The sequence below is a fragment of the Ahaetulla prasina genome, chromosome 4, assembly GCF_028640845.1.
Source record: "Ahaetulla prasina isolate Xishuangbanna chromosome 4, ASM2864084v1, whole genome shotgun sequence".
NCBI classification, from domain to species: Eukaryota; Metazoa; Chordata; class Lepidosauria; order Squamata; family Colubridae; genus Ahaetulla; species Ahaetulla prasina.
In genome coordinates this window covers 125773289-125845377 of record NC_080542.1, presented here as the reverse complement: position 1 = coordinate 125845377, position 72089 = coordinate 125773289, and the positions used below count along the sequence as shown (strand labels likewise).

The following is a 72089-nucleotide window of genomic DNA, read 5'->3' as shown; positions in this document are numbered from 1 at the left end:
GATAAAACCTAATTTGGTGCCTTTCAGATGCGTTGGACTACAGTTCCCATAATCTTCCAACTATGGGACTCAGAATTTTCAGACTAATGTACATGAAGAGACCAAGACTGAGAAAGTTCCAATTCTCTTACTTTTCCTTATGTTTTGTTGCATGAAGCAAATTAAACAGTCAACCTTTTGATAATACTGATTGAATGAATGATTGATAGAAAATGAGAATTGTGAGTCAACCAAAGGTACCATCTCTACTGAGTTTCTGTTGGATGTTCTGGCCATCCCATGAGCTTTTGGGCTGGGAAAGTATTAGAAGGACTATATGTCATCATTAAGAGAGAAAGTTAAAAAAGGCAGGAATATTCAATGCTGCATCCACTGAACCACCCAATTTTCACACTGCCTGCAGGCCATCCTTTTAGCAATTCCCATCCAACTATATGCTTTGGCCATCACTGCCTAGTATTATCCTCCTTTGACGCTCCTCACATGATCTCAAGCTGAGGAGACACTGAAAAACCCATCCCATCTAACACCTGGCTATCACTCTGCAAGTGAATCATTGTCCTTTTAAGGAGAGTAAATACAGAATAAAAGCAATAGTGAAGGATACAACCTTTCCCTTCTGCAACAAACCTCATCGGTGGCCTAACACAAGGAGTGGGAGCAAAGAGGTGGCCAAAATACATAATTGAGTTGAAACAAATTCATGGCACCTCAGCTATACAGTATACAAGTGGCCCCAAGAAGAAGGGCAGCAGATACCTCTCATGGGTTCCCAGAAGTGCATAGCAATTGACTCCTGACATGATGGATGATTAGTGCCTGGAATCCAGGGATTTTGCATGCAAAGCATCTAATCATCTCCACCAGCTTTTGACGCAACAGCATTCAAAGCACTCTTAGCAAGTAGCCTTCTGGCAACAGTCACTGTGACGCACAAATCAATGACCCATAAGCACATTTTTAAGCAAACCAAACCATGTTTTAGAAACAAGAAAGTTGTATAGATAATGTCGTCTTGTCCTCAAATGCCTGCTCAACTATAATACACTCCTGTGGAGTGCAGGAGAAATGGTAGGAAATCATCAACTGAAATGCACACTTGTACAATAACAAGGTGATCATCGCACTCAAGAGAAGAAGCTTAAAACACCTGATTTTTGTAGTAACCTTCAAAACCATTTGCACCAAGGCCCATAAACTGGCCCATAAATTCATCCCAACCTCCAGCACTATGCTGTGATAGTACTTTCTTTTTCTAAGACTCTGGATTGCATTCGTTGAGCATAAGGTTTCAAATACATGGAATCAAAGCCATTTTACTGAGTCCAGAGGAAAACCGACTCTCATAAGTCCCTGACCCAATTTATTCCCCACCTTCACAATAACTACCAAGTAAACCACGCAGCACACAAACCATCATGCAGACTATCTTTCATGCTGTGAATTTCTGCATCAGAACCAGTAATCCTGTGGAAGTATTCAGTGTTGAAGTTGGGTTGCCTCTGCAAAGCTATAGCCAGCTATCACCTAGCAGGCAGAGCATATAGGTGCCATCCTGCCATCCTAGAGCTATAGCCAAAGCCAACTGGGAAGCACTGCATGTGATGCCCAGAAATGTATTTACTTTATACATCTCTAATAGGATTTTCTTCCTATGGATGAGTGGGCATTTATATTTTATGTGTATATGCATGTTTATACACATATGTGCATACATTTACAGTATATATATAAAATGAAGCTAGGTGGATGGATGCAATTACATCGTGATAGGTGCATCATTGGAAGACCTGAAGGACCAGGCTGGGTACAACACTCACACACCCAGATAAAATGTATGTCATTGCTAAGAATCAAAGGAAACTTGAGAGGAAATAATAAATATAAAGTGCACGATCAATACAGAGCCTGCACATATATGTAGGCACAACCACCAGCCTTAAAATCATTCTCTTCTTGCTGTTCCCCTGCTTTTCCTGGTTAACACCTGTTGCAGATGTTATGCCTGATAGTCTTCTTTCCTAGCATAATGGTTATAATATTTGTCTTAAATGCAGAATACTGTATCTCTAGTTTGAAAGCCAGCAGACGGGTATTTTTAATTACTATTTTTCTTCAGTATCTACTGTTTCTGCTAGGCAGTTGCTGTTTGCCAATGGATAGTGCATTCATGGACTTGATACCAAAAAAAAAAAACCACCCAAAAAACCCCCCAGTATGTTTACTTGTATTGTGGCATGATTCAGCAGATATTTTCCCAGAATTAAGACATAGAAATATATAAATATCCAAATAATTTCAGTCAGGAGGAAAATGGTCGAATGTCATCTCCGTGGCAGTTAGTGGTGACTTCAAGGCATTTTCCTCCCTTGGACAAAGGCAACATAAAATGATGTGACATCTGCTGCTACGTTTAGTTTCAAATCTGCTCCAAAGTTTGCCACACAGCTAGCAAAATGTCAGCATGTATTCCTTTTCTCCCACGGCTTTACCACAAACACATTTCACCAACAGACAGTAGCCATGAAAACCAAACCAGGAATACCAAAGTAGTTTATCACAGCCTACTTCTGGGATGTTCTTTTGAGTTCCCAGTTAAGTCTACAGCAGTGTTTTTCAACTCGAGAACTTTAAGGTGCATGAACTTCAACTCCCAGAACTCCCCAGAATTCTAGAAGTTGAAGTCCACACAGTTTAAAGTTCCTGAGATTGAAAACGCCTAGTGGGCGTTCCAGCTTTCATGGTGGGGGATAGGGGTTTTGTCCAATACTGAAGCACTTTCCTTTTTTTAAATTTAATTGACTTTAAAAAAAAAATTCATAGATTTAAAAACATTTTCATTAGCTTTTCATAAAATTCCCCATGACAATTTAAATTTCTGAAAATATATTATTTGTATCGCCTGCGCAAAAGTTTAGTTCACATTACGTAAGTGAAACTAAATGGCGCTTTAGTGCGACCGCAAACAAAAGAGCCTCATCCCAGAATAACTCGCGTATCTCCCCCCAAACCGGTGGGCGGTTAGAAAATTTTACTATTTTCTAGTAAGTAGAAAATTTTACTACTAACAGAGATACAAAAGTGGGTGGTAGGTATAAAAAGGTTGACTACCCCTGATCTAGAGTATGGTCCTGAAATTTCTCAGCAGTCTTCTGCTTCTAATTATGGCTTGGGGGTTACTAACCTGATTTGATTTCTGCAGGATGCAACTGCAGTTGAGCTCCCGCATTGGGACCTTGAGAGTCAAAAGCTACCATCTGTTACATGTCTTCCTGACAGTAAAACCACAAGAATATTAAATAGAATCATGAACTTTGTGTTCCTGAGAGGTTGAGAAATCGGTTGTCCACACCCTCTTCACTAACAATTGCTTTCAGCTCCTTGGAAGGTATAAATGTTATATCCTACTTACTTCCTTAATTTTTTCCTGCATATTCTTCTACTTAGTTGCTTTAAGCCTTGAAAAGCTCACAAGTGACTGAGAAATAAAACGTTAGTATGCTTTTGACAACAGTATCTAGGTATTGTTTTTTGCTTGATTATCCTTCAGACTTCATGTAATTTCTTCCATAATTGCAGACAAAGAACTGCAGCCATAAACAACAATAGGTAAAACATTTAAAGGAAGCTAAAAGGCAGCACAATTTGTGTTCTTAATTATGTGTTCATTCCAACAGTTAATTTCCTGTTAATTCTGAAGAGGAATATTCAAAATGTAGTATTTCATCCACTTAGAAAGCCTTTGCTCAGTCTAGGAGCATCTGACTGCTATCTAAAGGTTGCCAGGTTCATTATTTCAAACTAATCTTTTTTTAAATACATCCCTGTGAAGCATTCTTGAGTGCTTCCATCTTAATCACGTCAAAGCAAATAAGACCAACAGATGATTTAAAGTTCTAGGCATCTGAACTTGGTTGGTTCTACTACCTTTACTACCGCAATGGGATTGCTAATGGAAATAAATTCTGTTTAACTGTTAAGTAAATTTTGCCCCATTTTATGACCACCTTGCCAAAGGTGTTAAGTGAATCACTGCAGTTGTTAAGTAAGTAACATGGGTGTTAAATGAATCTGGCTTCCCCATTGACTTTGCCTGTCAGAAGGTTGCAAAAGGTGATCACATGTCCCCAGGATAAGTCAGATAAGTTGCTCAGTACAAGAACAGTGAATTCAACCATATTGCCTGGCTTAGCTGTGTTGTGTGAAACTTAAAATCTAGTCCACTGTAGACCAGGGGTCATTTCCTAGCTAATCAATACTCCGGAGAAAGAAGAGAAAAGCATGCAGTATTGAAAACAGAAGAAACTATTAGAAAACACACCCCTCAGAGTACCACCTGTCAAGCACAAGAAATCTGGAAACAAGATGATTCAAATGAATACAGGTCTATTGTCCCTTGTCACTTCCCGCCTGGACTACTGCAATGCTCTCTACATGGGGCTCCCTTGAAGAGCACCAGGAGGCTCCAACTGGTCCAGAAGGCGGCTGCGCGGTAATAGAGGGAGCAACACGATGCTTCCATGTAACACCTCTCCTGCGCAAGCTGCACTGGTTGCCGGTGGTCTTCCGGGTGCAATTCAAGGTGCTGGTTATCACCTTTAAAGCACTCCATGGCATAGGACCGGGTTATTTATGGGACTGCCTACTGCCACCAATAGCCTCCCACCGACCTGTGCGCTCCCATAGGGAGGGCCTCCTCAGGGTGCCGTCAGTCAAACAATGCCAACTGGCGACCCCCAGGGGGAGGGCCTTCTCTGTAGGGGCTCCTGCTCTTTGGAATGAGCTACCTCCAGGGTTGCATCAACTCCCTGACTTCCGGACCTTTAAATGCGAGCTTAAGACCTTTTTGTTCCACCATGCGGGGCTGGCCTAACATAATTTTAAATGTGGGGATTTTATGAGGGTTTTATGATAGTTTTAATTTATTGTGGCCAATTTTTAGAATCAGTTTTTTAAAATGTTTTAATTTTTGCTAAAAGTTGTTTTATTTTGGCTGTAAACCGCCCTGAGTCCTTCGGGAAAAGGGTGGTATAGAAATCAATCAAATAAATAAATAAATAAATAAATAAATAAATAAATAAATAAATAAATAAATAAATAAATAAATAAATAAATAAATAAATATTGCATGCTAACTAACACTATTTACAAGAATCTGAACCACTAATAGTTCAAACAAATTGGTGGTTGATAAGATTCAATGGAATTCAAGCTGGACTGGACTTCGATATTGTCAGTTTGATGCTTGCTTGCTATCAGCTGCCATAGTAATGGGGAGGGAGGAAGATTGGCATTTGGGTGGGGAAGTGAGCTGGAGTGAAGATGGCCTCTATGTGAACCAAAAGGGATGGATGCTCTCATGATCTACTGTGCAGCTGAATGGACTTATTTATACCCAGTCAAGGTCAACCATCTCAGCATACCAGAAATGCTGATTCAGAAAATACCTGAAGATGTGCCCCACATGACATCATATGGAATGGGGATTGGACATTCAGTCTGGGTCCCTGGGGGCAGGGATTTGGGGAAACTTTCAATATGTATCTTTCGTACCTTTTGGCTCAGATCTTGCTTTTATTTCGTTGCTATCATTTCAGTAAAAGTATCTCTTATCTGCAAAGATGGAGTCGGGGGTTTTCTTTCTTGGGTTTTAAACAGAGGCACGCCTGACAGATATCTTGTGGGCATGAGAACTGATAAAGTGCTTGACTCCTCTCTCGGGCTCATCCTGGTCATCTCCTAAACCAGCAGACCCCAAACTTTTTGGCACCAGGGACTGGTTTTGTGGAAAAGAATTTTTCCATGGAGTGGGCGAGATAGGGAGGAGAAGAGTACAGCCTAGATCCCTCACAATTGCAGCTTACAGTAGGATTTTTGCTCCTATGAGAATCTAATGCTTGACAATCTGAGGTAGAGCTAAACATTGGGGAAAGGCTGCAAATACAGATGAAACTTCACTCGCTCACCTGCTCCTCACCTCCAGCTGTGTGGCCCAGAGTTGGGGATCCCTGTCCTATATCACCCAAATATTGTCTCTACATAGGCCATAGCAGTGGTGGGATTCAAATAATTTAACAACCGGTTCTCTCCCCTAATGATTTCTTCCAACAACCAGTTCACCAAACTGCTCAGAAAGTTAACAACCAGTTCTCTTGAAGTGGTGCGAACTGGCTGAATCCCACCACTGGGCCATAGGCTCTGTTGCCTGCTTGCCAATGGTGAGGGATCCATTAATAAACTGCAGAGGTTCATGAGACACCAGGCAAAATTGGAAGAAGCAGATTGGCTTTCTCAAAATGGCTGTCCTTGGTCTGGTTAGAATGATTGTGTATTGCCAGATTCAATAGTAAAGAACTACAAGTTCTTTACTATGGTTTAGCAACCATAACTGGAACCAGCACTTGGTCACTAGGTTGAAAATGATATGACCAAGATTTTACATATAGTTTTACTTCAGCTTTCCTTTTACCCCATTACCTGCTCTTAGGAATGTTCACCATGGCACTGGAATGATTTAGCAAGAAAGAGATTAGTATTTATATTTACATTCAGTGTAAAGGACGGGATTACAACAGAGTAATCAGGCAAACAATACTGAAAACACATAGAAAGAAATGCAGCAGCACTGGCTGTTTGCCTAGCATGCTTGCAGCTTTGAGCCCTGAGCTGCTTTGAAAGAAAACAATAGTGGATGGTCCTAAAGTAATTAAAGTCTTATCAGTCACAAGCAGAGCCAGCTAGTTAACATCACAGACCTGAGCTTGCCCTTAGCTCCTTTTGGGGGAGGTCTATGGGGAGAAAAGCAGCTCAGGAAGAGATTACTTCTTTAAGCAATCTGCTGTGCCAAGATTTTTATTTTATTTTATTTTATTTATTTTGTCACACAGTATATATAAGCATAAGCATGAAATAATTATACAATATATAAGCATATATATAAGTATTAGTATGTAATAACTATATTAATTGGATATAATGAAAGGAAACAATAGGACAGGAATGGTAGGCACGTTTGTGCTCTTATGCCCTTACAGACCTCTTAGGAATGGGGTGAGGTCAATAGTAGACAGTTTTTGGTTGCAAAGCAGGCACAGGATAACACATATTACTGCAACTGACCAATGTGAACACATGACTGAGAGATGGCATTGGTGGTCAAGTTATTTTTTCAGCATCGTAATTTTAAATGGTACTGCTTAAGAGAATTGCTAAGTGAGGTCTACCTGTATGACTGAGTTAGCAATAGCACTTGGACTTATATACTGCTTCACAGCGCTTTACAGCCCTCTCTAAGCAATTTACAGAGTCAGCATATTGCCTCCAACAATCTGGGTTCTCATTTTACCGACCTTGGAAAGATGGAAGGCTTAGTCAACGTTGAGCCGGTGAGATTCGAACTGCTGAGCTGCCAAACTTCTGGCAGCTGGCAGTCAACAGAAGTAGCCTGCAGTACTGCATTCTAACCACTGTGCCATCACAGCTCAATGGTTAGTGGGGCAGAGTTAGTGGTTGATTGCGTTAATTATAATATTTGAATGGTCCTTTGAGTCTTTTACTTTGCCTATATTTTAACTATTAACTGAGAATATTAAAGAGACTACTGTAAGTCTTTGTGATCTGGCTGATAACTGTACTATTGTATGCCACCCAGAATCACTTCTCATGAAATGGGCAGCTTTATAAATTTGCTAAATACATAATAAACTGAAGGGAAACCTCTGCTGGTTATCTGAATTGTTGAACACATTTTAAATTTTCTCACAATGGCTCCATTGCTTTGGATGTCAGTTTTAGCTTTTTACTTACTGACCAGAGGTGGGTTTCAGCAGATTCTGACCAGCTCCGGAGAACCAGTAGCGGAAATTATGAGTAGTTCAGAGAACCACTAGTAAAAATTCTGACTGGCCCCGCCCCCATCTATTCTCTGCCTCCCAAGTCCCAGCTGATCGGGAAGAAATGGGGATTTTGCAGTAACCTTCCCTTGCCACGCCCACCAAGCCACGCTCACCAAGCCACAGAGCTGGTAGTAAAAAAAAATTGAAACCCACCACTGTTACTGACCTATTTTCTGCGGCTGTATTGCCCTTCAAAGTTGGAGAAGACCTGAAATGGAAGCTTTCTTTGATGTTTCCAAAATAGAGCCAAACCCAATGCTGGAGTGAATTTCAGATGGTTTAAAGGGCCAAATGCTAAGGCATCACCAAGTGTGTGTCCTCTGGATTTTAAGCACAGTCAGTGGGTTTTTATACTGAATTGATAGCCAATTTATTTCTCCTGATGGATGACTTGATTTCCCTCCTTTATCAAATCTAAGATTTCTGTACTTAGATTATCTGATATTTCTTTAGTAACAGTCTGCAAAAAGGGGGTCATCACCAGAGATTTGGGTCAGTTCTTCAAATATCAGGTTACTTATCTTTCTGGGATTTTTTTTTCTAACCTGCACCAAAAAAAATTTAATTGTGTCATTCGTCAAGGTCAGATTGTTTATTAGAATTCATAACTCTTGTCATTCTTGTCATTTCGGACATTAGTACAATTAAGCGTGTCCAGAAATATTTTACAAGAAGAGTTCTCCACTCCTCTGAATACAACAAAATATCTTATGCCACCAGACTTGAAATCCTGGGCTTAGAAAATTTAGAACTCTGCCACCTTCGGCATGACCTGTGTTTAACTCATAGAATCATCTATTGCAATGTCCTTCCTATAAAAGACTACTTCAGCTTCAGTTGCAATAATACAAGAGCAAACAATAGATTTAAACTTAATGTGAACCGCTCCAATCTTGATTGTAGAAAATATGACTTCAGTAACAGAATTGTTAATGCCTGGAATGCACTACCTGACTCTGTGGTCTCTTCCCCAAAGCCCCAAAACTTTAACCAAAGACTATCTACTGCTGATCTTACCCCATTCCTAAGAGGTCTGTAAGTGGCATGCATAAGAGCACCAGCGTGCCTACCGTTCCTGTCCTAATGTTCCCTTTGATTGTATCCAATTCATATGGTTATTTCATGCTTATACTTATATATACTGTTGTGTTTGACAAAGAAAGAAAGAAAGAAAGAAAGAAAGAAAGAAAGAAAGAAAGTAAGTTAGTTCCTTTGGTTGGAAATAAATGCCACACAAGACTTCCAATGCTTGTCAATTAGGTTCTCTGCAATAGCAGTGCAATTTCCCCCTTCAATATGTTTTCATTTAGAATTTCTGGTGGACCTCCAGAGAGATGCTCTTGCCCAGGTTATTCTCATTCAATTTATTGGCATGTACATTTGTTTCTAGAAGTGCTACAGCAATTGCATATAATGAAGTTGGTAATTACATTTCTCTCATGTGAATGGTAACATGGCCCATGGCATAATTGAGTTTAACTTTAGAATTAAAGGAGGAAAAGAAAGTGAAGAGTTGCTGACATCTACAGAATCTTAAATTCTCAAAGTGACATTGACTAGAAGAGATGAATGGAAATTTTAAAGCAAAGATAAAGTGGCAAGCAATTGACACATGGATCCCATGCCTGAAAACTGCCACTACCCCAAAAGAGTGCCCAGCCCCCATTTGATCAATTCCTGAATACTGAGATTACATTATCATTTTTCTGTTAACCAAATTGATTTGAACACTCTGAACAGTTTTATGCTTTCCGAGGGTAAATTCACCATTTTGGAATCTCAAGGGACGTTCACTTTAGATTATATATGACTATCTAATGCAGGGGTCTCCAACCTTGGTCCCTTTAAGAGTTGTGAACTTCAACTCCCAGAGTCTCTCAGTCAGCAAAGCTGGCTGAGGAACTCTGGGAGTTGAAGTCCACAAGTCTTAAAGGGACCAAGGTTGGAGACCCCTGATCTAATGGCTACATTTCTTTGCAAAGTTTTTAGAATAGCTTTTCATCCAGGGAGTGACTATCTACCATTACTTTCTTTTGAAATTCTGAAGAAATTGGGCAGGATCAACAGCAACATTTTAATAAATTCCATTTTATCATGGGTATCTATCAGCCTTACTGTAGCCTGTCGGCCGCCGACCCCTCCAGACCTGAATCAGATGAGGAGGAGGCATGGGAGTCAAGATCAGCATCAAGACTGGATGTAATGATTTTAATTGTTTACTGTTATATTGTGGATGTAGTTTAAATGATTATTTGTTTTAATTGACACGTTTATAGATAGTAAAAGTTATGAAGTTAAGCTGGAAATATTATATTTGAGAGATTTTATTCGAAATGATATTTGATTGGGAGTAGTATTGGAAGATTGGATATTAAATGTTATGACAATTGAAGAAATATATACCGTATATACTCGAGTATAAGCCGATCCGAATATAAGCCGAGGCACCTAATTTTACCACAAAAACTGGGGAAAACTATTGACTCGAGTATAAGCCGAGGGTGGGAAATGAGGCAGCTACTGGTCAATGTAAAAAATAAAGATAGAGCCAAGTAAAATAACATGAATATTTATTTGAACGAAAAACAATAAAAGTGCAAAAGGGGGAAGGAGGATTCCCAGCTTTAGAAAATTTAGAACTCATACCTTTGGTATGACCTGAGCATAGCTCATAAAATTATCTGCTACAATGTACTTCCTATCAATGACTACTTCAGCTTCAACCACAACAATACACGAGAACACAATAGATTCAAACTTAAAAGTGAACCTCTCCAATCTAGATTGCAGAAAATGTGACTTCAGTAACAGAGTTGTTAATGCCTGGAATGTGCTACCTGACTCTGGTCTCTTCCCAAAATCCCCAAAGCCTTAACCAAAGACTATCTAGTATTGACCTCACCCCATTCCTAAGAGGTCTGTAAGGCGTGCATAAGAGCACCAGCGTGCCTACCGTCCCTGTCCTAATGTTCCCTTTAGTTGTATTCCTTTTATGTATTCAATTCATGCTTATATTTATATAATTATTTAATATGTATTTGACAAAATAAAATGAATGAATGAATGAATAGAATAGAATAGAATAGAATTTTTATTGGCTAAGTGTGATTGGACACACAAGGAATGAATGAATGAATGAATGAATGAGTGAGTGAGTTACTTCAACAACATTGTCTCACAGAAATTGACAATACAACTGCAAGCATGAAAATGAGTCCTCCTTTAGCTTCCAAGGGACCAGGGTGCCTCTGAAGGTCAGTGCTCTAAGCACTAAGAACCCAGCACAAATCTAAGCCTGTATGCACACCAATAGTGAAAATACCCTGCACAGTGTCTCTTGGCAGAGAAGGTTAATTTTCATAGACGTTGGGGTGGCTCTTTTTTTTTTTGGCAGGGCAATAAGGATCTCTAATATCATTAAACCCAAGTGTGAGGAAAAGACAGCAGCTAAAATGTTAAGGCCAGTTGTGTGACCTTCTCCAATACAGTTGGCCTGGCTGTTTGCCAAAACTTAAAACACCCTCCATCCCCCTCCTGCTAAAGCTTCTTTCTTAAAACAATTGTGGTCTTTGCCTTTCATGTCGCTCAACCTTTCACCTGCCAGGTTCCTAGCCCTTCACCCTTGACCCACTGCTGTGTTTGCTTAGCATTGTGCCAATCGACTTTAGAAGTCTGTGTGTGTGTGTGTGTGTGTGAGAGAGAGAGAGAGAGAGGAGGGAGGAGTGCAAAGGGGAAGGAGGATTCCCAGCTCTAAACAAAGGAAATCCCGGAATGCCAGCGTGAAAGGCGGTGCTCGCGTTCCTCCTCCCTTGCTCAAAAGCCCCAATAACCTTCACCAGCAAGGCAGACCCCCACGGGAAGGAAGGGGACGGGCTGACTCACCGAGCATCTGGCTGAAGAGCAGCTGCTCCAGGTCGCCCAGCACGGTGAAGCACGGAGGGAGAAGAAAGAATGAAAGAAGGAGGAACGGCCCTCCTTTCTCTCTCTCTCTTCCAGCGCCACGGAACAGAAGGGGACTAGGCGCGCACACACGCCCAGCTTCTGAAGCACGGAGGAGAAGAAAGAATGAAAGAAGGAGGAACGGCCCTCCTTTCTCTCTCTCTCTTCCAACGGGAAAACGCTCTTTCGCTTGCGGGGAGAGGAGGGAGGAGGAGGAGGTTGGCTTGCTTATTCAACCCTTCCGGCTAGCCATCCAGCCCTTCCCAGGAGAAGGCGAGGAGTTTTGGGCGGCGACCTTTTTGCTAGAAAGCGGCAGCTGCTGCCCCAACACCACCAGTTGGGGCGGGAGCCGGGTGAGCTGCAGTAACTCCCGCCAGGCTATGGATTGGCGCGGGGAAGCCCTGGCGGTGCAGTCCTTCTCGGCTGAGGGAGGAGGGTTTTCCCCTCTTCTCTCTCCGTTGCGCCTGAACATCTGCCTAGCAACAATGACGACACGGGAGAACCTTTTTTCTACTGGTTGAGCTTGGCCAATCGCCGGCTTGCTCTGAGTTGCTGCATTGTTTGTTCACCCGGGGCGTCTCCAATTTACCAGAAAGCGGAACGCGAGTTTGAGGGTCGCGGGCGGGATGGCGCTGCGCTCTGCGCCGCCGCGAGAGCCACCCCAAAGGCCAGAAGAAAAGGTCATTCCATCGGAGTAATGGAGCGAAGGCTCCTTCCTCTCCCGCCTTACCCATGCTGTGCGAGCCCGGCTGGGCTGCAACCCCGCCGCCGCCGCTCCTTCCTCAGCCTCCCGGGGCTCACGCTCTAGCAGCCGCCAAGCTCAGGCCGGACTCGGCAGCTCCCCATCAGCACTCGCACGGCGCGATTCGGGCAGGAGGAGTCGGGCTCACTCCGTGGCGGTGGTGGCCGTCCGCCCACCAGACACGGGAATGGGGGCCGGCCTGGGGGCGACAAATCCCGCGAGACCTCGGCGGGCCCGCTCCCCGTCCCTCCCATGGGAGTCCGTTCGGTACCCCCTCCTGTGCGGGGTTCCCGAAGACGTAGACTCGAGTATAAGCCGAGGGGACGTTTTTCAGCACAAAAAACATGCTGAAAAACTCGGCTTATACTCGAGTATATACGGTAAGTGATAAAAATTTGAATTTGAGAAGCTGGATTGTAATTTAAGAAATGAACTTATGAAATTTGAAGGAATATACAAGTGGGTGAAAAAAAATTGAATTTTAGAAGATGGACTAATTTTTAAAATGGACTGTAAGAAGAACGGACATTAAATGTTATGGCAATTGAAGAAATATATAAGTGATGAAAATTTGAGTTCAAGAAGATGGACTGTAATTTGAGAAATGGATTTATGAAATTTGAAGGAATATACAAGTGGGGAAAAAAATTGAATTTGAGAAGATGGATTAATTTTAAAAATGGACTGTAAGAAGAAGTAATATGTGAAGTTGGTATCGCTTCTTTTCTTTTTTTCTTTTTATTATTCTTTCCTATCTCTTTATTTTTATTGTGAGGGGATCTAAAGTTTCAAATTTTTAAAGGTGGGAGGTTATGTATATTTTGTATACTTTAGCTTGTGATTGTTGGTCATAATACCGGTATTTGCTCTGGGAAGTCTGGGGGAAGGGGAGGAGGGGAGGAGGGGGGGGGGAAATGATACATGGATTGATTATTAATGTACAGTAATTTTTGAAGATATGAAATTAAAATTTAAAATGATATTGGGATGCTCGACTGCCATTTCAGAAAGAAAAGGAGAGAGTAGAAGGAGGGAAGAAAGTAGGTAGGAAAGAGTAGAGAAGGAGGAGGGAATAAGAAGGTTAGATAGGGTGGAAGAAGGAGGAGGAGAAGGAGGAGAGGAAGTAGTAAAGTGAAGGAGATGAAGGATGGGAAAGTAGTAGAGGGTAGAGAGGGAGGTTGTGAAGAAAGGAAGTGGCAATCGGGCAGGCCTGAATTAGTAATAAATAAAAATTAATGATTAATGATGGATAATAGTTTGTACATAAATATGATGTTGGGAAATGGAAATAAAAATTATTAAAAAAAAAAAAGATCAGCATCAAGACAACCTGAGAGCTCCAAGGGGGAAGAGGGAATGGAGCTGTCAGAGAAAGAGACAGAGGCGGAGTCTAGGCTGTCCATCAGCCCTCAGATGGAGAGTCAACAGCTCCCAGGTCTGGAGGTGGCTGATGAGGAAGAGGAGGAACAACTGGGTCCAGTGCTGATGCTCGGATGCGTAGAAGGCAGAGGAGAGGAGAGCAGTGGGCCAATCCTTGGGACAGAAGAGCCACTGCTGCTAGCAAAGCCCCACCCTAGCTCTGGGGATAAAAGGCAGGGGGTGGAGATAAATAGATGTGGCATCTTCCAAACAGATGGACTTGTTAGCCTGCTCTGTGTGTGTGTGTGTGTGTGTGTGTGTGTGTGTGTGAGAGAGAGAGAGAGAGAGAGAGAGAGAGAGACAGAGAGACAGAGACTTTTTGCTGGGGTTGCTGGTGCTCCTAATAAAGGAATATTTGAGTTAACTTCAGGGTTGGTCATGTTTGGGGAGCTGGGTCAGGACACAATCATATAAACTAATTGTACTTTATTATAAAGTTATATTAACAAAATATTGCAAGTACAATGCTTTCATTATCTCTTATATAGCCCCAGAAATTAGGCAGTGTTCCTTCTGAACCTCTTGCCCTGTCACTATCCAACGGGGGGCCTTGTTCTCTCTTATTTGATTGTTTGGTAGGCAGCATCTTGTTGTTTCATGTCACAAAGCATTGCATGATCTTGGACTAGTATGGACAGGTAGGCTGTCTTTGTCTGCAACTTAGTTCTTGGTTCAGCCTCACAAACTGTCCATCTGAAGCAGTCCCAACTTGCTGCAAATGACATTCTTTTGAGTTTTGAAGTCAGAAAAGTCCAGAAGTGCAGATTGCTGTTGGGATAGAACTTCCTTCTTGTCAAATGTTATATTTTCTGGATGAAATCAGCACCCAAAGAAAATCACTACCTACTTTGGTACTCCTCATTTCTTCCTTTCTCTTCAATCAATTAGAGGATAGATTGCTTCGGCCAGAACCCTGAATGGATCATTTGCGAAAATTTTGGGAACCAGAGCAACAAAAGACAGCGGTTGACTAATTTCACCCCATCCTAAAGTGAATGGATCTATGAATTGCTAGCAAGGAAGAAACCAGAAGCTGTAATATCAGATGGAACATGGAAGATATCCAGAAAGTGAATGTTTCATTATTCATTTCTGTCTGAGGTGCTGCACAAGGATAGAATGAGACATGGAATCACTTGCCATTTCTCCTAAGTACTATGATTTATCACCTACCTGTCAGGGAATAATTTGCAAGGCTGTTTAGATATCTTATGGGATGGATTCATGAACACCACCCACCCACCTAAAAGGGGTTGTATTCTTAGTTCTGATTTATTATGAAATTGCATTGTCAAGGCAAGTCTGTGATAGCGGCTTTTTAAATTCATTTTATATGCTTATATTTTAAAAGGCCTATAATTGTCAGAATGGAGAGGAGCTATTTCAAATTCCTTCTTGCATAAAGCTTTGCTTGACTGAGTCTACATAAATTATCCGTCTGTCTATCTGTCTGTCTGTCTGTCTGTCTGTCTGTCTGTCTGTCTGTCTGTCTGTCTATCTATCTATCTATCTATCTATCTATCTATCTATCTATCTATCTATCTATCTATCTATCTATCTATCATCAGTATCTTCAGGAAGGTACCTTACATGCCAACATCTGGAAGAAGAGTATCAGGCTAGGTATGATTCACGTATTGTGCTAAATTGTAGCTTATTAACCATGATTTTAGAAATGAAATCACAAGTATCTGTTAACTCTACATACAATGGCATATAATCGGATATGCCAACCACAATCGGAAGGTCCATCAGTGCATTAAGCCAGAATAAAAAAAAGCCATATTTATGGTGAATCAGCCCAAAAAGATCAGTGTAGTATTCATGGTAAATGTATATAAGGATAGTAATATTTGCATAGAACAATTAAAATGCACACACAGATTGCATGCTGCTGGAAAATGCTCTTTTTTGGTTCTTGTTGATATTTTGGGATGAATTACTATAGTAATCTTCTAATTAAAGTTTCCTCTAGAAAACATGAGGGTGTCTAATCATGTACACTTTCTCTTAAATTATATAAGATACATTCTCTTCTGAATTGAAAACATACTTACTGAAGTTTTTTTGGTCAGCATCTACCTCTAAAACAGCTTATGTAGTTTTCATTACAGGAGAAAGAGAAGCTATACCTGAAATAACTTGGAACTCTGCAGATTGGCATGTTTCAGATTTTGGTGTTCAGGTGTTGCTGGCTGCAATTATCATTCAAAAGCTTCTAGTTTGAGAAGTCTACCTTTGCCTTCCTGAAACTTCCAGCCAACAAGGAAAAAGTTGATAAATTTATAATCCAGGTTTGAAAACCGGGGCTAGAATTCGGGGCCATTCAAGAATAAATTTAGGGTAGACAAAAGGAACCGATGGATCATGTAACTCGTTGATATGATTCAAAAGGAGAAAATAGACAAATTCATAGTAACTAAATAAAATTCATAATCAATTGACACAGACAATATCTGATAAAAATCAACATTCAAATTACTAAGGATTCAGGAGGATTATATATTATTAAAACTGACCAGCAGAACCACACCATGATTTTGGGTTATGCAAGGATTTGCAGATAGATAAAGATAAGGGAGTTCACTAGTCATTGCTGACTATAGGGGTTGGTACTCCTCTCTGTGGTTTCAAGACCATTTAGCCAATGCTGTCCAAAGACATTTCTGCACTCATGTGGCCAGCATGACCTCACAGAGCGCTCTTACTTCCCACTGAGGTGGTACCTATTTATAGATAGATAAGGGGGTAAATAATTAACATAGCTAAGCTTCTCCAAGGTTTGCCCTGGCAACTGCCAATTTTATTTAACAAACATAAATTTAAACAGAGACTTTAACATGAAAGAAGTTGGTTGTGATGGAGGATCAACTTTCATTTTGGCCCAAAAAGTCAAGATAATGGTCTTAGTTTAATTGAAGTTCTGCTGTTTTTCTTATACTTAGCACATGTGCAGTTTCTGGAAAAGAAGTTTTGAGCCCTCACACCTTTCCTCTTACCCTCAACCCATTTACTGCACGCATGATCTAACCAGCTATGGGAAATAACATGTTGTTCCCTATAGATAGCAATAGTCTTTATGACATACTCCTGTTTAATCATTCTCTGATCTGGGATACTATACTCTGTTCCTTCCTTTCCTTCTGAACTCCCCAGTTTTTCCCCTTCTCCAGCAATTGGGATTTTATTATGGAAAAACAATCTCACTATGTTTGAGGGTCCTGTAAAACTTCCTTGTACTTCTTTAGTGATACTGACCTCTTATGTGTGAATGGTACCTTCTGGGTTGTAATACAGTAGTGGTAAAATTGTGGAAACCTTTTGGGAAAAGTGTATTTTCTAAAACTAGCTAATTTTGAGTAGTACCATAAAATTATATATCAATGGAAAGATAATTTAATCAAGAATTTAATGCAGTAACTTTTATGAAGGATTTGCTAATAGAATAGCAGTTACAGTATAAAGAAGAAAAGTGAAACACATAGAAAAAATGAGATATACAAAAAATACCACAATGTCAATTAATACTTAGTTGGGTAACCTTTAGCATGAATTACAGCCTTACAATGTCTTCCCATGGAGTGAACCAAGTCTTTTAGTTCTGCAGCTGTTATAATGTGAAACCAAGGTTGAATGATTGCTTCTATTAACTGGGTTTTATTGCTGGGTCGCTTCTGACTAACAGGTTTCTTTAGTCAGCTCCTCAGATTTTCAATTGGGTTAACGTCTGGGCTATTCCCAGGCCATTCCAGCAGTGGAATATGATTATCTTGAAACTCAAAAAAAAAAAAAAGTGGTGTTATTAGCCATCAAACCTCAAAAATACACTTTTCTCAAAAGATTTCCACATTTTTGGCCACCAATGTAGCAATAGCAGCCACATCTGAAAGGTAAGAGTGATGTATGGAATTTGGCAAGTTGGCAGTATACAGGGTTGATATGCACATGCATTGGTCTGGAGTGGAAATAACAAACTTGTCAACCAGAAGTTGACTATAATGGAGAATCATATTGATCCACCTCTATTATCATAGAATTTAGGGAAGAAGCCCAAGGCTGTTTTCAGCAGAATGGGTAGGAGAGGACTGACTTGTCACTTTACAATCTAAAACAGGCTCCACTTGCAGCCTCTGGATGAAGAAAAGTTGAGAAACGACCATTCTGTTACCCTATCCATTGTCTCAATGGGACAGGTTGATGCAGGCAGCTATCTGGATCAGAGCCAAGGTGTGCTTACAACCAAGTAGCACTTTGCCAATTGAACATCATGATGTAGTGTACTCGTGCAGAGAAGTCAGTTTGAAGAAGATTCTGCAGCTGTCTCATATGCTAGAGTGGCTGTGGTCAATATTGCTTTATTTTCCTCTTTTTATTGTACTTGGCAGCAGGAGACTTTAAAAGAGAGGAAAGCAAACAGATGGTAAGCCCCAAAGATAGAAGGCTCTGAGTCACTGCTCAGCTAATGCTTCCGTTTATAACTTTCTCAATTTCCCTCTTTTTTTTCCAAGCTGTTTCAAAACAGCTGTAATGATTTCTATCCTTTTATCCTAAAAGGTGCAAATTAAGCCTGTGCACATGTGATAATATTGGTTTAATTTAGAGCCAGTCCCAAACCTGCACTTTTATCCCCCTCTCAAAATATATCCACACCAAACAACAGATTTACTTATTTAACTCCCAGCTGCACCAGCTATTCACCAAGCTTTTTTTTTTTGTTATTCCTATATCAATTCCAAAAGCTCAAGCAGTTTGTTTTAAGTAGAGTAAGAAAATCCCTTTAAACAAGAAAATGGGTATGACATTTACGCCTTTCATGAAGTTAAAAGTAATGTCATATAATAGCTTAGTTTTACTGTCTTAAAGGAGGATAATGGGTTTATGGTTCTTTCTCCCTCTGATGCCAAAATAACTCAAGTGGGATTGGGGTCCTGACCAAGAAATGGAGGATAAGCATTGCTTTTTACTGCTCTGCAAAGTGATTCATAACCCAAGTGTTGTACTTTGGTCCACAGAACTCTGCAGCAATTGGTACTCAAAGTACAATCATTTCCAGTATTTAGAGTCACTTGTTGACTTAGATCAGTGATTACAATATGAGTAGGGTTGGACATTGGCTGGTTTTACACAATGCATGAACCATAAAGAGGCCAACCCAGGGGTGCTATTCAGCAGGTTCTGACAGGTTCTGGAGAACCAGTAGCAGAAATTTTGAGTAGTTCGGAGAACTGGCAAATACCATCTCTGGCTGGCCCCAGAGTGGGGTGGGAATGGAGATTTTGCAATATCCTTCTCCCAGGAATGGGGAGGGAAAGGGGATTTTGCAGTATCCTTCCCTTGGAGGGAGGTGGGGATGGAGATTTTGCAGTATCCTTCCCCTGCCGCACCCACCAAGCCACACCATGCCCACCAAGCCACGCCCACAGAAACGGTAGTAAAAAAATTAGAATTCCACCACTGGCACCAACCACATTGTAATTTAATGCATTACATCCCATTTGTGCTTCAATTTATTTAATGAATCCCCAAATTGGGTTGAGTAAACCATTTTTGAAGGAAGAGTGGTTAGTATGTTGTACAATTGTGCTCTACATTACAGTTGTCTTGTTGTGGAGATACCGTCTGTAAAAATAAAAATGGAATATAGGGTGATGATGATGATGACAATAAACCTGGCAGGGTCAATTCTGTAGAGTCTAGCCTGGGAGGAGCAGATCCATGTATGTAGACTGCAAAAGGCTACAGATCTATCCTTGGGCAAGTATTCTACCAATATTAGGCACCCGTTGAAAAAGACATTGGATAGAAAGATTATAAATTCAAGGAACACATCTGTTTTTAAAGAAGGGGGAAAATCTCTGTCTGTTTTCATAAAGTACTAGCTGGATATCCGTACTTTGCTATGAAACTATGTGATGGGGCTTGATAAATTGACATTTAAAACTTGAAAATTAATGAGTAGTTACGATCAGCCTCTTCTCTCCCCTTCTCTCCCTCAGGCTTGCCTCACAGAAGCCTCCCCTATCCTATCCCCTTCTCTCTCCCAGGCTTGCTTCACAGAAGCCTCCCTTATCCTATCCCCCTTCTCTCCCTCAGGCTTGCCCCACAGAAGCCTTCCCTATCCTATCCCCTGCTTGCTGCTGTGAAAGTAAAACTGAAATGGAAACTCCTCTCCTCTGCTTGTGTTTTGCATTTGGAACAGATTTCTTTTCTGGTGGGGAGGAGGAATAGAACTCCTTAGCATCAGAGCGTGTTAATAATAATATAGGAAATACTAATGTTCCGATGGTCATTTCGAAAAATCCTTTCTTAGTGAGAACCTAGAAGCCAAGAGGAATATACGTTGCAAATTTCATGTTTGTAGGCTTTACGGTCCTGGATATTTCTTGATTATGGCATGAGTGGTTTTCGCTTATATATATATATATATATATATATATATATATATATAGATATAGATATAGATATAGATATAGATATAGATATAGATATAGATATAGATATAGATATAGATAGGTATAGATATAGATATAGATATAGATATAGATATAGATATAGATATATAGATATATAGATATATAGATATATAGATATATAGATATATAGATATATATATAGATAAGGTAATAAAAGAGCTAACCACAAACAAGAGGATTTTCAAGAGGCTGTTACAATAAAATATTATTAGCTTTGTGTTTATCATGAAGAGTGCATGACTCACCAATGCTAGTAATTAGGCACTAACATGATAGCAGGGACAGCTGGAAGAAATCATTTTTGTCTTCATGACTTTTGTTGAAAGATGGCATAACAAATGCAACTAGATTGTATGAGCTTTCAAACAAATAATGAAAGCTGGGGATAAACTTTAGAGAAACATGACAATCACATTTTACACTTTTATTTGGGTTCTGAATGACACTACAGATAAAGTACTTTAATCAAATACAGGAAGAACAGGTTGCTGTGGTCTTCCCCCAGATACAACAGACAGAATTAATTTGAAAAAGAAAATCCTGTTAGAATTGTTCATACGAAAACACCATTTGTAGATCTTGGACTTGAACACAAAAATTCTATCTAGACTAAATATAATTGGAGGCAATCCAAGCTATAAGTCACTGCCCCTATTCTGTCTCCCTAACAGGAACATTTGTAGTGACTTACAATCTAGCCACTGAACTGCTCCATTATCTCAAAGTGGTCCCACCAACGGACTGCTCATTTCAGTGGAATTTATACAATTACCACCTGAAGAGAGAGATTGCATTAACAACAGTGTTTGATAGGTATTCAAATGTCCTGATCCTTAAAGATGATCTGACTTCCCTCTTCCAATACAACATAGAGCTGATTGGGGGAAAGTTCTTATGCGTGGAGGTTTTGCATTGTCCACTGGCATCTGCATAGAGACCCATGACTGGGGAAAGCTGGTCTAGATCACATAGAAGAGCTCTTAAACTCTTCAGCACATAAGCTTTAATGTCTAGAATTAAACACTATTTGTACGAATCAGCCAGAATGGAATCATGGTCTAAAGCAAGTAAGCAATAGAGAAACTAGAAAGGATGAAGTTCTTACGATATCTAGATTCAATACTGCTACCAAACACGTATAAGAACAATTCATAATATATTGTACAAGCTTATACAGCAATATATGTCAATTGGCAACACTGTACAGTATGAAATCTAAAGTGCGCAATCCTCAGCTTGAGGTGGAAAAAAACCCAGCAAGATCATTCAAAAGGCAGCACAACTACAGACACAGTTTTATCTCTTTTTTTCCTCCTATTTTGCAAGTTTACAATGAGTCACTAGTACGCAAAGGTATATATGTTCAATCAAATCATATTACATTGCATTTGTATCTTCAAGTATTTTGAGAGAGTGTAAAACAATATTGCTTTACAAACCCAGGTGGCCATGTTGCTTTTTAGTTAAAGCTAAAACCCAATGTTTAAACAGGGTTGTAACTGGAAATTGTTCCAGGATGTGAAACTGAGGAATGACAGATTTCATTTCCTCCAAACTAGCACTCCCTGACGCAATAGCCTCATGATGTTCACTAATGCAGCATCCATCATCTCAAACCACTGGCCATAATGGCTAAGACTGATGGCGTTTGCAGTCCCAAACATTTGGAGGGCAACACACTAAGGAAATCTGCCTGAAATATGGCTGATCTTGCATCCATAAAAACTAGATGGACCTTCATTTTGTTTCCTTAAAAGAGGTATATGAACTGTGGACAGAATACTGATTATCATAATCACACATTTATATTAAAATAGCACTCTGTTATATTTTGAAATTCCATAATACTATATAAGATAAGCTGGTAGTAGTATTCCCATACAATTGTTAGGGGCTAAGCCTTAAACCCAGTAGCATGGTTGAATCCATTTACACATTACATTAGAAATAATTCAGGGCAGACATTTTCTGCTTTGTATTTAGTATCTTAGTTCTTATGCTAGGCCAATTCTAAGAGCAACATAAATAGTTGTTAGGAACTGTCTAAGAGCTTAGGGTGGGAAACCAATTTCAAATAAATGGATTCAATGTCTTGGACACATCGTTCATAAGATCACATAGATCTACTGGGACATTAGCAGCCAGTCTCTGAAAGGAAATGTGGTCAGAGCAGCAGTTACAAATATCACATGACAAGTCAAAGTTATTTCCAACTCTTGTGCTGCCTTCAAAGATCAACAGCACTGGATGTCTTCTCAAACTCATGTCTCCTCAAGAAGTCCGACCGCCAATCCTTAGAACCTGCTGTGGATCTTTGCTGTTACTTGAACTTCCTTACCAGTGGACTGGCCTTTTTAGAACCTAAAGCATTCATATTTTCTTCAGTAGCTGTGAGAAATATGAGTACTGTAGTATAATTAATTATTCTGAAGTGCACCCTTTTTTTTTGGAGAAGGCTCCAAACACAACCTTAATTTTACTCCCAGATAGCAGTCTGGAAAGATTGTGCTTTTATTTAGCTAGGTCATATGGGAAAAATCACTAGGAATAGCAGCATTTTGTGATATCACTATTTTCGGTTTGTTTTCTTATACGCAGACATCTCTTGAGGTTCTGCAGTACTAGACTCTGGAGATATACAAGATAAAAGGACATGTAAAACAAACATTTCTTTTTAAGAATTTATGTGGGTTTATGTCTCAAAAGAAGCATTGTTAAACATTTGATGCATTTCATCTAAGGAAAAATAAAATATTTCATTCTTATATTTATTATTTGTCCCTGCAGTTTTTAGAACCCATATAAAATAAAAAAATCTATATTTTACAAAATAGGATCTTTTTAATATATATATATATTTATATTTATATATTTCTTTTGTAAAATTAGATGTGTTTAAGTACATCTGAACGTTGCATGTAAATTAGAAATTCTGTTCTAACAGAATTAAAAAAAAAATAAAAGTTACTCAGTTTTAATATGCATTTTTGCATTTTATTTTTATGCTGCCCCGCAATCTGTGGCCATTTGGGAAAGATTGTTCTATTGGCTATTTTTAACAAAAGGAATTATTTTTACTAATCACACTGATCTTTAGAGATGAGATTGTGAATATATATATGTATGCTTGATATAAATGCAGCCTTTTGTATACTATCTTCCTGGAAAATAAGTTTTTGCAAACTCAGAGGGGAGAAGACAACTTTTTAAAAGGAGCAATGTTCTTGATTTTAAATTGTACTCTACTTTGACGCCACAATATAGAAAGAGAATCACTTTGGAACAAACTACAAATACATTCACCACAGTTTGTGACAACTTAATTGTCTACCTAGAGGTACTTCAGAAGTATATGGCAGATTATAGGATTATAAATCTTGCCCAAGGCGTTCTATTTCTTCAATCAGAAAATCAATGTCTTGGTGAGCTGCTGCTGGATTGGAGATAACCATGCGGAAAAAATTGACCTTGTCTCCCAGGGGCTGATAGCTGACCATCGTGGTTCCATACTCCATCATCCGAGCTTTAATTACTGGTGCCACCTTCGAAGATAAAACATGGAAAGCAAATCAATACTGCAACGTCACGTCCTTCTGATTCTTCTAGTGATGCAGTCTGGGAAGGTCTTTGGGATGAATATACAACTCTATTCAACAGAATGAGGAGCTCTTCAAATTCATTCAGCCTGCTTTTTAAGATGAATAAATTAATAGATGTTACCATATCATGGCAACCCAATTCTGGAAACTCACCAAGTCCAAAAGACCTCCTCCTGCAATAGTCTAAAATTTAGTACAAAGGTTGGCAATCTTGTATAATCCTGGACACCACAATTCCATCCCATGTTAATGGTCTGAAGACTGCCAACATTTCTGTGAGATTTCAGAAAATTTGGGTAAAATTTCACATCATATGAAAAAACTTTCATGAAGTTTCAGAATTTTCATGTGAGATGACAAAGTATTTTAACATACTTTTCAAGGTTCACCAAGATCTCTGATCATCAAGTTCCTAATCTCTACTCTATATTGTTCACCAAAACATGTGACTTTGCTTCAGTAACATCTACACAAAGATAGGAAATCTTGTGTCCTCTAGAGAGTTTTACCTCCCATTAACCTCATTTTAATTATTCAATAGTCAAGACTGAGGAATTTTAGACCAAACATCTGTGGAAGAAGTACCAGAATGCTGATCCTTTCAAGATGAATTTAACACAAATCTTCATTGTGAGGTTGTAAATCTCTGCCTTCATTCTCCATTGCCACTAATGGGCTGGGGAGTAATGAAAATATAATTTGTTTCATTTCATGACTATCCTATCTTCCATAAACTGTGCAAGCTGATCAATTAACTGGTAAGGGTTCCCTCTCTATTTAGAAGAGATTTGATAATTCTGAGACATCACCCAGATACAGATGGATGTCCTTAAAATTGCATAGCAGAAATAGTCTTTATTCTGTTCTGTTTTTTTTCCTGTACTTTCTTTTACCTTTGAAAGACGGTTCATTCTTTCTTCATTATCTTCTGTATTCCTCAAACTGGGAGGCACATACCAGAAGCAAACATTTGTGTGTTGAGGCTAGTGGAAGAACAATAATGGCAGTAAGCAGTGTGTTTTCACTTTTCCCCAGGGTTGCCTTTCCTATCATTGTGATCAGTTGAAGTGTTTTTCTTGTTTATTGACTCTGGTGCAGCACAGTAAGAATCACTAGCATTGTAATCAATGCATCTACTAATATTTCTTGCATCTTAGAGGGCTGTGAAAATATTTACAGACCCCTCACATCCTGTATATAAACTGTTTCAACTCCTAACCTCAAAATGACATTATAGAGCATGGCACACCAGAACAACTAGACACAAGAACAGTTTTTTCTCAAATGCTATCACTCTGCTAAACAAATAATTCCCACAACACTGTCAAACTATTTACTAAGCCTGAACTACTATTGATCTTCTCTTCGTTCCCATCACTCATCTTCTTCCACTATTGACTGTATGACTATAATTTTATTGCTTGTATCCTTATGATTTATATTGTTTCCTGATTGCTTATTTGTAGCCTATGACTATCATTAAGTATTGTAAGTGTTGTACCTTGATGAAGGTATCTTTTCTTTTATGTACACTGAGAGCATATGCACCAAGACAAATTCCTTGTGTGTCCAATCACACTTGACCAATACAAAATTCTATTCTATTCTATTCTATTCTATTCTATTCTATTCTATTCTATTCTATTCTATTCTATTCTATTCTATTCAGCTGGGGAAATTATGTTTCACTCCAAATATCTGTTTTCTTAAGAAGGTGACATCCACCCTGAAAACGGTCTGGGTCACACTGGTTAATTTTATCATACATTAGAATTATCTGATCTGTTTTTGCCTAAGTGTTTGTAGTTCATTGCCCATTACATCAGATGCAGATATACTATTTCATAAAATTCTCTATTGTGATCCTATAGAAGACATAATATAGCTATCATTCTTGAAACAGAGGGACAGAGTACAAAAGCATTTATTTATACATATTGTATTGATGGGCATGGAAGAAAGACTGAAATAATTAACTTCTTGATGGCATTGACTTTTTGAAATGTAGCCTCTTTCTTTGAATGCCCACTGTTTTCCCTAACCAGTGAATTAGCCCACTGAGCACTGGGAAGTAATCATACATAGTGACTGTTATCTGACAGAGCACCTATCTTCAATCACTTGGCATGTTCTTTTCATGTATAAGTATCGACATATGTAACCATGAACCTTAACAGTGATTCCTTGTAGCCTGAAGATTAATTGAGAAACATTCTCATAGTTGCCAAGAACTTCTATGGTATCATGTCTCAGAACACAATAATTTGTGCAGGATACAGTTGCTTGTGAATAAGTTTTGAGATCCATCAATAACTAAACAGTAGTTAGAGTGCTAGGCAAGAAATTAGAGAAATTTTAGTTCATACCCCCACTGAGCCAAAGCTTTGAGATTGTCACATTGTTGTCTTGCCTATATCTTGGCGTTATAAGAGTAAAACTGAAGAATGGAATATGATGTAATTTCTGAAAGTGTATTAATATGTCAATTAATAATAAATAAATATTAGCCGTCGGGGCACAGTGGTTAGAGTGCAGTACTGCAGGTTACTTCTGCTGCCTGCCGGCTGCCTGCAATTTGGCAATGCAAATCTCACCAGGCTCAAGGTTGACTCAGCCTTCCATCCTTGTGAGGTGGATAAAATGGGGACCCAAATTGTTGATGGCAATATGCTGACTCTGTAAACTGCTTAGAGAGGGCTGTAAAGCACTGTAAAGTGGTATATAAGTTGAAGGGCTAGTGCTATTAACATACTGATGGAAAATCTCTAATGGAAATTGTTGAATGATAACTTGGAAGAGAATCTATTGGTGCATTCTCAAAAACCATTGTACCTATACACAGTACAATGGACAACTAAAATTGTACCTGCTATTCAAAAATATGATTGAAAACATACCTTTCCATCAAACACCATTTCATAGCCTTCTCTGTTCTTAATTTTGTTATATAGATACTCTGCAAGATCCAAGCATTTGTCGATATGTGCTTCAAATCCTATAGTGCCCTGCAGAACAAAGGAAATAAAAAAAAAATAGCATGAGTGAGTATACAAATCCACACTAATTTTTTTTTGAAAAATGGAGCAAGCTGTTAAAAGTGGAGGGTGAGTAAGTTTGTACTTTCAAACCACACAGAAAATATGACAAGATAAATTAAATCTACGTCATTATAAGGGTACATTAGTAGAATCTTGTAAGTCTGAAAGTACAAATTCCTCACTCTCTACTTTTAACTGCTTGCTACATTGGGGGAGGGGGTTAGTTTCTTTAAGAGACTGCAGACCTCTGCCCTGCTTGTGGGATTATTCTCTAGGCATCATCCCTTCTCTTCTTCGTCAAGATCATCCATGCATTCCATTACAGGAGGTCACAAATGACAACTATGCAATGTCCTTGCTTAACAACCACAGTGACAGTAACCTCACTTAACAACTAGAAGTGCTAAATTTTCTGCATCTAGTGGTGGGGTCATTTGATATTGTGCTTTATCATTATGTCACTTAGTATTGGAGATTCAGGTCCCAATTACCTGCATTAAATGAGAACTGTGTAGTTCTCATTTAATGCAGGTAATTGCGAACTGTGTGCAAAACTTACTTCGGAATAAGTGGACCAAAGACTATATTCTATTTGTAGAGAAAAGTAATGAGAAAATCATTGTGTCATTGGAAAAGCAACGAGAATAATGCTTCATTAAAGAATTGATTTTTGTGATGCCCTAAAATTATTACATTATGGGAAAAAAGTAATTACACATATTAATCTGATACATGTTTTATTCTTTTGAGCTTGGTACTTGGTATATGGAACCGACAGCTCAAAAACATAAATGAATATTCCTTCTCTTTCCTATTAAAAAGCTTATCTTTCAACCTTTGAAAATACACTTCTGGCCCGGTTACTCAGTAAATTGAAGATACGAAGTTGTTACATATACAGTACCTAAATTAATTGTGTGGATTACAATTATACAAAATGCAAGAATTAAGCATTGCGTAAAATTGTATATTGTACAATTTATATGAGAAGTTGTCGTATACATAATTTTTGTAGTGCTTTCCTCCCTCCCCCATTTATTGATTTCTTTTGGTTCTTTTTCTGTTTTTTAATTAAGTTTATTAAAAACAACATAAATAATAAATAAAGATGAAGACAAAGCTTTTCTAAAGAGAGGTTTTGGGGCATGATGCCATGGATGTTTTGGGACTTTATTAATTCTGGGGCTATGTTTTCATATTTTATTATAGTTTCTTAATTTTGTGAGTTACTGAAAATCTTTTGATTGCAGCGGGAATCACATTTGATTAATAGATAAAATAATATAAATAAATAAAGGAGAGGAAATTATATATTTCATTTCACTGAGTGCTGGAAGGCGTGAACTCAGTGATTAGTTACTTCTAGAACAATGAACACTGATAGACTTGTCTTAGCTGAATTCAGCTACTGACCACCTCAGGTTGAACAGTGAAAGGCTGGAGGTACTTTCATCAGCACACTGATAACACCATGCAGATAGTAGATAGTCTATTATGGTGGATTTAATTTGTGTTGGGAATGATTTATGGATACTAGAATAGACAGTGATGGAACAAAGCTCTCTATAACAAACACTACTTATTTATTACTGTTTACAATAATGAATCATTTTTAGATAAATCATGCCAGAAAAATTGGAATAATTATGCAGGAAGTATTTATTTGGCAACCCCTTTTCAAATGGTCAAAGTGGTGGTCCTTTGAGGTTTCTTACAAATATGCCCCAGAAAAGAACAGGTTTTTAATTTGTCTCTCCACATCAATAATGTGCCTATTCTTAATTGCAGCGTAAAGTGGAAGCAGGTGTTCTCATCACAGTTTGCCACATCTAGTTTTAAGAATTCCTAAAACAAAATCCTTTCTATTTCCCAAAAGCTTTTAGCTTGATTACATTAAAGCGCCATAATTACTGTATGCTGCCAACTAGCAAGATCTGGATGACAAGCCATAATTAGATGACATCAAGTGTTCTAAGCTTGAAAGTGACACCCACTTTCTGGGTGACTTCCTGGAAAAATATAAACGTATTTGTATCATTGTTTGTTGGTTACTCCCAGCTTTCATCTCTTATCTGCTTCTTACAGAAACGGAGGTCTTATGTAAGAGATTGCTCAAGTTTACCTCCAAGCTGCAGTGCAGAAGGACTAAGAAGGGTTGCCTAGCAACCAACATGCGATTTCGACTTGTCCAAAGCACAATGGAGAGGAAAGCAAAATGTTCCCTTGACCATTTTTTAAAAAAAAATCATGTGTTAGTAGGATAAGCGGAGGAACAGGGCAATGTCAGAACATAGGAATTGTTGAAACTTTTGCCAATTTCTTTCTCATTGCATCTGTTTTAGAAGGTACACTAGAGTTGTTGTGTTTTCTGCTTTAACATCACAAGAAACCATGACTTCCATTTTCTGCAGGTAGAATTTGGGACTGCAAAAACAGGATTGGCTGCATGAGGACCCTGGGTTCAAAGTGTTCCCCACTACAGAAACATTCCCTTGTAATACCATGATGGGAATTTGGGGATGGAGCATGAGTCAAAGAAATTGGGAAACGGAATCAAGGAAGTAGACCCAATCTAGCTGAAGGTAAATCTGTGGACCTCCTATACATACACAGCAGTATATACTATATTCTCAGCATGTTCCAAAGAAGTAGCATTATCAATGTCATTTCAAGGTCTTGGCTATAGACCATTTCAAGGAAATTAACACACCTGGTCTTATCTCTGAAGTTCACATTTTTCCTTACTGCATTTTGAGATCCCTGATTTGGACTACTGTTATCCCCACAAACTTCATCTAAATGCTTACCTTTGCTCGCCACATCAGCCACAGTTTGAAGACATCAACATGGCGTCCACATTGCAATGCCTTGTCTCCAGTGTCATAAGAGAGATCATAATGCTTATCTTGTTGGAAGAGGTAAGAAGCATGCATCTGATTGCAGCTTTGCATCAGCCCCTTAAAAAGAAATAATAACACTCTGCGTAGTTCTGATTTATTGCATCTTAAAAGAACTACTTGTTATGTTGGAAAAAATTCCGAAAAGAGAAGCCAAAATGATTGAAGAAACCCTCCAAGGTAAATTCTCGCGTGTTTGGAAGTTTACAAATAAGGCAAGTACAGGGACCATGTCAAAAATATATTCACTTATGCAAAATCTGTAAAGAGGAATAATTTCTTAATACCAATACCTGTGGGATCATTCAATGAAACCAAGCATGTATAGTTTCTAGTCTAGGGAATCTAAGAATTCTTATTGCATTCATAATTTATTTATGGGCTTCCTACTGGAATTTATTGTGGAAATAGAATTTTGGGTCTTTATTACTTCCACCCAAGTGGTATTCTTGTGTTATATATTACATTCCAGCGTTGTCTATTCTAAATGGAGTGTGTATCAAAGTTACCATAAAGCAACTTCCTGCTGCTTTTTGGCCGAAAAGGATTTAAATAGAAGATTGAACAACCATTTGTCTGAAATGGAACAAGGACTCATGCCTTGGGAAGGGGGTTCGACTAGAAGACCTCAAAAATCCCTTCCAGATTTCTAATTCAATATACCTGGACAGTTGTTATGAAGCTTATTTTAATTCTGGGTTGAAAAGTGATTGAACTTTTTTCTTTTTAAATTTCAGGTGTTATCCTAATTACGCCATGGGTGTATCTGCTGTGCCACAACTATGTAGAACCCACATATGAAAAGGCAGAAATCTGAAGGCAACAAGACATCATTCAAAGTTTCAGAGGCTCACCTCTTCGCGTACAAGCAAGGCAGAACACTGAAGGGGAACCCCCATCATTTTGTGTGGATTCCATGTCACAGAATTTGCTCTGGAACAGAAACCAAACTTTAAAAGGAAGTGAAATGACAAGGACTGCGATCTTAGAAGCTCAAATGGAAAAGCAATTATAAGATGCAGTAGGATTTTTGTAGGGCCAAAAGCAGCAAGACTGAAAATAAGCATTTTAAAAAAACATACACACATGAAAAACAAAAAGTAGATAACATAATTGTTTGATGTCACCATCAGACCTCTATTCAGCTTAATCTTTTTTTGGTATTTAACAAAAAGATTAGGGATCTCAATATAGCTCTAAAAATAACCTTTCTCGTTATCTGAAACAAGAATTTTAATATGTATAGCATTTTCATTTTCCATACTATTTGTCTTCTGATTCATCTTTACATACATTTTGGAAGATAATTATTAACATTAGTTCAACAGGTAAGAAACTGAGGTTGATGAAAACATGTACAATATTTCAATTTTAGGTTTCAAAGATAAGTGGAGGATATATCGCAGTTCCATAGCTTTATCATCTGTTTTCTTTTTGTTTTGTTTTGAGGAGGAAAGCATATCTGATGGCATTTTATATCTATGTTTCACATTAGTTCTGGAAGGTGGATAATAGGATGTGCGATAATGAACATATAAATTATCTTAGCTTTAGTGAGAAGCTTAAAATGGAGTCCCGCAATCAGTAGAAGCCGAAATGCTGTGTGTAACATCGTAATGCTGATTTATGTGTTGCTTTCCATCATACACCATAGGTTTCCTGCTATGTAAATAAATTCAGAGGGTCTAAACCTTGCATTTATTCCAGGGGTGGGTTCTACATTTTTTTACTACCGGTTCTGTGGGCATGGCTTATTTTGTGGGCATGGCTTGATGGTCATGTGACAGTGGGTGTGGCTTGATGGTCATATGACTGGGTAGGCGTGGCCAATTCAATGTCTCTCATGTCAAGGGGTACCTCGCCTGGCCCCTCCCCTCCCAGCCATTCCTTGTCACACCCAGCCTCAACGTATCTATAGTACTGCAAAAATGTTGTTCACCTTTTTTCAACTTTATTATCTACATACTATAGATCAGGGGTCTCCAAACTTGGCCCTTTAAGACTTATGGACTTCAACTCCCAGAATTCCTCAGCCAGCTTTGCTGTCTTAAAGTCTTAAAGTGGCCAAGATTAGAGACTTCTGCTATAGATGCACTTTCATGGACCACTGAAAGGAAGAAATAGCTCACATGCTTTGCCCAAGAGTGGGATAGGCAACAGGCTTTTAAGGGGCTGCTAGAAAGAAGTGGGGGGGGGGAAATATTTTCCAAAGCACCAGAAGGCAAAACAAGGAGCAATGGATGGAAACTCAACAAAGAGAAGCAACCTAAAACTAAGGACAAACTTCCTGACAGTATGAACCTATATAGGTTTCAGTCATAATTTCACATATAAAATAGCCATTCATGTAATACAACCTGCATATTGTTCAAAACAATCATTAGTATTATGGCTGATGTTTGACAGCAAGCCTAAAATCCCCATTCCCTCCCCACTCTAGGGGAAGGTTACTTCAAAATCCCCATTTCCTCCCCACCCCACTAATCTGTTCTGGGAAGGACTCAAACTCCCCCCTCTTCATTTCCCAAATAAAATATCCCAGATAATTAAGGAATAATCAAGCTGCTAGCAAGGAACCTGCCTGGAATTCCACATTCCTGCCAGCTGCATAAAGGAAACTTTGTAAGCAGGAAACAGCTACTGGTGCTTACAGATAATATAAAGTGGAAGCCGGAAGTTCGGCTCCATTTACAAGCAGGCAGAAAACTCATTCAAGACAGGATACTTCACAATGGAAATCACCCATTTAGAAACACAAAGCCCATGTTGCACAAACCCCAAAACTTCAAAAACATTGAACCATATAAGAATTCCTCCTCTTATCCAATTTGTTGTTCAGCTGACCCCGAGAGGAGCTTCTAGCCGCTCTGTCAATTTAAAACGACAGCGTTTCCCCCTCCTTCTTCTTTGGCAAGCGATCTCCTGGCTGAGAAGCTAGCCGATCAGTTGGGAGGCTTCTTGGCTTCTCAATTTAAAGGGACGGTGTCTTGTTTTTTCCCCTTCTTCTTCGACAAGTGAGTCTTGATTTTTTCCTTCTAGCTGATCAGCTGGGAGTCGGGAGGCAGCAATAGATTGGGGGTGGGGCCAGGCAGAATTTTTACTACCGGTTCTCCAAACTACTCAAAATATTTACTACCGGTTCTTGTGAACTGGGAAGAACCGGTAGCAACCCACTACTGATTTATTCCCTTTTCCTTTGAAAAAAATAGTTTAGAACTTTCTACTTCTGAGCTCTCCAATGTCTAAACCTGAAAGAAATATTTGGAGTTGTTAAATTATGGTTAATTAGCATTACCGAGGATCTGAAAGTTTGTCTTCATTTGGCTTAAACATAGTTTAACTAAAACAAATGCGTCCAGTCTCCTTATTAACATGCAGAAGAGGGAGACAAGCAGGAAACCAGGATCAGCTAAAAGTTGTTCATATGCTCCTATAAAGTATTAGGAAAAATTATAACAGAACATAGAATAATGAATTCAACACATTAGAGTAAACCATAAAGTACTGGTAGTTTAACCAAGTGTGATTTAGCAGATTGAGTAAATGTAATCATTAGAGATCAAGCCATGATTTATGGCTTAAATTATAAATTCAGACAGTTGTAGTTTAGCTTGTAAACCTTAGTGAAGCAACATATTAAAAAGCATAATTGATGAAATGTCTTGGAAATGTTGAAAATATGAATTCAGTGACTCTTTATGAACCACTAATTATAAAGGTTTATGTATTGGGACATATGTATTAAGTATTTTTTCAAAATACTTTTTGTTTTTATTACACTGCCAATGTCATATGCAAAAGACCAGGACCACATACTATGATTTAATTGAACAACTTTATTGCTCATACCTATGCATAAGAATATTCTCAACTAACGGTTAGCACCTACTAGAAGTTAGATAAGGATCAACAGAATTCATGGTAGATTGGATTTAGCACGTTTGTGGCTATATAGGGCTTCTAGGATTATCCCTCTTTTGACTCTGCCCCTAGGCTCTGCCACTCCTTCTCTTACATCCTGTCTAAGAGATTGCTACTTTCCAACAGGTTCTGACAGGTTCTGGACAACTAGTAGCAGAAATTTTGAGTAGCTCGGAGAACCGGCAAATATCACCTCTGGCTGGCCCCAGAATGGGATGGGAAGGGAGATTTTGCAGTATCCTTCCCCTGCCATGCCCACCAAGCCACACCCACAGAACTGGTAGTAAAAAAATTTGGATTTCACCACTGGGTAGGAGGTTAAGAACTGTCCTGATGGAGTTCACAACTGTGCAGTCAAACTCTCCCCTACCATGTCATGTATGCTGCATGCTTGATAAAATAGGAAGAGGCTTTAATCTCAACTGGTTACCATTTTTTTTTTGTAATTTTTGCAAATGCCCTGTTATGTAAGCATTTTACATCAGACTTCCCTGATTCCAACTCTCCCGATTTAAAGGGTTTTATTTTATTTTATTTTATTTTATTTATTTATTTTGTCACAATGGTATATATAAGCATAAGCATAAAATAACTATATGACATACAAGCATATATATAAGTATAAGCATTAAATAATTATATGAGTTGGATACGATCAAGGGGAACATTAGGAGAGGAACGGTAGGCACGTTGGTGCTCTTATGCATGCCACTTACAGACCTCTTAGGAATGGGGTGAGGTCAATAGTAGATAGTCTTTGGTTAAAGCTTTGGGGATTTTGGGAAGAGACCACAGAGTCAGGTAATGCATTAACAACTCTTGTTACCAAAGTCATATTTTCTGCAATCAAGATTGGAGCAGTTCACGTTAAGCTTAAATCTATTGTGTGCTTGTGTATTCTTGCGATTGAAGCTGAAGTAGTCTTTAACAGGAAGGACATTGTAACAGATGATTCTATGAGTTAAGCTCAGGTCATGCCGAAGGTGGCGGAGTTCTAAATTTTCTAAGCCCAGGATTTCAAGTCTGGTGGCATAAGGTATTTTGTTGTATTCAGAGGAGTGGAGAACTCTTCTTGTAAAATATTTCTGGACACGCTCAATTGTATTAATGTCCGAAATGAGGTGTGGGTTCCAGACAGGCGAGCTGTATTCAAGAATTGGTTTTATAAATGTTTTGTATGCTCTGGTTAGTAGTGTAATATTTCTGAAGAAAAAGCTATGTAAGATTAAGTTTACAACTCTTAAAGCCTTTTTGGCGATGTAGTTGCAGTGGGCTTTGGCACTTAAATCATTTGATATGAAAACTCCAAGGTCTTTAACGGGCTGAGGGTCATCTACAAGGTAATGTCCATCAAGCTTGTATTTAGTGTTCTAATTCTTTTTTCCAATGTGTAAGACAGAGCATTTGCTGGTTGAGATTTGGAGTTGCCATATTTTTGACCATTCTGACACAAAGTCAAGGTCTTTTTGAAGGGTAGCCATATTGTTGGTAGTTTTAAATAGCTTAACATCATCGGCGAAGAGAACACAATTACTTATAATATGATCACAGAGGTCGTTAAGGTATAATATGAAGAGTGTTGGTCCTAGAATGCTGCCTTGGGGGACACTGCTATTGACAGGAGCAGGATTTGATAGTTCTTAGTTAGCATGACCAAAGACCATAACAAATGGAAATTATGGGAATTAATGCTTAAAAAGTTGGAGAATGCCTACCAGGAAAACATTTTCCTAGGCAATTATTTCAAGCATGAATTAAATTGGCTTTGTTTTTCACCAGGTGGGAGTTTCTTGGTATCATTGTGTGAAGCATATCATAAGATCATTATAAACCATACCTTTCAATGCCATTTAATTTCCATTTATGTTTTCTTGACATCAGCAGCCCACCACCCCAAGCTCCCTGGAAAAAGATTACAATCATCAGTTCCATTAAATAATAATTCAGAGTTCTGAAAATGCAACATTTTTATATTTAAATATGTGAATCACTTATTTTCAGCTTTTTACTTCTTTGGGGAAAGCAGTTTAAACTTTGGAAAGGTAGATTTTGATCAGTTTTCCAATAACACTGCTGTAATTTGCAGCATGTGTTGGAAGTATCTTGAGTTCCTTTTAAAACAGCATTAATAAATCTTTCAGCATAAAGATCTTCCGTGAATATGTATATGTATATGTATATTATGTGTATGTGAATGTGTATGTGTATATCAGTAGTGGGTTTCAAATCCCATTGCTATCAATGCGATCATAGGTGCTTGCATACTCACGTGTGTGCGCATGACACTTCTGCACATGTGCAGAGACATCCGGGTGGGTGGGCGGAGCCTCCTGCTGCCACCATTCCCACTTTGCCTGATCCGGGGTGAACCAGTAGCAATCCACCACTGGTGTATATGTATATGTATATTTATATGTATATGTATATGTATATGTATATGTATATGTATATGTATATGTATTGCAAATGTATATGATATGTATATACATACATACACACTTGCACATACATACCTATACATATGTGTGTGTGTGTGTTTGTGTGTAATTAAGTACCATTGTGGATACAGATGGAGTTGTATTTTTTAAAAAGATAACTTCGTGGAGGGTTGATTTATCTATCGCCGTTAAGCATGAAGTCTACATAAAATGCCAGAATACTAAGATAGTATATCTTTGCCCATCGAATGGTTCACCATCTTTAGGGCTGCCCTGTTATCTTTGAGAAACAGAAAACCTTTCAATCTCCCAAAGATTCTATTAAGAAGTTTATTTTCATGTGAAGCAACACAGCCCAGGCACAGTTAAATCCTCTGCATCTTCATTATAATCCCCACCAGCAGACCCAGGACTGGATTTACAATCCGATGCTTGAAGATTTCATACTCACATCCACATGCATCCATATCTTATACTTCTTGCAAATATCAGCAATAGCTATAAGCGGATCAAAAGCTCCATATACGGTAGTTCCTGCAGTGGCACTTACTAGAAAAGGAACAAATCCCTACAGGAATATATAAAAAAAACACCTCAGCAGAGATTAATTTCTTCTCCTCTGGCAATGCATAAGAGACCATTTTCTGTTATGAGGCAGTCAAGAGATTTACACAGTACTTACTATTAGTTACTTTATTTGCCATGTGATTGCTGTTTCTAACAGTAGGAGGCAGCAAACTGCCAAAACAATAGAAATGATTCAGTACTGTTTACCTAATGGGGTACATAATAGACCATCCAAAGTGCAAGCTTAAACTCTCAGAGCAGAGAGAACCTAATTAAATGTCTTCAGCTTCCTAACATTTCATCTAAACATTGTCAGGATTCAAACATTGTCACTGGGGATCTTTACAGTAACTCAGCTCTTACTGTGTGGATATGCAATAACACTTTGCTGCATGTGTATTTTATCAGACTATTTTATCAGACTATTAGGATGTATTGTTCTCCACGATTGGAGGCAATTATATTTTGGGGATACTGATCGGCTGATAAAATGCTATAAACAAGGCATTACCTTTGCAAATTTACCAGGGACTGATCAATGCTTGCTTAGTCACATGACACTTCCTTTTAAAAAGGATGACAGGAAATTAAATAACATTCATGTAGGTTGGATGTAATGAGATCAAAAAACTGCAGACTTTAAAATGCAGACTGGAGACAAGGTATGGCCAGTACTGTGATCAGTGAGGAACAGTGGGGTGCCTGGAGGTCCCCTGGTTTGTCATAGAAATTCCAAAAGAAAGAGCCTATAACCTTTTCCAGGTCTCAGTGTGTTTGTGTGTGTGTGTGTGTGTGTGTGTGTGTGTGTGTGTGTGTGTGTGTGTGTGAAAAATGTCAAAAAAGGCAGGCACAACCATGTGATTAAACCCCTACTCTCTTTTACATGCATTGTAACACACCAAATTTTGATTGCCTAGTTGTGGCTGTTGTTTTTTGACACAACACACACACACACACACACACACACACACACACACACACACACACACAGATTGACTGACTTGACTTTCCCACCTTTATTCTTCAATTTCATTCCATTTACTTTAGCCTCATACTTTCCTGAGAAGAATTCAAACGTTTGCACATTATTCTGGGAGATTTAGAACTGTCTAATAAAAGTAGTGCCTTAATATGAGTTTTTGAAGGTACTTTCTGTTTGATTTGTTTCTTTGTTTTTACCTCACTTGGAAAAAATCCAAATCCGGCACCACGATCCTACACTAGAAGAAGAGGATTTTAGAAATGAGGATGGGGTTTCATTCTCTGAGGGAACATCACATATCAGCAAGCATTTCCATCCCCCACTTTCAGATAATTTCTTCTCTTTTTCAAAATTCTACATAGTTGGATTTTTAAAAATTGACTAAGTATCCATGTGCCCCATAAAAGAGCTATGTTTAATTTGTTATTTTTACCTAGTTAGTGACAGAGCCTTTTTTTTCCAAGCAAAATAATCCAGACAACCAGGTGTATTATCGTTAGATGACCTTGATGAGATTTTTAATCCAGCATATTGATGAAGATTGTGATATAGCATGAAAAATGTTATATAGCTGGAATATCTGAATGGCTTTAAATAGAAACTTTAGATAGAATTAACTTGCCTTTTGCTTGGCCTCAACAATTCGCCTTTCAAGATCAGATGGGATCATTTTCCCCCTGGAAATAATGAGTATATAAATAAATATGATGGATATGTATATAATCATACTAACCACAAAGTGTTTTCAAATGTCTTATCCAAGATAAGCTGCTATTTATGAAAATTGTCTTTTACTGCTTACAAACTGACAGAAGCATTAGCTTATCTGTCAGTTTATAAAGCAACACAATTGGCATGTACACAACACAGTAAACCTAATTATAGAATTAAATAATTTTCCAACAATTCACATAATGTGCTAAGAAACAGTTTAGGATGGCTCATTTCCATAACACACGATGCCATACAAAAATTAATCCAGATTAATGCCAAGCAAACTTTGCATATTGTACAAATGCACATACTTTTACCTGACATAATTAAACCTGTTTTGTAAAGCATTGTGTTAACATGTTCATTCACTATCTTGTGTTTATTATTTGTCTGAATTACAAGTGGCTGATAGCTAGGTTTGAAGAAAAATTTGTCTCTCATTCATGCAAGTATAAACTCGTGTGTGTGTATGTGTGTGTGTGTTTGTGTGTGTGTGTGTCCCTAATCTTACCAGTAATGTTTGAATGGGGTGATATCAAAAGTAACATAAAGAACTCAGATTTATGAAATGATTTATTTTTCCACTGTTAATTTGCCTATTAAATTCTTAAAGCATATGAGTCTAAAAGGTACTTGATAAACCTTGGCAATTTAAAAATTGGATTTTAAAAAAGTTTAGGCCACAATATATATAGCAGCCGAGATAATACAGTCATGGTACCATGAAATATGTTCATACTGAGTGCTATAATCAGTACCACGGGGGCAGGAAGGCAGAATCAGGATTTTAATAGGATCTGAGCTAGACGTTCAGATGAAACATGATATGCAGCTTCCAAGAATTCTACCATTTGTAGGGTGCACAAATGGAATTTTCAGCATAAGGAACATTCTCAATGAACTCTTTTGTTAGCTGCATTCTGCAGTTCATACAGCCCTGAGAAAACCACCATGGGTACCATGAGTGCTCCTCACCAGAGACCTGGGAGTTTGAGGCTTCTGTGCAGTATCTTAGCTGTATTAGTGTTGCACTCTTCTGAACAAAGAGCTCCGATGTTATTTGATATATTATGAAGATATATTGGAGATGTTCTCCTATCTGAGGAGTTGCAGCTCTAAGTGTTTCTATCACCACTTTTTTGTTTTTTACAAAAATCATACTTAAAAATAACTACAGGTAGTCCTCAACTTACAACAGTTCATTTAGTGATTGTTCAAAGTTACAACAGCACTGAAAAATGTGACTGATGACCAGAGGTGGTATTCAGCCAGTTCAGACCGGTTCGCCCGACCCGATAGTGGAAATTGAGGGTGGGAAATCGCCTACCTGACTCGGGCTCTATGCCATCCTATTTAAGCATATTTTTGAAGCTGGACCCATGTGCAGAAGGCACACGCACCAGCAAAACACATGTGCGGAAGGCTGGGTGCATGTGCTCACATTTGCAAACTGGTAGGAAAAGTAAGTGAATACCACCCATTTTTCAAAGTTATGACCTTTGCAGCCTCCCCATGGTCATGTCATCAAAATTCAGATGCTTGGCAACTGGTTCATATTTATGACGGTTGCAGTGTCCCAAGGTCCCAAGGTCATGTGATCACCTTTTGCGACCTTCTGACAAGCAAAGTCAATGGGGAAGGCAGATTCATTTACTAACTTATCAACTGCAGTGATTCATTTAGCAGTTATGGCAAGAAAGATCATAAAATGGGGCAAAATTCACATAACAAATTCTCTTAACAAATGTCTCATTTAATTTTGGATCCAATTGAGGGCATAAGTCAAGGACTTCCTATATTTAATAGAGAAGAAAAAAAACACATTTGGAGTCATTGCTGTTTTTTCTTATATCCATAGATTTTTCTTGGTATGCTTTGCTCACTATAATTTTACAGTTGTCCCATAACACAAGTTATGTGGGCATATTATAAATAACACAATATAAACAAGAAATACTGCCAAACCTCAATCAGAATTAAATTATTTAAATTGAGACAGTCAGACTAAAAGATTCAAAGATACATTATGTGTTAATACCACTTTATAATGCCTTGGTAAGGCACACTTGGAATACTGCATTCAGTTTTGGTCGCCATGATATAAAAAAGATGTTGAGACTCTAGGAAGAGTGCAGAGAAGAGCAACAAAGATGATTAGGGGACTGGAAGCTAAAACATATGAAGAACGGTTGCAGGAACTGTGCATTAAATTATGTCTAGTTTAATGAAAAGAAGGACTAGGGGGTGACATGATAGCAGTGTTCCAATATCTCAGGGGCTGCCACAAAGAAGAGGGAGTCAGGCTATTCTCCAAAGCACCTGAAGGCATGACAAGAAGCAATGGGTGGAAACTAATCAAGGAGAGAAGCAACCTAGAACTAAAGAGAAATTTCCTGACAGAACAATTAATCAGTGGAACAACTTGCTTCCAGAAGTTGTTAATGCTTCTGTTTTTAAGTTTTTAAGATGTTTGTCTGAAGTGGTGTAGGGTTTCCTGCCTGAGCAACTCTCTTATTCTATTCTAACTGAGATATACTGTCAAAATCACCAAAGATATGATGTCAAAATCCTTAGCACCAGAAAATTCTCTCTCTGGAAAGACTTTCCATAATTGAGGTGCTACTATCAGGAAAAAAACCTTCTTCCTAGTAAGGATGCTAGAACACTGAGAACAATTCCCTGAAGATTTGGTGACTGCAAAGAAAAGACAATGGTTTTCTGGTATTCAGGCTTTAACAATTACAAAAACCCATGAAACTAATTCCTAAGAGGAGACTTTAGGAAATAGAATTCGCAACAATTCCTATCTTGGACTACTATGGCCTCAATGGCCATAAAAAAGTACAACACGATGGTAGATCAAAGACAGTAAATGTTTGGAAATGGAAATTACTTACCACATTACAATGATAAGTAAATATGATGAGTGGTTGAATATTTCTAAGCCAGTTTTTTGGCAAATATTCATCCCAATGGAGCGTGTTAAAAAAAATCTGCTGTATTCAAAAACGTTTCCTATTAAAATGTATCTCTTGCACTCATAAAATTATTAAAGGAATTTTTTTTCTTGCAAAAGGTAAACCATATGAGGTTTTGGCACTTGCACATATGAATGCTGAAATTTTGTGAAATCTTTCTGGATAAATTTGGTTCCTTTGGTTGAGAATGTAGAACAGCCTGAAAATGGGTGCTGACCTTTGGTTAAATTAAAAGTTCTGCTTACCTTTCGTCACACCTGATCAAAATCACACTGTCAGTACCAATTCCTAAAGCCGCTGCTCCTTTCTTCACTGAAAAATGACTCTGAAAAAGTATATTGATTATTTTGTACATGGAAGCAATGCACCAATATATTTCTACTATGAAATAATGCTCTTGCATTTGTCTTCTTTGCAAACTAGTGAAATGTTAGGAGTAATTTTTTAAGGGTTTATTTTAAAAAAATGCAAAATCCAGTCTCACCTTAGAAATTGATAAATGCATTATGATAGAGGCTTTAGAGGGCTATTGTATATTTCATCATCAGCATAAAGTGTTGTCATGAATTACAAAGCAAGTCTAATCAAGTAATGGTATTTTAAATGAATTTGCAGAAGATGCTGCAAGTACAGCAGTTGTTGATACACAAACCTTTGACCAGTGGGTAAGTTGAATCCCATTATTTTGTTTCTCTTTTCTTTGCAATTCTCCCCCATCCATAATTTATCTGAAACAATCCTATTGGGAGAAATTGGGGAAACTCATATTTAGCCTTGAAAAGTTTGAGAAAGTGTGTGAAATGTGCTCAACTTCCTGAAAATGGAAGCTCTCACAATTAGGAAGCCTGACCATCCTCTATTGCAGGGTGTCAAACTCGATTTCATTGAGGGCCACATCAGGGTTGTGTTTGACCTCAGGGGACCGGGGTGGGCATGCCCAGGATAGCTATGGCCAGCTTGACATCACTCATGTTGTGGTGGTGGGCCTGTGGTGGTCCTAGGGTTCTGCCAGTGAAAATAGGCTCTCAAGCTCCATTTTCTGCTGTGACGGCCTCCTGCAATTCTCTGCTAGCAAAAACAGAGCTCTGGAGGGCTGCCTGTGGCCCTCGTGAGTGTCATTTTCACTGGCAGAGGCATCGCGGGCTGGTCCTCCACTGTTTCCAGGGCAGCCCCGCGGGCCAGATATAAGCACCCCACTGGCTGGATTCGGCCCCTGGGCCTTGAGTTTGACACCCTTGCTCTATTGCCTCTGACTGTCATGTAATGTTTTCTGAATGCAACTTTTTCTTACAAACCTACTGTAGCCCAGCAGTCAAACATCTTAACAATCAATTTTTTTTTATAGCCTTGAGCTACTTTTAAAGTTTCTGAGTCTCAAGAGATGTTATGTTACCTAGTTCCTTTTTTTCAATTAAAAAAACAACAACGAATGGAATTGGAGCTTTCTTTTTTTTTTTTCATTGTGTATTTCATCAGTATATTTTACAGTTTGTATCATAGTTTTCATGTGTTTCCCAACCCAAAACCATTCAGCCAACATTCACGTGCCCGATTAGGAATTGGGGATGATGGGCTTTATAGATTGCAAGAGTTTTGAAGATAGATAGCAATGTAAGATGCAGTTCTGATTGCTGAGAAAAAATATTTTTCTTGGGGAAGAAATTTAAATCCCAGAGCTCAGAGTCACTTCAAGAGTGAGACAGGTGACATTTAAATTGAATGAATGAATGAATGAATTTATCTCCTTTATGAATAAATCTGACAGGACCCTGTCTTTATCTATGAGTCCCATAACATTACTCTGACTTCATTCATACAATATTTTAATTTGATTAAAAAATAGAATTGATCTGATCCGATAACTACATCCAAATAAATAATATAATGGCTTAATGGATGATCTGGTTCCCGTCTGACCTGCAAACTATTCGACTCTATAATTACCATGTTGTTCAAGCCTAGACAGAGTCACCTAGCACAATTGTTTAGAAAATTATTTACTTGATGTAAAACAAAGAGTTTGGAATTCTAAATATTTATATCAATTCAGCTGTTACAATTGTCTTCACGCTGGATTCCACAGAAATGATATTCAATTGACCTAATCAGCATTAGAAATCTCAGAGCCTTATGAAGTCCCTAAACCACCTTTCTCAAGAGCTCGATCATCTCTGGTCACCATTGTTGAAAACTGATGGCATGGAAAGAGAATCATTGTGAAACCATAATCTAAGTTGTACAATGAATTTTAAAAAGCCTTTAAAAATCCTGAAACTCCCTCATCTGCATAGTACAAGAAACTGCTCCAGAAAATTCTGGCCACTTTGCATCATAGCTGTAGATCCCAGCAACCCAATAAACAAAACATTAGTGCACTACCTGAGATCAAAACTTTGCCAAGTGCTCATATAAAGGCAGGATTAATTTCAAATTCACATTTATTCACAAACATCTCTGTGACTCATTGGTTCTAATATGGGATGCCCTGTTTGGAAAAGAATAAACATACGTACATCCAAAGGAAGAATATATGTTACAGAAAGAAAGCAACTATATATTAGCCAAAGGTAAATTGGGCATGAAGGATTACAGAGGAACACCTACATGTTCTGAAGTGAAGGCAACCAGCCTTGGAATAGCTGCCATTCCTTTCTCTTTAACTTCTGGAAACATCTTGAAACGTGCAATCAACATAGCATACATGTTAGATATGGCACCACCTGGAGACCAGAGTAACAGATTGTTACTTTTATTGATTCACACTTCGCATACAAACTTAACCTTTTTCAAAGTAGACATTTTTCTCAGGGCTTAATCCAGATACAGTTATCATAAATTCTCACTCATTCAGTTTATATTCATTTGTTGAATTTTGAAGGCAGGTAACAATGGAAGGAAATAGAAGAAGACAAAAGCAATAAAAATACTGTACAACCACATTTTACTTTTTATTCTTGTTTGAATCCATTTGCTCAATGATCCTTTCACTATTAAAAATCTAAACTTCTTTGAAAGAATCTGGAAGATTCAGTGCTATTTTTTTAAAATTTTCCTATTACCTTCCCTTAATTTATTATCTTGCTGTTCTATATTTGATGGCTTAGCTCCAAAGGAATAGAGAGTCTTACCTAGGACAACTTATTGTCCTACTTCTAGAATGTACATTCTTCACTGACCAAAGAGTTTTTTCAATTTATAATCTAAATAGAGGATTTTTTTTCAATAGATCAGACAGAGTTTGTTTCAGGCAGAGAAGACAGCAGAAAACATTTCTTCCCCTGAACTGGACTATAAGAATCCCCAATTCTCACATTAACTACATTTTGATGATTCTCACATTCTCACATTAACTACATTTTGATGATTCCACTAAAATGAGGACCCAGATTGTTGGGGGAATATGCTGACTCTTAGAGAGGACCCTAAAGCACTGTGAAGTTGTATATAAGTCTAAGTGCTATTGCTATTTTGTACTATGGTACTTTACATCTGACTCTGGCAAGTAGATTTGGATTCTGCTTAAAAAAAAATAGAATGAATTTTGCTTTCCATACTACGTAATTATTTTAAAGAGATTTCTGTTAATTGAATCTGTAATCCAACAGTATCATTTAAATTAGATTCATTCACTGAGATAAGTCATTAAGTAATAGTTTGTAAATCATAATTGGCTCACATTACATGTTAAGTAAAAAAAAAAAAGTCATATGATGGCCTAGTGCAATGATGGAGAACATATGGCACGAGTAGCCGGAAGTGGCACGCAGAGCCATCTCTCCAGGCCCACAAGCTGTCACCTGTTGCTTTTCCAGGTTCTGGCGCACAGCTGGTCTTCATGTTCATGGGAATGCTGGAAACCAGAAGTGTAGATCCCTGGGGCACATGTGTGTGCGCTGGGAAGCTGAGCATTTGGTTTCTGGTGTGCGCATGCACGCTGGCCAGCTGGTTTTTGCACACACACGCGCCCCAGAAAGCAGAAGACCAGGTGACCAGTGCGCATTGCATGCCAGAAACTGGAAGCTCAGATTCCCGGCACGTGCTTGTGCCCCGGGGAACTGCTCTTCTGATTTCCGGAGCTCCTGCATGTACACGCACGCTCCCGTTTAGGCACTAGGTGCCGCAAAGGTTCTCCAACACTGGCCTAGTGTAACTTTAATAGCTTTGATAAATTGCTTACATCATCAGCTGTTGTAATAGCCATACAGCACTCCTACTTCATTTACTAGGTCTACAACAACCTGACCTCATTATTAAATACTGTAATTTCTTATTTATTTCATACAAATAGGTGAATATTATGTACTAAAGAACTAAGGAGTGGATATTTTATTTGATTGCATGTTCTCCATCATTTGATTCTTTATAAAACAGCACAATTTGCTTGAAGGAACTTTATGCAAGAATAGACAGTAAAGTTTTTGTTCTTTATGTCTCTGGGTTGACATAAATATGCATCTTTTTTTATAACCAGGAGAAAATGTTAAGAGCAAAGGTTCATTTGAACATGCTGCTTCTCCCATTAGATTGCCTTCAAAGGTATTGCATATCATAAGCATGAAAGCACAAAGAAGCATCACTTACCAGGTGAAAAAATTCCATCACCAGCACCTCCTGGCCAACCAATTATTTCTCTCATTTTTCTTAATGTGACATATTCCAACAGTACAAACACAGGAGCAATTTCATAGGTGAACCTAGAACATAGCAATTTCTGCATCTTATTGACTAAGTAAAAGTACTGACAGAATATCTCACTTCATAGACCACAGAATATAGAAAACAGAGTTGGAAGGGACCTTGGAGGTCTTCTAGTTCAACCCCTGCTCAAGCAGGTGACCCTTGTAACTTTGTTTGCTTCTGATTTGTTGCTTGTTTATTTTTTCCAAGACTTTTCCAGGTATTGATGTCAGGCTGATTGGTGTGTAATTTCCTGGATCTGTTTCCCCCACCCCCATTTTTTGAATTTGGGAACCACATCAATTCTTTTTCAGTCCTCAGGTAGTTGCCTAGTGCTCCAAGGACTTTGAAAGATATGTTTCAATAATTCTGAAATCATGTCTGTTGTAGTTCTTCAACATTCTGGGATGTAGTCCGTCATGACCTGGTGATTTGAATCCATCTAGATCTGACAGGTGTTCTCTGACCTTATTTTTGCATATTTTCATTCCTAACCTGTAATTTAGAGTTCCGTTTTTGGTGGGTTGAGTTGTATTTTCTTTTTATATGAACAAATGCAATGTATGAATTAAGTAGTTCTGCATTCTCTCTATTGCCCATTATTTCTTAGCGATCTTTGCCCATTAGTGGACCAATTATGTTTCTGACTTTTTTTCTTGTTTTTTTTATATGTTGAAAGATTTTTTTTAAAAAATTGCTTTTGATATTTGTTGGAAGCCTTACTTTGTTCAAAGACTTGACTTTCCTAACTTTATCTTTGCAGGTTTGGGCTATTTGTTGGTATCCTGCCTTAGTTATATGTTCCTCTTTCTATTTTTTTGTACTTATCCTTTCCCCCACCTCTCAATTAGTCTGAGCATTCTTTGTGCAACCATGCTGGATTTTTCTTGGTTTTCTTGGTTTTCTTTTTTAGCAGTATTGAACTGGATCATTTTTCAGTTTCCCAAACTTCTTGAGTTGATTTCCCCTTTCAGATTTTCATCCATGGGATCCTTCCAAAGCTCTTTCTGAATTTGTTAAAAATCAGCTTTTTTAATGTCTAAGAAATTGGTTCTGATTGTGCTCTGTTGCTTGTGCCTTTTTTATACTGAATTCTAATATGATATGGTCATTCTCCCATGAGGTCCCCGAAATTTCAACACCCTTTATAATTTCTTCTCTGTTGGTAAGAATAATGTCCAGTATAGCTGTCCCTCTAGTTGCCTCCTCTACCTTTTGGCTGATGAAGTTGTCAGCTAGGTGGGTCAGGAATCTATTTGATCTCATTTGTTGCAGAGTTTGTCTCCCAGTTGATGTCATAGTAGTTAAAGTCCCCCATTGCTACTGTGGTCTGTTTACTATATAAGTTGGTTAAGTGATTAGCAAAAAGTCCATCTATTCTGTTTCTTCTGCTTGATTGGGTAGCCTATACCTATGGCAATGTCATTCTTTTTTCCTTTTATGCTGACTCATATGCATCCTAGAAATTCCTGCCTTAGATCTTTAAAACAATTTCTGATGCCTTCCAGATATGCCTGAGACTACAACTCCCAAATACCACTGGCAAAAGAAAAATAAGAGATTTCAACATATCGCTGTCTATGGAGATTTTCAATAATCCAGGTTATGGTTGTCCCAAATATGCTTTTCCAACTGGACTTTCTTGGGGTTTTTTTCCCTCCTGAAAACATTTTGCTTCTTCAGAACTGAACTTTTTATTCTATTTTTTCTGGAGAGGTACAAATTGCTGTTTTTCCCATTTGCCTCCCTTAGTTTTAACAATTTCATACCTGCTCTTCATGTTTTCACTAACAAATTATTTTCTGTTTATCTGTTTGTCTATGCAACTCTCAGTGATTCTATAGAACCATTTTTCATGTCATATATGGTAAATGCTAGCTTTCCCCCCCTCTTTCTTCTTTCTTAAAAAGAGGCATGAAAAATATAAATGCTAACCTACTGCTGAAATTGGTAAATATGAGAGTCAAGTTATTTTCTTCTCTCTAAAACCTCTTGCGTACTATAAAATAAATGTATTAATATCTAGGAATCTGAAATTTTATCTGATTAATTATTGTTCATTAATTATGAATGCAACTATGTTTGTTGGGTTTTGTTCCTTATAACTGCTATGGAGCATTATCCTGAATTAAAATAATCTTTAGACCAGCTCTCACCTTAATTTTATGCATGCAAAAATGGACAAACTCTTGCAATGAAGATTTTTTTTACAGTTGCTAATTTAAAGAAACAAATATTTTGCATAGACAGTAAAATAGTGTAGTTTATTTCTGAAAACAATCTAAGTTAATTTCTGAGTTAATGATGCTTAAAAGGATCTTATTAGTCAATTTACATACTTACATATTAGTGTTAGCTGTAGAAGTTAGCCAATCTGCAGCTAATCCAACCATATCCAATCCAGTTGAAAGCTGATTGAAATATCTGGGATGCCCTGCAAAACATCTGAATAAGCTACATTGAAAGATATACATTTTTATTATATTTCTATCACATTCATATTTCTGCTGTCCATTTTGACCCATAAAATCCCAACCTCATTGCATTTCTATGGAATTTATTTGGCGAACAGCTTCAGTGAAAACTCATTATTTTTAGCTTTCAGCAATGAGAATGAAGGTTCTGTATAGAGAAACTTTTGTTCAGATATTATTAGTATTACCATTGCTCAAATGCCTTGTTCTCTTAAAAAGACTAGATGGATCTTTTCCATTTCAGAAAAAAAATTATAATAGTTGAATTATATTTCAATATAATTACAAAAGAGCACCTTGTATCAATCCAAGGGAACTTATTTTCTTTAAAAAATATTTTCTCAAACTTAAAGGAAAAATAGCTCGTAAACAGAGTTAATATAGTAGAATAACACTAATATTTTTGTCTTGCCTTCCTCACCTCCAAAAAAGAGAAAGAGAGAGAGAGAGAGAGAGAGAGAAAGGAGAGGGAGGAGAGGAGAGGGGAAGGAGAAGGGAGGGAGGAGAGGAGAGGAGAGGGGAGGAGAGGAGAGGGGAAGGAGAAGGGAGGGAGGAGAGGAGAGGAGAGGGGAGGAGAGGAGAAGAGAAGAGGGGAGGGGAGAGAGGAGAATGTAGGTAGAGAGACGGGCAGGCAAAGTGTGCCTGGGAAATTTATCTAATAAACTAAACAACTTCATAAAATTTAAACATTTTTTTAAATTGTCCTAATTGCTCCTTGTCCCTATGTTGATAGACCATATATAACAGCCATTCATTCCTACAAATCAGCACAAGAAGGTTGTCCTTATATAATCACAGTGTTTGGCCATCCTACTTGCACCTTTCTTGGTCTTCTAATAAACTCCAAGTACTGTAAACAGAGCCTTCAAAACATAAACATTCTTAGTGGTCAGTAAATTATCTTATAACAAGCCTAAGTCACAAAACAGGATGGATATACATCTGATCAATACATTCAGAAGAAAGAGACTGCCTCCCTCTTGTTCTCCACCCATTCTATCTCTGTCCTCCACAAATCATTTTTCACAGCCTTCCTCTAGTTTTTGAAGGAATCAGCTCCAACATGTTTCCATGCAGATCATTGGCAGAATTTACAGATATCAGAAATAAATCTTACACGAGTCTAAAGTGTTTTTTTTTTTTGAGAAAATAAAGCAGCAATACTTGAAATGCGTAAATAAAATCTTGCTGATCTTATTAAGGGAAGAACAGGACTAAATCTGACATCACCATTCTGTTTCTCCTTGCATCTTTTGACCCAGGGTAACTCTGAATTCTAGGAAATAAAGCAATGATTTTCTGCTTATTAGAAAAATAATTTTAATCAATGCACTAAATCTTCCAAATATTAATGGTCTTAATTCATATCTAGATTTGGATAACTAAGCTCTGTTTGATTGGGACCTTTATAACTCACATATTTTTCCCTGCTTAAATAAAAATATTCCTGTAAACCAACTGTCACCAACTTAATGTCTTCCAGATATGCTAAACTCTTCCAAAATATTTACCCAGCAAGGTTGAAAGGAATTCTGGAAATGGAAGTCCACCATATCTGGAAGACTTATGAAAAGATGTTCAAATTCCCACTGCTAGGAAAGGGTAAATGTGTGAATTATTTGGATTTCCTTCTAGCTCTTTTCTATTACAGTTTAATATATTTACATTACTTCAAGTAGATCGAAAGCACAGCAGATCTGAATTCTGCCCTGTTGGATTGTTTGCGCAGTAGTTAATCCATATCTGAGCAGATTACAATATTTCAACTGCATTCACAGGACATGCAATTGCAAGCAAATCACAACTAGCTTAATTTGTTCAGCAAGTAAACAATTCAGAAATTATAAGGGCTAGATTCATACAATGCTCTAATAGGATCACCACATGCATTTGCACATCCTTAGATTGCAATTTCTAGTAGCCAGATAGCTTCTAGATATCAACAAAAAAGGAATCTTCAGTTTTCTATTTTCATTTCTGGGTCACCTGGATTTCGCTGCCCAGATAAAATAGAGTAGCCCTATTCTAAAGTATACTATTCTAATATGTAGTATATCAAAAAAGATATACTACATATTAGCCCATTCCAGAAAAGCAGTCTTATGCCATCACTGTTTTTTTAAGTACACATAAAGCAAAACTGAAATAAATATTATTTTAATTGCAATTCCCCTTTACCTTTAAAATGAATCCAACCACCTTGTAGATATCTTTATTTCTTCTGTTACCAATTACTGCTCTATTTCAGAATCAGGAGCCCCAGACAGAATGCTGAGTAGTTGTTCATGATTAATCATAACCCACATGATAAACAACTAATGATGATAAGGCAAAAGGAGGAAATGGAATGAAAGAGGTGAAGATATGAATTTCTCAGGCAGCTGAAGACTATATTACTTCTTCCTGGACAGAACGTAACAACAATAAATCATCAAATTTCCTGTTCATTGTGATTTTTAAAGAAATCTGATGGAAGTTAATATCACTAGTGTGGTAAAAATGATACATGAGAAAAGCCCTACTAACTCATTTATGTGGTTTATTCAACTACGAATTAGTTCATCTATGTGGTTTATTCAATATACTTCCGGACCTCCGAACCTTCCGTCGCGAGCTTAAGACGCATTTATTCACCTGTGCAGGACTGGCTTAGATTTTAGATTTTAAATTTAGATTTTAAATTTATAGATTTTTAAATTTACAAGGGTTTAAATTTGGTTTTAAGATTTATATTTCTATTTTTTAATATTTGGCATTAGAATAAGTTTTTTAATAGTTATTTTAATTGTATATAAATGTTTTATGTGCCTGTGAACCGCCCTGAGTCCTTCGGGAGATAGGGCGGTATACAAATTTGAATAAATAAATAAATAAATAATAAATATGTTCTAAACAGTTTGGAGAGTTTAGTAAATTCTGGGGGGCTATTCTTTCATCCATAAAGAAAACTTTCCTGAAGTTGCTAAAACACATACACATGTGCTTAACCATGCAACACTTGTGTATTTAGTCTTGTCTCAGATTCAGGATCAGCACATGAGAAGATTAACAGCTGCTTCACCAGCATTTGATTTTTGAAATCAAGCCCCAGACAGCTCCTCTTTAAGATATATAACATCTCTATCTGCAAGGGAAGCAGGAGGTACAGCAGGGCTATTAAAAATGGCATGCAGAAACTGAAAAGAAAATTATCTCCCTTGAGCAGTCTTACATCAATCACATGCATATCATAAAGACTTCGGCACTGAAAAGGGTTTTGCTGTCATCCAAGGAGTGACACACAAAAGCTGAACAGTCAGGTTGTGTGGGTGAAACTAAAGGAGGAGAGAAAGGTTGAAGGGGCAGCAAAACCAATTGCTCTTTTAGATATGGAACCCGAACACAACCTTCTGTTAATTTAGCTTAAAATTATGGTGACTGTTTTGGAAAAGCAAAGTGTATGGTTTGACTTAAATTCCTCTGATGTTTTATCCCAGTTGTTTTTTACACGTTTAGCCCATGTTTGTCCCAGAATGGCCCTGTGCCATCTGTCCAGGATGATTCAATGAGTAAAATAAAGCAGGAGGGAACAAATTAGGCCAAGGACATTCAGTAGGTTAGTACAGGTAGTCCTTGAGTTACAATGATTGTTCATTGTTTAATGACTGTTCAGAGTTACAGTGCAACTGAAAAAAGTGACCTATGACCAGTTTTCATACTTATAACTGTTGCAGCACCCCTAAAGTCAAACGCTCAACCTTCAGATGCTTGGCAACTGGTGTGTGTTTACAATGGTTTGCAGGTTCCCAGGACCCTGGAATTATTTGCAGGGCCCTACTTATTTACCTAAGGAGCTTTTGACAAACAAAATCAATCAGGGAAGTCAAATCCACATAACAACCACGATTCACTTAATAATTGTAGTGATTCACTTAATAACCATGCCAAAAACATCATCAAATGGGGTATGACTCACTTAAGTGCCTTGGTTAGCAACAGACATTTTAGGTTCAATTGTGGATATAAGTTGGTGACTATCTATATGGCTAAAGGGGAATGTAAATCTAATGAAGGCCTAAGGAAGGTTGTTGGTTTTTTTTCATTCTAAGAACAGTATTTCCTTGTAGATCACTCTCCAGAATCTCAAAGTGGCTAAAATATAACATAGACAATGTCTATGTCCCAGATGTATTTTTGGTTTCCACCTTCAATCTTCACTTATAGCTTTTTCAAACCTGACTGCTGCAGAAGGTAGAGCAAAACCAAATTTAAACTAATTGTATATCTACATAGCTTTCACCTGGAACATAAATTATTAGTTCCAAATTCCTAATATAATCCCATATGACAGTGTCTCCACTATCTACAGTACATTAGGGCTTGGATTCAATACATCTGCCATACTACAGTCTAATTTTGCTACACTTAGCAATTGCTTGCCTTTATTGATTATTTATTGGTTTATTAATACAAATATGGCAATTAAGATTTAATGCATCTGAAAAGCACCAGCATGGGAAAAGCTGAATTAAAACTGTACTAAATGATATAGTGAAACCGGTGGCAAAACGCATGGTATGGGCATCTGCAGTCTTAAGAAATCACATTCCTACCATATTTTATGTGATGTTTTCATATTTATATTATACACCTTTCTTTCCACCAAAAATGGTGTTCAGAGTGCATTCATCTAAAAACATTTCCAGCAAACCCATATATGTGGATTAACTTGATCATGATGATTTGCTTAAACTGAGGAAGAAGAGGAAAATAAACATTTTATTATTTATTTATTATTATATTATTTATTTAACTACATGTATGCATGTATTTATACATATACATATATGAGGATTAACTTGATCATGATGCTTTGCTTTACACTGAGGAAGAAGAAGAAAATAAATAATATTTTATCAGAGGAATTTCCATGTGACGAGGTTCCATGTAGCTTCTAAATTCATTTCAGTATTTTACAGGGAACAGTATTTTGTCAAATAAAAAATTAAGCACAAGTAGATAATTAAGCCCTGCTAATATGAAAGCAAAGCTTTTTTCCTTAAAATCTCAGGTCAATTCTCCACTGCCACTCTTAGAACAAACTCACTTCCTTCTAGCACTGGTGATATTACCTAGTTTGGTAATGAAATGAAGTGTCTGCAAGAAAACCACAAAGCTCATAGAATACTAATAAACCACAGTTCAATTCTATTCTCAGAGCTATTCTGTCAATTAGACAGATTGTGTGAGTCCTTTGCACTATTAAAGTATATTTTGCTCCCAGCTATGCCATGCTATCCTGGCACATAGATGGGGAAAAAATGGAGGTAGTGACAGATTTTATTTGGGCTCCAAGATGGGGACTGCAGCCAAGAAATTAAAAAAACGCTTGCTCCTGGGGAGGAAAGCTATGGCAAATCTAGACAGCATACTAAAAAACAGAGACATCACCCTGCCAACAAAAATGTGTATAGTCAATGCTATGGTTTTCCCAGTTGCAATGTATGACTGTGAAAGTTGGACCATAAGAAAGGCTGAGCACCAAAGAATTGAGGCCTTTGAACTATGGTGCTGGAGAAGACTTCTGCGAATCCCTTGAACTGCAAGGCGATCAAACTGGTCAGTCCTAGAGGAGATCAGGCCAGATCCTGAAGATGAAACTGAAATACTTTGGCCACCTAATGAGAAGGAAGGATTCACTGGAGAAGAGCCTAATGCTGGGAAAGATTAAGGACAAAAGAAGAAGGGGACGATAGAGAACAAGTTGGCTGGATGGAGTCACTGAAGCAGTAGGCATGAGCTTAAATGGATTCCGGGGGGCATGGTAGAGGACAGGAAGGCCTGGAGGAACATTGTCCATGGGGTCGCAATGGGTCGGACATGACTTTGCAACTAATAACAACAAATGCCATAATCCTTAATATTGCTCCTAGTGAATCCTCTCCTATCTTCACATCTCCCCAGCCAATGGTCTATATGCCATAATAACAGTGGGACAATAAAATAGGTTTTTAATGAAAGTATGGCAGGAAATTAAAATAAATAAATTTAGTAAAAGACTGAAGACTAATCTCAGTACTAATGAGCCTTCTAGAAGTCAAGACCAGGAAAACTGTCTAAGAAGATCACTACATCAAGTCCAGATTTCTGCTATGGAAATATGTGATACCCACAATCCCAAACTAATTTAATAATAATAATAATAATAATAATAATAATAATAATAATAATAATAATAATAATAATAATAATAATAATAATAATAATATTTTAATTTGTATACCGCCCTTCTCCCGAAGGACTCCTGATTACACACATCAATGTATTTATTTATCATAGCAATGTAATATACTTGCCCTCTCACAGTTGTGATTCTTTGTATGTTCCAGGAATCACAATGTTAGATAAAAAAAGAGTATAGGTGCAAACTAAATATATTATGTTAAGATGGCTGCACAACATGGTACTTTGAAAATGTGATGGAATATATTTCCCACAATTTGTTGATTATCTTAGTTAAAGATTCTGAGAACTGCATCTAATACTATTCAGAATTCTTGGTCTTTCCATGGATCGTGTTATTTATGCAAGATCCTGAAATGCCCTTTAGAGATAAAATATTTATCTAAAGGGCATTCCTTTTCAAAAATATAGGCCTATAGGTCCAATAGTTTCCTCCCAGGTAACTGTATACATGAATTGCAGCCTAAATGGTCTAAGAGAAATAGTTCTTTCTCCTCTTTTGTATCTTTGTTTTCTGTATTTATTCCCATCCTATTGGTTCAGCAAAAGCTGTGGATTTATTCATTGAATGCAACATAGCAATTCAATCTTCTAAATGCTGGCTTTGATCCCATAGCACTTTAATCTACAAATATACCACATTTTAGCTGGACAGGTTGTCAAAATCCAGAGTTGTGGGTTGTTTGGAGTCATTGTATCCTGTGAACCAAGAAACCAGGGTCTGATTAATAATGCTGGAATAGAGGCACTAGTTTTCTCTGAAGGAAATGTTAACTGCTGGATTCCAAGGAGCAGCAGCAAAAATGGATAGCATCTCTATAATTTCACAAAGACCATTAAAAACTCCAGTCTAGCTTTTAAGAAAAGCCAATTGCCATGCATGGCTGAAGGTGTGGGAAGGTGCTACCATTTAGTGGAATTTTAATGTTTCCTCCAAGTTGTTTTCTTAGGTGGAATATGGTACTGGATTGTCATTGCTTTTTGGGGGGATATTTTAATGTCTTCTTAGCCCAGTTTACAGACCTGGGCTTTCCTGCTAGTTGCCTATCCAAATACTAACCAGGACTGATCCTGCTTTGCTTTTCAGAAACAAGGTGAACTAAGTATTATATCTTAGGTACAGCTAAATTCTTTGGATTTAGACACTAGTCCAGGGGTTAGGATTACAGTTAGAGTTGCTTTCCAAAGCATTTTAGTGGGAATACCCAGCTTTGAATGAAACATGAAAATATTAGGAGTGTAGTCCAACATCTTGGACAAGACTAGAATCAGAAGTGACACAGTTCTGCACTGTGGTCTTTTCTCCTGGGAGTTTTTTCTCTGTTGCAAGTTTCCTTCTGCTCAAAAAGCATGTAATTTCCTCCCCAGTAAAAAAGTGAAGGCATCCACAACCCCAACTCTCTTCTCTTTCCATAAAAGTATTTCAAGTTGAGATACATTTACAACCACAACAATATTGCTCTGAAACTGTAAAGTTTGAGGCAGCAAATTCTATTAACATCTACCTTCTCCATAGGATGACTGAAAGCCAGTCACGTGTTGCTAACAGTTTTGTGCAAAATACTGTATTTTATGTACCAGCATCTCTCTTCCGTTGGCTATGGAAGACAAGCATTTCCACGTTCGTTGCACGTGACCGTCACTGGCTGGCACTCCAAAGCATGGAACGCTATGTCCCCGTAGCAAACATGCTAAACCATTTAACCGCGGCTCGCGTGATTAACAATCGGTTGTGTAAGGATTCGCGCAATTAACTGAATCTAGATATTTAGTCTAATTGGTAAGAAACGAGTAGAAAATCCGAACATGATTTCTTTTCCTCAAAAATCTTTCCCTAATTTCCCGACTTTTTCTCCTCTTTTCCACCCCATGTTTTCTTTCTCCAGTAAAATCCAAATGCGCGGCGTTATGATCTCCTTCTCCCGCCGCACCATTTTTTGGGGGAAGTGCCAGGCAACAAAACTGGGAGCAACGGAGGAGCGGGCAGGGAAGGGAGAGCAGGCTGGCGGAGTCTGAGTTTCCCTGTTGCTGAAGATGCAGTGACCAAGAACGGTCCTGTACCTGGCTATTAAAAAATAATCCAGGTTTTTGCACCCCAGTTCTGGTAGCCCTCAGGCCCCCTTCCGTGATCGGAGGCGACACAAAGCCAAAAGGTTGCTGTTGTGGGATGTTAGTTAGAAGCTGCTTTGTTGGTGACGCGAAGCGGTTTCAGCGTCTGGACGAGCAAATAAAACCAATCAAATAAATGCGCAATGAGTGGTTTCGCACACGAAACTCTGGCTGAGAACTGCAAGGGCCTCAGTCGTGTGACTTGTTGCGTCAAAACAAGGAAGCCACACGAGCCGCACGAGATGAGATGAAGGTGGCTTTGCGCAACGCGCTAAAATAGCGCACTTTATTATGGTTACGCAAAGAAAAACGGGGTCGAACTTGGTTTGTTTATGGGTACAATTGCTAGACAAGAATCCCCTGAAAGCCACTTTTCATGGAAGCCGCTTTTTTTTTTTTGGCCAGGAAAAAAGGTCTCCTGCAGTCGCCAGAAATGAGTTCCATTTCAGGCAATTTTTACATTAAAATAAAACCAAAACAATTAGCAATAGCTAAGAGAAGATTATCAGATTAAAGCAGTTTCTTTAAGACAAAAAGAAGAGAGGAAAAAAAGGGGGGATGGGCAACTCCCGGAAGGATGCCCCCCTTGACTAGTATTGGTTATTAATTTAAACCAGATTAGTTTCGCTCAACTTTGCACCTTCCACAAATGCTGTGCTTGAACTCCCCAAATTCCTTGCCATTGTGACCACAGGAGTGAAGGCCAAATCCAACAGAGCTTGCAGGGCAGTGGGCTGAGCAAAGCTGAGCTAAACAATTCTGGAAGCATTGAGGGGCACATTTGCGTATTTGTTGCATTCAATTTGTATGCCAATGAACCAAAAGAAACTTTTTAAAGAAATCCTAGCTCCAAATTCTTTTCTTAATGGGAGTCCTTGCACCTGAGATTTTCAGCAATAGAGAAAACTATTTTTAAATCCAGGGTATTTGCAGATAACAGGTTTTTCCAGGAAAACAAACTGCAAGAGATCCAAAGATGGTTGAGAATTTTGAACCATATTTTAGAATTAGATATTGCAGAAACCCCATAGTTTATTTATGGATTAGTATGTGAGAAACATCTAAAATACTGGATTAATGGCATAAACATGGTTCATTTTACCACAGGTAAACATATACTGTAGCAATGCAGTCCCATATATCTAATCACAGTTTGTTGACTAAATTATGTGCTAAAACTCTTATTACTGTGGCAGAATACAGCTTGGCAATTGGGTTAGCAAATTTTATACCTATATATTTTTATGTGTCTCTAGTAGTATCAGACATGGTTTTCTGTCTAAATTGTTGTCCTAGCCAAGTAAATGGGGAAAATCCTTGGGTTTCAAAAGATTTAATAGAATAACAGAATTGGAAGGGACCTTGGAGGTCTTCTAGTCCAACCCTCTTCTCAAGCAGGAAATCCTATACTATTTCAAACAAATAATCCAATCTTTTTTTTAAAAAAAACCTCCAGTATTGGAACACATTTAAATAACACTATGCCTTTCATTCTATCTTTCTTAGTTTTGTGCAGCCTGCTGCCCTTTACTTGCCCTAAATTTCAGTTCCCACTGCAGGCGGCAGATTATTTTGAAATTTAGTAGCTCTGGAAGGTTGAATTTACCTGATTTCTCATCTAATTTTTACCAGTCTGGGCACTGCACTCACCTGGAGTTCTCAACAATCGTCATGTTGTCTGGAAGAATTTTGGAACTGAAGTCCATCTCTGGAGAATATTCAGGGAGATAATTGTGATAACCACTAAGCAGATCATTTGTCACAGCAAACTGTTGAATATCCTCCAACTGGATCAGTAACCAACTGATCATTTAAGAATTGCCTCCTATTTATGTAATTGCATTTTCTTATGTGGAACAGAGTGTGTTGGATGAAATAATACATTGTCTTTTCCTAGTAAGGAAGTGATGCATAATAGGCTCCTCCTCCTCCACTGAAAGTTGGACATGTGTGTGTGTGTGTGAAATGCATTATCTGTGTTATTCACATGATTGATGAACAGCAGTTGCAACTCTTAAAAAATATCTGATTTATACATCTTTTAATGCAGACAAACCTGTGTCAACTTATATGTGTTCGTGGGTCTTTGCATGCATGGACACCTCTCTCAGTGAAATATCTGTATGAATGTGTGAGACTTGGAGACCTGGGTAGACACCCTTCTCCTCCTTTCTCAATACCACTTCAGCTCTTTTCTTCTGGTCAAATCTTGCAAAAGCCTTCCTGCAGGGAGGAAGATCTGACTTCAGGTGACCTTCTTGCCCCTAATATCCTTCTGTGGATAACTGGGAACATTTTCTTGGACCTTCCCGTGAGCTTATTCATGGGTTCCCATTCTGATTCAGGCAGCTATCCTGCCTTTGACTGGACTTAGCTACTTCAAATGGGCTTCCCAGTGCCTTCTTCAGCTAGACTCTTGAAAGTATTCTTGGAAAAGAAGAACCATTCCAGCAGATTGGAGGAACACATGGATGCTGATGGACTCAAAATCATGGAAATGATCCAGTTCTTGATGTGAGTTGCAGAATGTCCAGTTGCAGGAAATGTGCTCTGCCCCCTCTCTGGCCCACAATAAATCTATTGTTGTTTATCTCAGTCTTCTCCCAGGGGAAGACTGAAGCTGGGCATGAAAATTCTGGAGTTCAACACACCTGGAGGACATTAGGAGGTGGTTTAAAGTTAAATTACAAGCTCTCTCTCATTCCATTAAAATACCTGACTGGTAGGTGGACAAATCCCTGGTCTTCGAACTAAAAAGAGCTAACTTCGACTGAATCTTCCCGGGCGGGAGGCTGGGGACAGACAGAATTATCTCATTTCAGATTTTCTTACCACTGTCTAACAAATCCTACCTGCTCAAACAGGAAAACCCAAACCATAGGTTTTCTTGCAATGGCAGCCTTGGAATGTGACCACGTGAATTCCAGGGCAGGTTTCTCCTAAAGGCGAGCAGCTCTTTTAGTGCCTTTCTTAATCTGTCATTAAATTAAGCTTGATTTTTTAAAAAAAGAAAAGGTCTCCTTGGGTTTAAATCCGGGGAAAGCTGCAGAGGTGATTTCCAAGAGAGTGCAAGAAGCTGTAAGAAGCTGTCCCTTATCCCCGACCCTTTTTAAAGGGAAAGCAATATCAAGTTTTCGAGAGCTGCCTGTAGGAAGAATTAGGAAGAGGTGGTGTTCTCAAAAACAGAAGTATTTGGAAATTAAACGGACTCATTTGCAGTCAGGGATGGATGGATGAATCCTAAATCACTCCATTGACCCAGTTACACAACCAATCATGGCTACCACATTCTGATCTGGCAGGGATATTCTTAAAAATAACTGATGCCAAACGTACACTCGGGAGGCAAGAAGAGAAAGAAAACCTTGCTAGCAACGAAATTCAAGACAGGGAAGCTTCGGCAACAAAGAAAGCGGGTGCCATATGAATATCAACCAAACGCCTAAATTTGGCACCCCTTTTTCTCGATCTTCTCCCCCAAATTTGTTAAACCGAGGCAGAAGAACCATGCACGAATAAAGAGAGACTGCGCGGCTCCTAAGGCTTGGCTTCGGGGAAATCTTCCATTGGCATCTCGAGAAGCGAAGGTCTTGCCAGAGCCGCCCCGCCCCTCCCCGCATTGGCTTACTCCCAAGAAGGCGTTCAGCCACTTTCATCTCTGGCAGGAAGAGAGCCAAGTGTCCCGTGAAAGCAGAAAAAGAGTGAGAAGGAAACGAGAAGAACAGTAACCTCTACAAAAATTGGATCCCTCCGAGATGCCCTGGAATTCAAGTTTTGTCACTCAGCCACACCACCATAGGAGTCAGTGTGATTGGGTGATACTAGCTAGGGTTGACGGAACTAACTCATTGGGGGAGTGAGTTCGCCCACAGAATGCTATCGGGTGCTAGCTACCGTTTGTTATGGGCATCACGGTATAATAACAAAAATAGAATATTGTATGACTGGGCTCAATCGAGGAACTCGACTTATTCAATGGATACCTCGTTTCTTGCCCTGTTGCTCTGTTCCGCGGTTTTCTTTATTCTCCTCTTCGCCTGCGACCATCCCTTTGTTCCCACCCACCCTCCACCCCAAAAGCGATTGCCTCGCGAGTGATTTATAGCGTCTTCGAGGGTCGCCCAGCCATTGCTGTGGCGCTATAATGTCTGTCTTATTGATATATTGGCACAGCAATGATCAGGTGACACTATAAGACGCCATAAATCATTAGGATGGCATGGCCTATATACCGTTTCAGTCTAGCCAGAGAGAGGCACGCATTTACTCTCCACCGTACTCCAGCCAATTCCGTTTGGGTCGAATTTATCCAGCCAGAAAATACTTTAAAATTCCTTTAAAAAGCGAAAGAAACAGAAATAATGGACCTCCGGTTAGCTGAACGCACTGTGCCGGAGGAGATATAAAGAAAAGGGTGGGTGGGTGGGTTATTTTCAAAATGGTGCACTTTTTGAAGGTGGGGGGAGGGGGAGGGGGAGGAAGATTCTGTCTTCAGAATCAAACCTGCCCCATTCCTCTCACAAACACGGCAAGCAGTTGTTGTCCTTCAAGTGTCCGGCCTCCCACTGACCGCCACTGTCCTGAGTCCTACCCACTAGCCACGGCGGTATCGAATTAATGCCGCTCTCCCTCTTCCCTCGCCCTGCCCAGAAATTGCAGCTCTTTCCCTTAAAGGCCCAGCACAAAAAGGCTGCAGCGCCCAACGTGATCAATAGCGAAAAAGCGGTCCTATGTTGGTCGCGGTCGGCCGAACCCTGCATACCTGTTTTGATGGCGTATTTCAGCGCCGTCCTGCAGGTCAACAGAATTTCCTCCAAGGTTTGGGGCTGATCCGCCAATTCCCAGTTATATTCCTGAAGCAGCTCGTTTGGGTAGTGGAAATCAATCACTTTAGTGGATCGGTCGAAATTCTTCACCATATACTGGAGCAAAATGTCCATCACATCTTGTAGGAAAGCCAAGGTGATCGCTTCCCCCTCTGAAGCAGGCAGAAGATCTGCACCGAAGGAACAAACAGGATGCGACCCTTTCAGATTTAGGCTTAGAATAAAAACAGCCGAGGCAGACTGTATTTTTTTTTAAGTTTACCCTGTAATAATTTGCAGGTCCTTAATATATCTAAACAGTTTGTTGTTTGTATAAACATACAGTTCAAATCGCTGGAATGGGAGAGACACACGATTATGAAATATACTTTCAGGACACTGTCAACACAGTGTCACTGTCATTGTCAACACAGAAATCAATATTTAAGAATTAATATTTTAACTATTTGACATGCTATTTTTTTAAAAAAAATCAAACAGTTCTGTTTGAAAAATGAGACACATGCTGCCAATACCATTACTCCTCCTCTCCCTCAATTTAGGTTTATAGAATGACTTAAAATCGGTTTGGTCGCTGTTCTCTTTCAAGTGGTGCTGAATCAACCGTCAATTTGACAACAGTTCTCCGACAACGAACAATGTTACGGGATGCGGAGCCATTGACATTATTCGAACCAGCTTCTGTGTGATGTCAAAGAAGGCCATTTATTGGTTATTTATATATATTGCCATCCAGCAATATATGGTAGATTGTTTTCAAATAGATTTATTGAGCCAGAATGATTCAAGTCCCATAAATATTCTTCTTAGCAAGCACTTCCAAATTTAAAAGACTGATTCAAAATTTCTACATTTCTCCCTGCCTCCCTGCACCCCACGCACGCGCGCACGCGCGCTCACACACATATACACGCACGTTGTCCACCGGCCTATTCTGAGTATTTCTTGGCCCTGGAGGGATGTGGTGGGATTTGAAATTAAACAATTTAGGAATAGCCCATAAAACAAAACAAAAAAATTCACTGTAGGAATAATTGTACTTAAGTGAAGAAAAACTAATTTATTTGGCTTGGAATCAACGGGAGCTTTTTTGGGCAGTATTTCCGGAATTAATATGAATCTAATTCTTGCTTAGGTAGATCTTAATTGGTTTTCCAACGTTGGAATCATTGCGATATAGAAAGAATATATATAAAAATGAAGGCGGGAGGGGAAAGGAAGGGCTGGCATCTCTGCGAAATCGGAACACAGTTTCCCCCCCCTTTTCTTCTGGTGGCTGAATACAGGGACGTTCTGGTGGAGCTGGTATCTGATGTCTGTTCCTTTTGCAAGACGGGGTGGCGCACGCCTCACCTCGAGGGAAAATGAGTGACAGAATGTCCTTTGGTGTGGAACTACTCAACTTGTTCTACTTCCCCCTAAAGAGGAATAGAAACCCCCAAAGGCGGGAGGGCTTCCAAAACCTCTAACTACCCACCCTCCTTTTAAGACTCGGCCCCAAGTCCTGGGCCGGCTGGAGGTCAATTACCTGAGGCGTGCAGGAAAGCATAGCTGAACTCTCCTTTCTGGCAAGCGCAAGGCTTTTTGCTGCAGGTACAAGCCCCCTTTCTGGCGGCCGAACCAGGGTCTGCCTTCGTCGCTCCCATTTCCGTGGTCTTGTCGCCATCTCCGTAGAGCAGCGCTAACAAAGACACAAAGGGCGAAGCGTCAATGGCACCGCGGGGATTGGAACGAAACGCCCCCCTCCTCCCCAATTCCAATGTCTCCCTCTGCCTCCACGCCTCGAAGGATCGCCAAGTCTCCAGATTTCTTGGGAAAGCGTCCTTGAGACTTTGGGGAGATTACTTTGATTGAAGAAATCATCATCATCATCACCATCATCATCATTAAAAAAACGGTTCTTTCGGTGATTTGGGGACCCTCTTGGGGTAGATGCTTACCGCAGAGTTTGGTTGAAATGCCTCCGGTAAACTTCTGGGCAGCCTGGCACCAGGCTTTGGCTAAGGGCAGAGGAGAACAAGATATTGGCATTAGATGGATGAGTGGATTTCAGCGGATAGATTTTATCACACAATAGACTACCTTCTTTATTTCTTTCAATCAGCCTTGTGAATAGCGGAGCGAGGATCCATCGGCTGCAACCCTCCCAGAGGTTTTTAGGTCCTGAGCAGTGTGCTTTAGGATAGAGCTGCCCGGGTTGTTTTCTGCCTTTTCTACTCTGGGAAAGATTTTAAGCTCAAGAAAGCAAGCCTCAACCGTTCTTTCCGTGGATTGCCCTTAAATCCGAGGGGGTAACACCTATAACTTTCTAAGAGGGCCCACAGATTCCATAATCCCCAGCCAGTATCCTTGCCCATATCTCTCTAGTGATCTTCTTTGTAGCCAGCGGCTCAAGAAAAGCAGTATAGCGGCGCATCCAGGCTTGCCAACCTCATCCCCTGCACCTACCCAGCCCGCCCTTCTTTCCTCTTCACTTTGCGTGGTTAGTGAGCTTTGGCGCGTCTCCTCGCCGCCACCTGAAAGCCCAGAGTTTGTCCACATTTCGACGCCCGGGCTGCCCTCCTTCCCCGGGGCAAGGTCTCCCTGGCCAGCAGGTAAATGTCTCCTCAGTCTGAAATGGGACCGACTGGGTTGAGATGAGGGGATCGGCAGTCGCTTCTCCTTTCAGGGTGAGAAGGGTCGAGGTTGGACGGGGAGATGCCAAGAGTCCTGGAAGACTTAGGCGAAGAGCAACTTCGCGCGGGCAGGTGGCTTCGGGTTGCCATCCGTTCTTCCGGTAGTCTGACTATGTGCCAGAGAAAGGCGGGCCGGAGATTCTTACCTGTACCTGGGTTGTCCGGATCGCCAGATCCCTCCTCAGTCCCGAAGGGCCAAAAGCCAGCTCCCGGAGTTGCCATCTGAGGAGCTGCTGAGAAGCCGCTGAAGTGCAGCGGAGCGCCTGGGCGGTGTGTGCGGGAGACAGAGACGCTGCCGCGAAAGGCGGGACGAGGTGGGGGGTGCGTGAGAGACTGGGGGAGGGGAGGAAGGGAGGGCGCGGGAGAAACCGGAGCGAAATGCGCTCGGGGGAGAGTTGCAATGAGGACGCGGGCCTGATTCAGCGCGGCGTGGACGGCGGAGAGGCTCTGAATGTGATTTCCACTCTCACTGAAGACCTGGGCGAGCCTGTTGGGCAGACACTCGTGCTGAGCGCTTTCCGCGCTACTGACCCGCCGCTGACTCGCCTTCAGAAGCAGTGGCTGAGAGGAGGCGCGACGGCGGCGGGAGCTTTGCCTTCAAGCGACAGTTAGCGAATGGCCACCTGCTGCTGTGATCCTAGCAGGCAGCACGAGCAGCCCAGTCCAATTGGGGCCGCCTCAGGCTGCAGCAAAAAAGCAAAGGAGCGCCAAAACAGGAGAGGCCCTTCAAAGCGTTTGACAGCAGGGGAAAGACCGAGAGGAGGAGGAGGAGGAGGCAGGATTGGTAGTCTGCTCCGGTGGCCGTCTTGAAAGGGGAAGAGGATGCTTCGGATCATATCTGGATCCAGCCTTCAAGGGCTGGACCTAAGAGAGGGCGCCGCAGGGCGAGGACAGGAATTCCGTGCACCACGCAGGACGGAGAACAGAGGGATCGATACACATCACGCACGTCGCCCAGAGCCAGCAATGCGTGACTTGTGTTTGGAGTGGCAACGTTGCTGAGGCTCAAAGCCACCAAGAACTCGGCGATCCATTATGAAAAAAACAGATCTAGCAGGAACCAGGATGGCTCCCTCTCCCACCTCCTCCTCCTTTGAGGAGCACTAGCTACACTTCAGCTACTGCAGCACCTGGTTCTTCTTCGGGGCACTGAAAACCCTGTCCCAATTCTGCAGACATTTTGTGCTCCTGATCTGAACAGTTGGCCCAAATAGAGATTTTGCTGGACAGAAATAGTCTAGGTCAATTTGGCCTAGGGAAAAAGTTACAAGTTGTTGGACACTTGTTGGCCATATCATCCACCAGAGATTTAAACAAGTGCTTTTCCTTGTCCCAGTTAGTGATGCTATAGCTAACAGTTGTTGTTAGTTGCGAAGTCGTGTCCGACCCATCGCGACCCCATGGACAACATTCCTCCAGGCCTTCCTGTCCTCTACCATCCTCTGGAGTCCATTTAAACTCATGCCTACTGCTTCAGTGACTCCATCCAGCCACTTCCTTCTCTGTCGTCCCGTTCTTCTTTTGCCCTCAATCTTTCCCAGCATTAGGCTCTTCTCCAGTGAGTCCTTCTTTCTCATTAGGTGGCCAAAGTATTTAAGTTTCATCTTCAGGATCTGGCCTTCTAAAGAGCAGTCAGGGTTGATCTCCTTTAGAACTGACTTGTTTGTTAGCCTTGCAGTCCAAGAGACTCGCAGGAGTCTTCTCCAGCACCAGTGTTCAAAGGCCTCGATTCTTTGGCGCTCAGCCTTTCTTATGGTCCAACCTTCACAGCCATACATTGCAACTGGGAAAACCATAGTTTTGACTATACGCACTTTGGTTGGCAGGGTGATGTCTCTGCTTTTTAGTACGCTGTCTAGATTTGCCATAGCTTTCCTCCCCAGGAGCAAGCGTCTTTTAATTTCTTGGCTGCAGTCCCCATCTGCGGTAATCTTGGAGCCCAGGAAAATAAAATCTGTCACTACCTCCATTTCTTCACCATCTATCTGCCAGGAATTGAAAGTGACGGATGCCATGATTTTAGTTTTCTTAATGTTGAGTTTCAAGCCAACTTTTGCACTCTCCATTGCCATTTTGCCTGATTTGTCTGTTCCTCTGTGTCAGAAGAAAATTTCTGGCCATATGTTTTCTATTTTAAAACAAGCCTTGGAAATTGCATTAAAAAAAAAAGAAGCTTTGTCATGAAGCTGTAAGCAAGGGTAATGCAAATATCATCTCCCATTATTTTGGGGAACTTTCTTGCCACAGTATCTGACAACCACCAGTCAGGAATCCTTGTATGACCAAGGTCATAATTTTCATGTATCATAGAACCAACTCAAGTACTTAGCCAGTTTAATGAGACAGTTTCTGTTTTCTCTGTGGCTAGTGAGCCAAGCAGAAGCAGCAGTGTAGGAAACATACATCCCCAGTGATGGCAATCAGTGTGAAAAACAAATGCTATACAGCTGCTTTATCTCTCTCCCCTTCTGACACACACACCATTCTTATTTTGCCATCCTATTGATTGTGCCTGCTCCTGAACTCTTCAGCTCAGTATATGTCTGGGAGGGGATGGGATGGGATGGGAAGAAGGCCAAACCTTCACTATGTGAAAACACTACAGTTTTTCATCAGCTTTCTTTCTATGCTTGGGATGGAATTGGTTGACACTGCTGTCTGTTTTTCTTTTTAAGATAAATTAGATCATAACATGCTCAAGATATTGAACTAGAAGTCTCCCCACCCTGGTATCTTCCAGAGCTGTTGAATTTCAGCTCCCATTATCATCTAGCCAACTGAAAAATGTGGAAGCATATTGGAGGGGCGATAAATCTTGCCTAGAGTGTGCTTTATCTCTGGGGTATCTGCAGGCAGATAATAGCTTTCAATTAATTTGTTGATGTACATCAAAGGTGCCCTGTTGGTGAACTGATTTCACAGTATTCTTAGAGAGGCAGTGAATACATTGTCTGCCGGAATCAAAATGCAGGGCTCCAAGACAAAAAAAATGTGTACTTGAACAGAGAAAATCAACATCAATGCTTCTCATACAGAGAGAGTATAATTTGGTGACACCTCTTGCCTCCACAGTAGTGAAGAAATGGGGAAGCATTTCCTATAGGAAAACTGATCTTCGTAGCTACTATCTGCCATCTTCTTATCCTGTTCAAGTCCCTGGCTTGTGTCCATGGACAGGTAGCATGAGCAAGGACCTCAGCTGGCTGGTTGAAAAACACATTTGTGAGTTAATGAACGGCAGAGACAAATTCATTAGTTCCTCTGTCAAGCTATGCTGCAGGCATTTACCACTGACTCTGGAGTGTCTGGAAGTGAGGCATTCTAGACTACCCACAAGTCCCACCATGGGTCCTGATCAGGATTAATTGGAGTTAGTCTAATGCCATTTGAGGTCAGTACATTTTCTGCTCCTGTTCCAACTGGGTTTGAGCAATCACATTTGGGCTCAAATCATGCAACAGGGTGCTTTTTCGCGCTAGCTGTAATCAAAATGAAAACTGAATCCTTTTATTCTCAGTGTTAATAGGAGTTCCCTCCCTCCCCCCAACTGACATATTTTTCCATAGGCATTGTTTCTTCTGTAGTACACTTACATTTAGGCTGGGATAAAATTCGCCATTTGAAATGTGATCATCTTCCCCTTTATAGCAAATGAAAAGCAAAATCGAAGCAATGATTTCAAAGCATCCAATTAGAATAATCTCTAATTTTACTCTTAGTTTTTGCATTTTAATTGGCAGTCTTAGCTGACTTCAGCTTGAAAATAAACTAAATTAGGTGAGATCTGGTTAGTATTTAGGATACTCAGGACATTCCAGGGAAGAGGCCCAATGGGGAGAGTGGAAGAAAGCAAGGCAAATCTTTGACATATTGTTGCCAGCAAAACCACATGTTCAGAAATGTTAAAGGTGACACTATCATGGTAAGCAATTTTTAATGTCCCATATTAAAGGTGTGGTCATCTTCAAATTGCTGTGTAAAACATAATGAGAAAGATATGGGGGCTTCAAGATCTAGAGCAGATGCTTGGGACACAGATGTGAGTATATTTCACAATGAAGAAAAACTGAATAAGCCTTGCTATCCTATCTGAAATTAGGATGCCTTTCTCATTTTCCCTTTGCTCTGCTTGTGGGAAAAGCTGCTTTCTCTTGGGGAACACAGATTTGAAGCTATGGGGCCAGTCTCTCTTCCTTTGTTTGTACATGGAACATGGAGGCCTTTGATGGACATCTGTAACACAGACACTGCAGAGTCGTATTTATCTCAGGGCTAGTTCATGTCTCAGTTCATTGAAGCAGGAGTCGCTTGCCTTTTAAATTGGCTAGAGGGGAAAAGCTAGTCTCTCTTCACAAGGGCAGAACTGGCTTAGATTTCTTCCTGTGGATGAGCACGTAACAGGAAAATCACAATGGGCTTCGAAGTAGTGCAAGATGATCTTGGATGTTTTGTTGTCATTGGCCCTAAAGTGTACCGTTCACTAGAATTAAATCCCAAAATAGTTTGGACTGAGATGTAAGCTCATTAATTTCAATAATTCTACAGGATTTGTAGTAAATGCAGTCTTCATCTCACCTAGCTTTATACCCTGTGATGTTGTAATAATATAGGCCATGAATACATATTTCCAAAATACACATTAGGAAGGGGATACAAACACACACATCCACACATACGGACACACACTTACAAGTGCATGCGCACACTTGCAAACACACTCACAAATTCCCAATGCATTTCCCAGTTCATTGTGCCTGTCTCTTGCCTTTTAACACAGTCACTACACTAATGAAAACCAAAGCTATTATTTATATGGAGTGTAATTTTAGCTACTACAAAGAACTTGATGGCGTGGCTGTAATTTCACAATTTGTCTTTTTAATAGTATATGTATATTCCATTTATGAAAGTGGCATTATGTAAAATATCTTTGTTACACCATAACCATTTGAGCTAGCAGCTGCAGGATAATCTGATCAAAACATGAGAGAAAATAATTCTTCCCACTGTGCAGACCCTACAAGTCAATTTTGAACTACTCATGCAAAACAACACCACCACCACTATTTCCAATGAAGCACATGCATTTCTTTTGCTTTAATACAACCAGGGCAAAATAAATGAATCTGTACTGTATTTTGCTATCACAGTAGAGGAAAACTAAAGTTTTTTTTTAAAAAAAGAAAAGAATCCCTAATTACCAGATTTGCAGGAAGAGAATACAAATTCCCCCATAGGTCTCCCCTCTGAAATCATTTTTTCTCTACCCACAAAAGGGCTTAACAGATGTACTACATTCTTTGTTTGAATACAATGCCTACCAAAATGATGAATGATGATGGTTAGTTGTCACAGCTATATTACTACAAACAGAGGTCAAATTTTACACGTATGTATTTATTATGTCCATATGTCTAAAGCTCATTTGAAAGTTGGTTCTCACAATAAAGTTGCTTCTTAAATTACCTGCACTGCCTCCACTAGAGCCCCCGGTCTTTTAACATTCAATGCTTATTTCCTTGTGCATTTATATTAATTAAATTGACTTCATCTGAACCATAATATGTAAATGGAAGATCCAGGAAGATCATAAACAATCTCACTATGCAGATAGAGCTACGCAAACTGTATAGTAAAACAAAATTAAAAATAACGTACTTCCCCTTCCCTCCAAAACGAACTCTTAAGAGTTTGAATATAGTACAGGAGAGCACTATTTTTCACATCTGTTTGCATATTTAAACAAACAAACATTATAACAAAGCCTATTGTCTCCCTTTGGAAAGAGGCTAACACAGCAGGTTCATATACCCAAACACACAGCTAATATATTTGTTTATTTATTTATTTTGTCACACAGTATATATAAGCATAAGCATGAAATAATTATACAATATATAAGCATATATATGAGTATGAGTATGTAATAACTATATTAATTGGATATAACAAAAGAAAACAATAGGACAGGAACGGTAGGCACATTAGTGCTCTTATGCACACCCCTTACAGACCTCTTAGGAATGGGGTGAGGTCAATAGTAGATAGTTTTTGGTTGAAGCTTTGGGGATTTTGGGGAGAGACCACAGAGTCAGGAAGTGTATTCCAAGCATTAACAACTCTGTTACGTATTTTCTGCAATCAAGATTGGAGCGGTTAACATTAAGCTTAAATCTATTGTGTACTCGTGTATTGTTGCAATTGAAGCTGAAGTAGTCTTCGACAGGAAGACATTGGAATTTATTTATTTATTTATTTATTTATTTATTTATTTATTTATTTATTTATTTGATTTCTATGCCGCCCTTCTCCCGAAGGACTCAGGGCAGTTTACAGCCAGCATAAAACAACATTAGCAAAAAATTAAAACATTTAAAAAACTGATTCTAAATTTGGCCAATAAATTAAAACTATCATAAAACCATCATAAAATCCCCACAATTAAAATTACATTAGGCCAGGCCCGCACGGTGGAACAGAAAGGTCTTAAGCTCGCGTTTAAAGGTCCGGAGGTCAGGGAGTTGACGCAACCCCGGAGGCAGCTTGTTCCAAAGAGCAGGAGCCCTAACAGGGAAGGCCCTCCCCCTGGGGGTTGCCAGTTGACATTGTCTGACTGACGGCACCCTGAGGAGGCCTTCCCTATGGGAGCGCACAGGTCGGTGGGAGGCTATTGGTGACAGTAGGCGGTCCCGTAAGTAAGTAACCCGGTCCTATGCCATGGAGCGCTTTAAAGATGATAACCAACATCTTGAATTGCACCCGGAAGTAATAGATGATTCTATGAGTTAAACTCAGGTCATGTCGAAGGTGGCGTAGTTCTAAATTTTCTAAACCCAGGATTTCAAGTCTGGTGGCATAAAGTATTTTGTTGTATTTTGTTGTATGTATGTGGGAGGTTTATTCAAAAGAAAAATATATGGGAATTCCATATGCCCCCCAAGAAGAAAAAAAGCAGAGATTATGCTGATGAAGAAGAACAAACAGAAGCAGCAGCTGCTAATATTGCTGAAGAAGGCGCCTGCGTTGAGAAGTCTTCCGGAGTAGCTTTTGGTAGTCAAAAGGATAATCTTCATCTTCGTTCTCTTTTAGTGGGATCCCAGGGACCTTTGGCCTATGGATTACATCACAAAAACATTTTAGAAAGGGTAAATCAAAATATTTACCTCAGTACACGCTGTTAACTGACTGCTTAAATCTACCCTCAGGGAAAAGAAAATTTCCAGTTGTTTCACTCTGACAAAATATTTTGCAGAGAGGGGAAATGTGCAATGTGTGAGGAAATGTTAAATAAAGACAGTGTTTTATTCAATGGACATGAAGTAACCAATTAAAAAAGGATTACATGAAAGTGTTAGAAAAAAAATAGGAATGAACTACTTGAGAGCTGCTGTGGTGTCCATTTGTTTTCCTAGCTGAATGTTTTTTATCTTCAGTTGGAGAACTAGGGGGGTCATTGTTTTTTCAGATTACAGATTACAGCAATTGGATCAAGTGATCAGTTGAG

General features: G+C 39.2%; 1 protein-coding gene across 1 annotated transcript; it reads right to left on the bottom strand.

The window, feature by feature from the left end:
* Positions 1–23836: 23836 nt before the first annotated feature.
* GAD2 (glutamate decarboxylase 2) lies at positions 23837–64807 on the bottom strand. Its single transcript, XM_058181493.1, has 16 exons — positions 64732–64807; positions 63851–63910; positions 63439–63591; positions 61847–62080; positions 48623–48713; positions 46184–46296; positions 44207–44322; positions 41848–41927; positions 38533–38587; positions 36813–36929; positions 35761–35825; positions 30857–30935; positions 29913–30062; positions 26965–27072; positions 24961–25050; positions 23837–24010 (listed from the first exon to the last, which is right to left on the bottom strand). The coding sequence occupies exons 1-16, from the start codon at positions 64805–64807 to the stop codon at positions 23837–23839; spliced, it is 1761 nt and encodes a 586-aa protein (XP_058037476.1).
* Positions 64808–72089: the final 7282 nt, after the last annotated feature.

Coding starts and splice junctions, on each gene's coding strand:
- GAD2 (XM_058181493.1), bottom strand. CDS start 64,807: ATGGCAACTCCGGGAGCTGGCTTTTGGCCCTTCGGGACTGAGGAGGGA. Junction 44,323..46,183: donor TGATGGAATTTTTTCACCTG/GTAAGTGATGCT, acceptor TCTGGTCTCCAG/GTGGTGCCATATCTAACATG. Junction 30,936..35,760: donor AAATTAAATGGCATTGAAAG/GTATGGTTTATA, acceptor TTTCTGTTCCAG/AGCAAATTCTGTGACATGGA.